General features: G+C 47.0%; 1 protein-coding gene across 3 annotated transcripts; it reads left to right on the forward strand.

The window, feature by feature from the left end:
- The first annotated feature begins 17,389 nt into the window (after window positions 1-17,389).
- Window positions 17,390-60,000, forward strand: UPP1 (uridine phosphorylase 1). 3 transcript variants are annotated; one of them, XM_078785940.1, is made up of 8 exons: window positions 17,390-17,703; window positions 25,300-25,442; window positions 34,696-34,816; window positions 37,478-37,636; window positions 40,136-40,250; window positions 44,734-44,946; window positions 53,031-53,177; window positions 59,235-60,000. In XM_078785940.1, the coding sequence occupies exons 2-8, from the start codon at window positions 25,414-25,416 to the stop codon at window positions 59,387-59,389; spliced, it is 939 nt and encodes a 312-aa protein (XP_078642066.1). In that variant the 5' UTR covers window positions 17,390-17,703; window positions 25,300-25,413; the 3' UTR covers window positions 59,390-60,000. The 3 variants fall into 3 exon arrangements, with proteins under 3 accessions (XP_078642066.1, XP_078642067.1, XP_078642065.1); XM_078785939.1 differs by lacking the exon at window positions 17,390-17,703 and adding an exon at window positions 25,090-25,165; XM_078785941.1 differs by lacking the exons at window positions 17,390-17,703; window positions 34,696-34,816 and adding an exon at window positions 25,068-25,165.
- Window positions 60,001-72,089: the final 12,089 nt, after the last annotated feature.

Genomic DNA, 72,089 nt, shown 5'->3' on the forward strand with positions numbered 1-72,089 from the left:
AAAGGAAAGCAGAAGCAGAGGAAAGGAGAGTGGAACGAGAACTCCAGGAAAGGTTAAAAGAAGAAGAAAGGAAAGCAGAAGCGAGGAGAGAAGAGAAACAAGCAGAGGAAAGGAGAGTGGAACGAGAACTCCAGGAAAGGTTAGAAGACAAAAAAGCAGAGGAAAGGAGAGTGGAACGAGAACTCCAGGAAAGGTTGGAAGAGAAAACAGCACAAGAAAGAACCGAGGAAAGGAGAGTGGAAAGAGAACTCCAGGAAAGAAGAGAAAAGGAACAAGCAGAGGAAAGGAGAGCTGCAAGGGACCTCGAAGCAGAGGAGAGAAAAGCGGAAAGGGAATTAAAGGAACGTGACATGGAGCTTCAGCAAGAAATCAAATTCAAGGAGCTGGAGTTAATGAGAGAACGGGGAGAGGCACCACCCTTGCTGACGGGGTCGACACCTAACCAGAAAACCTGGGATGTGGGCAGACATGTGAGGCTGGTTCCACCGTTCAGTGAAAAAGAAGTCGCGAAATTTTTTCCACACTTTGAGAAAGTGGCTCGACAATTAAACTGGCCGGAGGAGGCATGGACCATACTCGTGCAAAGTGTGCTGGTGGGGAAAGCTCAGGAAATTTATTCGGCGCTACCAATGGACCAATGTGCAGATTATGAGGTACTGAAGAAGCACATCCTCAAAGCCTATGAGTTGGTTCCGGAAGCTTACAGGCAAAAATTCAGGAATGCCAGGAAGAGGGAGAGTGAGACCCATGTGGAGTTTGCCAGAGTGAAAGAAAACATGTTTGATCGGTGGTGTGAGTCAAAAGGAGTCGGGAAAGACTTCGAGACATTGCGGGACTTGATCCTGGTGGAGGAATTCCAGCAGTGTGTCCACGAGGACATCAAAGTGTACCTGCAGGAAAAGAAGGTACCAAAGTTGTGGGACGCAGCCACCATGGCAGATGATTATGCCTTAACCCACCGAATAGGGGTCCACGAACCTAACTCCTCGCCTAGATCTCCGCAGGGGAGGTGGGGAACAGCAGGTGCGGAGAACGACCATACATGGCGGCGGCCTCGAGATGATTATGGGGACAACTATGATACCCCACCGGTTCGAAATCAGAGGGATGCGGGCCCAAGACAAACTTATAGTTCGGGGGGCCCGAGGCAGACCCCGAGTTTTTCCTCCGGGCCTACTTGCGCGTTTTGCAAGAAACCTGGACACTTGATGTCCAGTTGTTACCTCATGAAAAGGGACAACCCAGAGCGGAGTCCGACTATTACAACTCCGAATGCGATGGCTAGCATAAGAAATCGCCATCAAAAGGGTTACCAACCATTTATTTCAGAGGGGTTTGTGTCACTGGATGGAGCCTCGACTAACCGGAGACCGGTTAGGATATTGAGGGACACAGGGGCCCATCAATCTTTAATGCTTGAAGGCATTTTGCCATGGTCCGAGGAGACGGCAACGGGGGATAGTGTTCGTTTACAGGGGATCGGGGGCGGTGTTAGTGCTCCCCTTCAGGTCATCCAGTTGGAGTCCGATTTGGTGTCAGGACCGGTCACCGTCGGTTTACAAGCCACGCTTCCTGTAGAGGGTGTATCTGTGGTTATCGGGAATGATTTGGCCGGGGGTCAAGTTTATGGTAACCTGAGGGTTGGTAAAGAGCCCAGCAGGGAAAATAACATCACACCAGCTCGGGATGGCGACCAAAGTGCCAAGTTATTTGTAGGGGGACTGAACTTCAAAACAGAGGAAGAAGTTCTGACCTCTGTCTTCAACAGATATGGGCCGCTGGTGGAAGTGCGGTTGGTAAGAGACTGGGAAACGCAACAGTCAAGAGGGTTCGGCTTTGTCACGTTTGCCAGCACAAAAGACGCCAGAGAGGCAGAGAAGAATTGGAATGGCAAGGATTTGGAGGGTCGGACCATAACAGTAGGGAAGGCATTTCGTAGGCGTCGAGAGGTCTACAGGAGAGGACAACTGGGCGGTAGTTTTGGTAGGGGCCGAGAAGGAGACCGCTATTCATGGGACTACAGGGACCAGTGGTCCCACCCTAATTATTAGGGAAGTTCTGAGAAGTTGAAGCACTGAAGGCGGCGGAGCCGCCGAGCCAAGATTCCTACACGAATTAACCGTGAACGCCGTTCCTAAAGGCGTCCATGTAGTGAACTTTCATGCACGGACTAACCGTGAACTCCACGTTCCTCAAGGCGCCCATGTCGAGAACTTTCCTGCACGGACTAACCGTGAACTCCGCGTTCCTAAAGGCATCCATGTAGTGAATACTCGGCTTGGCCTCCCGAAAAAAGTGCTATCGAGTTGCTTAACTTTGGATCTTTGATCAACCCCTTAACCTTCATTCCCAAGAAACTGACGGTCAAAGTCAGAGGGTCATGAGATGGAGTGTGATTTGGCAGGGACAATGTCGTTGTTGGTACTTAGTCCAGAGGGAGTAATCTGGAGGGGTTGTGGTGAAATTTTGGTTGCTTTATTTTTAAGTGATAACTGTGCCCGGGGGGAACGGATAATGTGGGGGGGGGGGGGGTTGAGTTATCTGGTTTGTTTCCCCAAATTGGCCGGCAAAGAAAGTTTTCGCTGGGTTCAAACTTTCTTTCTTGAAGGGGGGGAGTGTTACATATTTATGTGAATGTATGTGAATTACCATTCAGGTCTTTGCTTATCCATGTGTAGTATATTAAGTGTTGTGTAGTTGTTGTAATTGGAGGGTCAGGAGCCCTTCTGAACCAGTGGCCAGAAACGGAAGTGACCGGAAACGGAAGAGGAAAAGACACGAGAAAAAGGACGAGGTTTTCTTCTTCCTCGCCCGCTCCGACAAAAGGTGGGATCGACCTTGCGCTGCGGGAAAAAGCGGCGTTCCGAAACCCGTCTGGCGAGAGGAGTTACCTGGACGTGTAACTACCTTTTGACACGTCAAGTCACCGTGAGTTCGTGCACGGAACCAAGCGTCCGGCACAGTTTGCCCCGTCTACAAGGACGCGTACGGGTCGCACGTTGGGCCTCGCGCGCGTTGCAAACCGCGCTTGGTTTTGCCCCGTCTACAAGGACGCGTACGGGTCGCACGTTGGGCCTCGCGCGCGTTGCAAACCGCGCTTGGTTTTGCCCCGTCTACAAGGACGCGTACGGGTCGCACTTTGGGGCCTCGCGCGCGTTGGAAGCCGCGCTGGGTTTGGCCCCGTTGCTTGGCAAGGAGGTGTGCGCTGCAGCAGCTGTCCCCGGTACGAGACGGCACGTTTGGAGCACGTCCGCCCGGGGTTCGTTCAACCGCCCGTGTGCGGAGAAGAGAGACATTGGGAGAGACATTGACCACGGAGGGAGTCAGGAGTGGGGCTCACGTGAGGAATGTATAAGATGGCCATCTTAGAGTTAGTGTAGATGAGTTTACATCTTTGTGATATTGATTGCTGATTGTTGAGGGTTGATTGCTCGGGGAATATATCATTGATTATTCCGGATCCTTGGTGTGGGGTTTCCTTTGGATTGGAATTCCTATTGATTGCGTTACGAAAGCTCATATATATAATACTACTTGCTGGCGAAGGTCCTCTCACGGTCCGGGGGTCACCGAGACCAGGTAGTCACCGAGGGGACCACGTAACAGTTGAAATATGTTGAAAAAGTCAAAACTTTACATGGGTGTACTTACTTTTTCACGTGACTGTATATAGATATATATACAGTGTGTATCAAAAAAAGGTAATCCGAATTCAAGGGGTTAATATGCAAAGGTTATTTACCTTGACAATTTACACGTGGTTTACCAATTATGAGGAGATCCTCAGCTTTCCATTTATGCCTTTCATGCATCATTGCTGTCACACATGACCGAGTACATGTTCATTGAAAATGACAAGTTCAAATCGCATTTTTACAAGTTTGGCTAATCGGTGCAAGACAGTTTTAAATGGACGCATTACTTGTCGACTGCCAAGTTGATTATGTAAAATTGTTAAGCTGGTTTGGTAATCGTCGGTTGCATCATCCTTTGTTTAAGATGGGTATTTAAGATGGGCCGACAGTGTATGGGTTTAGAAACAGTCTGAGTCATTGAAAAGATGGTTCAACTTACAACTGAACAGCGGACCTTCGTGGTTACAACCTTTCACCAAACTGGAAGTTTGCAGCGAACTCGTGATGCATTCAGGGAACGTTTCCCAGAACGGGAGCCTCCAGCAGCCAAAACCATCGGGGCGAATGTTAGAAAATATCAAGAGCATGGCACTAGCCTCAACAGCAACAAGGGGAATTCTGGTTGGAGGCGCACTGGGTGATCGGAAATTAACATTGCAGCAGTAAGGCAGCAAGTTTTGGAGCATCCTAGGGATACCAGCACAAAACGAAATGGGATGGGTTTGCCTTAGAGTCCCTGTATAAAGAGAGTTGTGTCAACTCAAATTTGGACGCCATTTTGTGTCTAAGTGTGTCGGATTAGATATACATGTACATTCGCGATATGGGGTGATATATTCTAAACCTGCTAAAAAAAATTTTACTACACATATTTAGTCTTATTATTACATACAGGTGATATTTGTTTTGTCAAAAACTCAGCTATTGCCGTGAAAAAGAGCTGTGTGGTGATATTAAAAGTGGTATGGCAATGCATATTACAAGCCAACACTGCATATAAGAGCTAACATTATAAGTAAGACAAACCAATGCTGTCGTTCTCTGAATTTTAATAACTTTTAGAAAGGAGGTGTGGGCATATCCAATATTTTTTAAAGGGTGCCGAGAGCAATTCCGGTGTAGGACTTCCAGCCGACATATAGTCTAACACACTTAAAACAAATTCTGTACGTGGTATTGCCATATTTCTGACTTTTTATTATTTTGTTATTTTTTTATTATTTATAATTTTTATTTTAGTATTTTTATATATTTTTATATTTATATATATTTTTTTTTTTTTTATATATATTTTATATTTTTTATATATTTTATAAAATTATATAATATTTTATATTTTTTATATAATACATTATTATTTTAATATATATTATATATATATAATATATATATATATATATATAATATATAATATATATAATAATATATATAATAATATATAAATATTATATATATATATAATAATATATATAATATATATATATAATAATATATATAATATATATATATAATAATATATATAATAATATATATTATATATATATATATATATTATATATTATTATATAAATATATATTATATATAATATATATATATATATATAATTATATTATATATAATTATAATTATAATATAATTATATTATAATATTATTATATATTATAATATAATATATAATATATATATAATATAATATATAATATATAATATATATAATATATATTATATATATATTATATATATTATATTATAATTATATATATATAATTATATATTATATATATATATATATTAATATTATATATATATTATTATATTATATATTATATATATATATATATATATTATATAATAATAATATATATATTATTATATATATAATAATATATATATAATAATATATATAATATATATAATATATATATATATTATATATATTATAATAATATATATAATATATATAATATAAATATAATATATTTTATAATATATTATTTTATATAATATATATTTATATTTATATATTTATATTTATATTTATATTTATATATATTTATATATATTTATATATTTTTATATATATATATTTCTGACTTTATTATTTTTGTTATTATTCTGACATATTTCTTTTCCATATTTCTGACTTTATCACTTGGAAATCTATACATCTTATATTTCCCAGATTGGTTTGAACAACCAAAAGCAGAACAACCAGTCATTTTGTTTGGCAATAAACAACATTCCCGTACCAAGCTGACGTTCACGCACGGTGAAGTTAGACACAAAATGGCGCCACGAAATCACGTGACCAGAAATCTCGGGTCAGCGCATGGCGCAACTCTCTTTATACAGGGACTCTAGGTTTGCCTTAGGCAACATTCAAGCGAATCACAAGACTGGACCTCCACCAACATCCATATCAGATTCACATCTGGCATCAACTTACGCCAGGGGATTTTGCCAGGAGGCTGGTGCTTGCCGGATGGTTGATAGCACGTTGTGAAGCAAATGTCAATTTCCTGCGGTATCTCGTTATCGGCAACGAAGCTGCTTTCGCCATGGACGGAAAGGTCAATACCCATAATGTTCTTGAATATGCACCAACAGGACAACCCGCGGAATTTAATTTTGACACCAACATGAATCGACAAAAGTGGACTGTTTGGTTGGGACTTTGTGGAAGTGGTCAGGTGATCGGACCATTTTTCTTTCAAAGGAATGTCAATGGTAACAGGTATCTGCAGATGATCAATGATGAAGTTTTACCGCAGCTGGAGGAGAACTTTGAGCGACAGGTTCGTGGTGTCTTCAGATATCTCTGGTGGGCCCAAGACTGCGCCCCAGCGCATCGTCTTAACGCTGTCCGAGATCGACTGAGGGAACTCTTTGGAGACCGAGTCATCGCCCTCAACCATGCAGTGAAATGGCCGCCAAGATCACCTGACCTCACACCATGTGATTATTTCCTTTGGGGACATTTAAAGAACAAGGTGTTCGTAACTCCTCCCCGTGATCTTGACGAATTGCAGGGCCGTATTCGACATGAAGTGGATGCTTTGCGCAATGACCCGGCTTTGGTGAGATGAGCAGTTCAGGGTATGCTCCGTCGCTGTGAGATTTGTGTTGAAAGGGGAGGTGGACATGTTGAATGTGTGGGTGCATAAAGGCCAATCATTCCTGAGAAAAGTTCACATCTGACGTTCATTTTGCACCAATTATCCTGACTTGCATCGATTAGCCAAACTTGTAAAAATGCGATTTGAACTTGTCATTTTCAATGAACATGTACTCGGTCATGTGTGACAGCAATGATGCATGGAGGGTATCAATGGAAAGCTGAGGATCTCCTCTTAATTAGTAAACCACATGTAAATTGTCAAAATAAATATCCTTTGCATATTAACCCCTTGAATTCGATTACCTTTTTTTTGATACTCATTGTATATATACAGTGCCATCAGAAAGTATTCAGACCCCTTCACTTTTTTCACATTTTGTTATGTTGCAGCCTTATGCTGAAATCGTTTAAATTCATTTTTTCCCTCATCAATCTCCACTCAATACCCCATAATGACAAAGAGAAAACAGGATTTTAGAAAGTTTTGCAAATTTATTAAAAAGAAAAAACTGAAATATCACATTGACATAAGGATTCATACCCTTTGCTTTGACATGAAATTTAGCTCAGGTTCCTCCCATTTCTCTTGATCATCTTTGAGATGTTTCTACACCTTGATTGGAGTCCACCTGTGGTAAATTCAATTGATTGGACATGATTTGGAAAAGCACACACCTGTCTATACAAGGTCTCACAGCTGACAATGCGTATCAGTGCAAAAACCAAGCCATGAGGTCGAAGGAACTGCCTGCAGAGCTCACAGACATGATTGTGTTGAGGCACAGATCTGGGGAAGCCCACAAAAAAATTTCTGCTGCATTAAAGGTTCCCAAGAGCACAGTGGCCTCCCTAATTCTTAAATGGAAGAAGTTTGGAACAATCAGGACTCTTCCTCGAGCTGGCGGTCCGGCCAAACTGAGCAATCAGGGGAGAAGGGCTGTGGTAAGAGAGGTGACCAAGAACCCGATGGTCACTCTGACTGAGCTCCAGAGATCCTGTGTGGAGATGGGAGAAACTTCCAGAAGGACAACCAAAACTGCAACACTCCACCGATCTGGGCTATATATATATATATATATATATATATATATATATATATATATATATATATAATATATATATATATATATATAGTTGCGGATATGAGGATTGAGTTTTTTTTGATTGTGTTGTATTGTATAGTAAATGGTTGTGAATTATTGTTTTAGTCTGCGCCTTCCTGCCTCCAGTCTGTTGTATAAAGGTCAAAGGGCGTTCCGGTAGTTTATTCCATAAAGCATACATTGAAGGATACTATAATATCCCTGTTCAGTAGTTTATTTCCTTATTCTGTGTATTAGGTTAAGGCTTCGTCTTCCATTAAAATGACACTCCATTGCACCGAGTGAAATAAGATAGATTCCCTTCATTCTTCATTCCCATTCCCAAAACCTCCATTTCCCCTTTCGTCATGGCCAAGCCTCGATTGCATTACATCCCCTCCAAAACCACCATTGAACATGTGCTCAGGTCGGGGAAGAAAGGCGTGCCCGCCCGTCGTCATCAAGGGCGGAGCCAGAGGGTCGCGCGACCAACCATGGCCGAGGTGAGCACACCGATGGGCGTGTCCTGAAGGCCGGCGGCTTAATCGCCGGAGGCGCTATAAAGGCGCGCGCGCAAGAAGTGCGTGGGTTGCGTTGGGTGGTCAGGGGTTGCGTTGTGGTCGTCAGTGGGTGCGTTGAGGGTCAGTGGTTGCGTTGGTTGCGTTGGGTTGTCGATGGTGAGGAGTGGTCGGACCAAGAAAGAGAAAGAGTTGTTGGACCAAGAGAACATAGAGAACATCCAAGGAGATCATCATCCAGGGAAGCACAAAGCCTGTTGTAGTCCTGGCAAAGCACGCGACGTCCACAGCAGCAGCAGCAGCGACGGCCACAGCAGCAACACTCAACAGCCGCTTGGGGCCTGGACGGCGGTTTTGAGCAGGGCCGCGAAGGAACGGCGGCTGCCAAACGCGCCGGTCGTGCTGCAGTACCAGTGGACCTTCCTTTCCCTCCAGCCATCCACCTCCTGCCTGTCCATCCTTCTTGTGTACGTGAGTTTGTGCTGTTTGTTTTGTCCCTGGGTATTTAATTAAGCTCGTATAAGCTAGCGTTGCACTGTGTCTCTAAAATCTTCTGTATATTATTTTATTATCTTTCCTTCTCCTTGGTTATTTTTGGGTGTAAATAGAAATAAGTTATAATCGTATTTTCAACTTTTTTTGTCTTCTTCTTCTTCACATCCGTGTCGCCTTAGTCTTTTCCCTATTGAATATCTGTGGCGCGATCCGGCCAACGTTCGGGGATCGGGTTAATCGGGGTAACTGTTAGGCCGCGGTGCCATCCGCTCGGCAAACCAACATCCTTATCCGTGGGCCGTAACAATATATATATATATATATATATATATATATATATATTGTTACGGATCGCGGTTTAGATGTTATGATGGGCCGAGCGGATGGTCCAACCGCGACCGTTACAGGATCCCCAATTGGCCCGATTCCACCCGACGTTGACCAGATCGCACCGCAGATATTCAATCGGGAAACCTCTAAAGCGACCGAAAGAGAAGGAAAAAGAGAAGAAGACAGAGTACGGAGGAAGAACAGATTTATTATACACACACAAGCAAAAAGAAAGAGCGACCAAAATTATTTACAGCAATGGATGGAAGAAGCAGTCACACAGTGCATCGTTAGCTTATACTATTCAATTTACTTGACCCCAGGACAACGATTAGGACAGACGACGTTCACACTTACACGGGGGATATTGCAGGCAGGTATGGCTTGAGGTGGATTGCTGGAGAGGGAGGCAGGGTCGGAGGCAGCAGCTCTCAATTCCTCGCGTTTTTGGCGGGAAAACCCTCCGTCGCGTATCCGCTGCCGATGCTGTAGACGTCACGCGCTGGCTCGGTCACACCTGCTCCTCTCCTTCTGGTGGAGCCGTCTCCCTCCTTTCAGCGCGTCTCTCCTTAGCTGGTTTCCTCTCCGAGTACCTCTCCTCTTTGGCTTGGAGCATCTCGCATCTCACCGCTCCTCTCGTATGTCACCTCTTCGCTCATCTCCCGAAGCAGTCCCTTCCAGTCGCTTTTATCACTCGGGGCCGAATCAAGCCGCCGGCTGCGAGGGCACGCCTACCGGGTCGCTCACCGCGGTGCTGATTGGCTGTTAGGGCTGTCCGATTTCCCCCTTTGATCATGACGACGTGCCACGCCTGTGAGTTGGCGGCTCCTACCCCCCTCTTCTCCGAGATTAGCACATGGGCAATGGCGGCTTGCGAGATTGAACACCACTCGCACCGCTTTTGAAAGGAACTTTGGAGAGTGGAGATGATTGGGGAAATTGAAAGGGCCTACGCTTATTTCGTTTGATACAATGCAGAGTCAATCTAGTGGGAAACACATATTTAGCCTACATGGAATAAGGAAATACACTATTTAAAAAGATATATCGTGGCCTGTGTGTAAGTTTCATGGAATTAACTAGGAGGACGGCTGCGACCATTATTTACATTACGAGGGTGTTACACATAACAAAACCATACTTTTCACATTCGTTACACTTCCTCCAAAATTGTTACACTTCTCAAAAACCGTTACACTTCTCAAAACCGTTACACTGCACCCTCCTTTCTTCAGGCCCGGCCTCGGGCCTACAAAACTTTAACTTAGTGTGACACGCACGTGTAATTCCCTCTACAATTAACCTGACCCTGAGTGTGACAATCTTAAAACACAAATAAGTATGTCCCCCTATTGCATTGCACCCTGTCTAACAGACTCAAGCCCACAGCTAACCGAATTACGGGATTGTTCTCAACTATACATTTACGGTGGGGAGCATTATTTACAATGACGTTATTTCTTATTTACAACGCAACCCAGGACCTGTGTTTTTTTTTTGTTTTTTTTCTTTTTAGGGAACAAGAAAAAGAAATTCCTGTTGGGAGGGAGGAGACAGCACGCATTGCATCGATGCACCAGTACCAATACCACCAAAGCACCCAAAAGCACCAAAAGCACCACAAAGCACCAAAAGCACCACAACGCACCAAAAGCACCACTCGGTGCACAGTCACCACGGTTTATAATAAACACAACAAAACAACTGGTGGTGGTCTTCTCTTTCTCTGCTGGGCCGATGTTCTTCCCGACGTCTTCTGGCTTCATGCGGCCTACTTGGAAATATAAAAAGCACAAACCGTGTCCATTTTTATTTAGGGCAACAGGGGCCAACTAAGGGTGGTCCACCTGTTTGGCATAGGTGCCACCTTACCGAGGTCCGCAAGCAAGATTCCCTGGCCACTATGGCCGGTCTCCAACAGAGGTGCCCTGCCCCAGAACCTGGGGTCCATCAAGTGGTACTTGGCCGCAGAACAGCGGTCCATAAAGTGGTACATCAACGCAATGCATGCTGGTTCTGGGAATCTCGTGCGCACAATGGCCACCTCACGCACGCTCCCTTCGGCACCCAATGGCGCACAGGTCCTCAAGTGGGAGACAAAAGGGGGGAAGACAATTGAGCGAGGGGTAAGGTCACAAGGGTACACGTCAATAAAGGCAATGCAGGGTGAAGTGCGTACGGAGAGCGAAGTGAGAAAAACTCGTCCCTACCGTACGTCACCCCCCCCCCCTGTCACCTACACTACCCTTGCCCTTACCCCCTATTTACAAGAATTTACACCTTTACAAATTCGTCACTACGTCTTGTCTTCCCCATCTTTCCCTTCTACACCAAATTCGTCTCCAATCCCTCTACTTCAAAATTTGCCATCACCAATTCATCATCAATCCTCATAAGGAGGAAGAGATGGAATTACGCACAATGTCACACCCACGTCATGATGCGTCTCACATTCCAAACATTTGCATCATAAAAAATAATCAAAACAACCTGGCATGGTGTGGAGGTACCTGTCACCTCAGGTGAGTGGATGCAGATGGTGCGAGGAGACTCCAATCCTAACTATCCTCTAAATGACATTAATACACTTTACACTACCCGGGGTCTCTCCCTGCCAATCCATTGGCCAACTTACACTATGGGTTCTAAAAACCAATTCCCATTGACCAAACTGTGGTGCTTCTCAATTTGGGGTCTCACTCCCCCGATTCATCTCCCGGTGCCTTTGCACAATTTCTGGGCTGCGACGTGTAGCTCTCTCAGCAGGTCTACCCACCTGCACACCTCCACCACTGCAGTTGCCACCCGAGCTTACCTAGCTCCTCACCCTAACCTAACTAACTGGGGAAGGCCCTCTCGCACTCTCACCCCCCTCGGTGCCCTCTGGCACTGGGCTACCCGGGTCCGTCCTCCGGATCCTCGGGCCCCATCCACAACAACTACTACCGGCTCCCAGAGCCCACCTGCGGCCTCACCTGGCCGACATCCTCACAGTGGTGGAGTGCCCAAACCAACTACACACACTAACAGGCTACACGCCCAGCCATTTCCACAACACTAATGCACCCATCCAATCACCATTCTTCCACCCGCACCACAGATGCCAATATCCAACCACAATTTACCTATACCCTCTACCTAACACTTACACTACCCGCCCCGGGTACTCGTGAAAGGGGTCCACTCTTCCCCCATCCACACCTTCGCACCATGCACACCACTCCGTACCACTTACTCCAACTCTCTCCACACCACTCATTCCAATACTCCATTTATTCCACACTATTTATTCCACACAACCATTCTCCATACCTGCTGTTGCACACCTGTGCCCTCACACCTGGTGCCACCTGCACCCTCCTTTCTTCCTGGACCATTTGGTCAACACAACACGCAATCACCACTACTCCCTCATACACTGCTCCATTCACCTGTTCAGTTGCACACCTGTGCAATCACACCTGTTCAATCCTCAAACACACGGCATCATCTCAGCTAGCTACTCCCTTCTGAAACTTGCGCTTCCCAGTCGTCCCTTTAAACTATTGCGCTCCCACGTTATTATCATCCACACTAATCTACCTGCGTCCCCACTACAGGTATCAGTCACTAACTAATCTTAACGTTACCCAATGTCATCTTCTAGGTCCCTACACACGATATCCTAACCCACCCGGGCTAGTTTTCACTGCCATACACCCCATAAACTATAGCGCATTTGCCCCACCTCTCTGTGAGGGATGGTGGATTTGCCATCCCACCACATCGGGGAGGTCCTACTATCAATTTCGCTCGTCCAAATCCAACAAATCAAAAATTTGTCATTTACTGCTAATCACCGTACCATCATCAAATTTTGCTTTTTTTCTAATTTCGGGGCCAAAACACTATCCTCATCACCCGTCTACTTATTAGATCCTCTCGGTGCACCAATTCCCTTCTAAAGCTCGGCTTCGTACAGCCGAGCAATGAACGCGGGTTGTTCTGTGCCAGCGGCTGGATGCGTCCGGCATTCGGTGCAGGGACGGGGGCTTACCCGGGCCGAGATCCCACGCACCACCTCGGCGCAGAGCCATCCAATTTCCCGATCTCGACCTGCCGGCACGTCTCAACGAAAAGTGGTCGCCATGACGACCTTTCCTATCGGGCTGCCCGCTCCGCCTAGTGGAGCCCGGACGCGGCCGTTCCAAGCGAGGCACAGCGTGGATCGCGTACGGCGGTTCTTTCGAAACCGCCGTGGTTCGGATCCCCGCTGGTCCTCGCGGCACGCGAAGCTGCCCGACGCGCACTGAGGGCCCGACTCGGCTAAAAGTCGCTCTAACCGCTAACCCGGTTACCGTCGATGCCTCACCTGGATGCTTACATGCATACGCTACCCCTTTCTTGCTCATACCTCCAGCTGTTCCCATGCTCCTCGTACCTTTCCTTACACACCTCGGTACACTCATTCCGCTCACCGACTTGGTCACACACCTGACCACCGAACACCTTGGCACACATTCGTCGCTCGCACACCTCACCCACACACCTCTTCGCGCCCCCTCCTCGGTCACCTCCTCTGTGACCATCACAGGTGTGCTCTCACTCGCACACCCAACCACGTGCCTCACTACCAATTCCAGCGTGCATTCCCACTCACGCTCTACCATTCCAGGTGTGCATCCTTCCATTCCAGGTGTACATCCCCGCTCACCTGTCACATCTAACTCATGCTCCGTGCCACTCTCACTACTCTCACCTCCACTCTTGACAACGCACTCACCCTTACTCTCGACAGCACACTCTTTCCTCATGCACCCGTCCGTTACACACCTTTCTCGCGCACACTCTTGCGCACACTCTCCCGTTACACCCTCTGTAACACTCACCCCAGGTGTACACTCTCTCGTTACTTCCTCCGTAACACTCACCACACCGCGCTTCCATGTACCCCCTCGCACACGCGCTTCGACCAACTCACTCTTGACGGCACACTCACTCCTTGGCGTGCACTTTTTCCTCATACACCCCATGGTCGGACATTCTCGCACACCTCTTTTTTCGCACACCAGACCTGTCGCACACTTCACCAACGGCCTTTCACGAACACCCGGATCCAAACCAATCCCCAAGCCGACTGAAGCTTTCCTCACATCATGTACATTGCCACTCACCTCCGTACCTCGTCGTCGCACCTCCTCTGCCACCTGTAAACTTTTTATTTGGTTAGTGAGCACCTCATCATGATTTGAACACAGACCTTGTACATATTCCATGACTTCCTCCTTTACCTCCCTCTTAGTTTCCCTCCGTCTCTTCTTAATTTCACTCACCCCCTCTTCCACCTCCTCTAATTTTTCCTTTACCTCCTTCATCTCCCGGTGCGCCCCCTCTATCTCTTCCTCTAACGCCACCTCAATCGTTTCCATGTGCGTCCTCACCTCTCGGTCCTTTGTCTCCATTACTTCTGTCACCTCCTCCAACTTCTTCATCAACCCCTCATGTACCATCTGACATTCCTTTTGTGTTGCTATTAATTCGTTTTTAATGTCCTTTTGTGTCGCTTTTAAACCCCCGATGATTGCAGTGTTCTTTTCCACTTGGTCCGCTAGTTCCCTTTGTCCGACTGTCAGCTGTTCTACTCCCTTCGTCAGACCCTCTATGCCCCCCTGTAACCTAGCCGTATTATTCCTCACCTCTTTCTCCATACGCTTCTCACCTCGCTTTACCTCCTCGCGTAGCCCCGAAACCTCCTCACCTACACCTCGTCGCATCTCCTCCATCTCTTTTGTAGATGCCACCCTCATCTGTCCCAATTCATCCCTCTGAGCATCCAGTTTACTTTCTAACCCGATTTGCACCTCCTCTATCTGGTTCCCCATTCGTTTGATTTCCCTGGCAGATTGTTCCCCTATTTCCCGCAATTTGTCCTCCATCCTATTTTCTAACCCCATTAACCCATTTTCACCTCTTTTATCCCGTTGTCTAACCCCTCACCGGTACCCGTCGATTCGTCCCTCATTACCCCCAATTGCTCACTCTGAGCCCTCGCTTCGTCCCTCATTACCCCCAATTGCTCACTCTGAGCCCTCATTTGCTCACTATTAGCCCTCATATCGTCCTTCTGCAGGTTGAGGGACGCCTGCATTTGTACCATAAATTGCTCCATGAGGGCCTGCATTTGGGCCATCCCTCCCACTTGTGCAGCGGGTGCGGCCGCCGTAGCCATGTGCGAGGCGCCATTTTGCGCGCCCGCAACCTCGTGTGCGAGGACGCCATTTTGTGCGTCTGATACCCCCTCAACCGCCTCCTCATTGCTCTCCTCCTCCCTTTCTTCCTCTAAGTCCTGGGTTACCCCTAACCCGTCTATCTCCCCCACCGACATCCGATCGCCTTGATTGTCCATGGCGCGATCTCAAAATTCGGGTTTTATTAAACAAAATTTCAGCCGCTCGTAATTTTGACCAAATTTTTTTTTTTCTATTCGTTTTAAAAATTTGGTTCGGGCCTCGAATCCCACTCCCAGACACCAATTGTTACGGATCGCGGTTTAGATGTTATGATGGGCCGAGCGGATGGTCCAACCGCGCGTTACAGGATCCCCAATTGGCCCGATTCCACCCGACGTTGACCAGATCGCACCGCAGATATTCAATCGGGAAACCTCTAAAGCGACCGAAAGAGAAGGAAAAAGAGAAGAAGACAGAGTACGGAGGAAGAACAGATTTATTATACACACACAAGCAAAAAGAAAGAGCGACCAAAATTATTTACAGCAATGGATGGAAGAAGCAGTCACACAGTGCATCGTTAGCTTATACTATTCAATTTACTTGACCCCAGGACAACGATTAGGACAGACGACGTTCACACTTACACGGGGGATATTGCAGGCAGGTATGGCTTGAGGTGGATTGCTGGAGAGGGAGGCAGGGTCGGAGGCAGCAGCTCTCAATTCCTCGCGTTTTTGGCGGGAAAACCCTCCGTCGCGTATCCGCTGCCGATGCTGTAGACGTCACGCGCTGGCTCGGTCACACCTGCTCCTCTCCTTCTGGTGGAGCCGTCTCCCTCCTTTCAGCGCGTCTCTCCTTAGCTGGTTTCCTCTCCGAGTACCTCTCCTCTTTGGCTTGGAGCGTCTCGCATCTCACCGCTCCTCTCGTATGTCACCTCTTCGCTCATCTCCCGAAGCAGTCCCTTCCAGTCGCTTTTATCACTCGGGGCCGAATCAAGCCGCCGGCTGCGAGGGCACGCCTACCGGGTCGCTCACCGCGGTGCTGATTGGCTGTTAGGGCTGTCCGATTTCCCCCTTTGATCATGACGACGTGCCACGCCTGTGAGTTGGCGGCTCCTACCCCCCTCTTCTCCGAGATTAGCACATGGGCAATGGCGGCTTGCGAGATTGAACACCACTCGCACCGCTTTTGAAAGGAACTTTGGAGAGTGGAGATGATTGGGGAAATTGAAAGGGCCTACGCTTATTTCGTTTGATACAATGCAGAGTCAATCTAGTGGGAAACACATATTTAGCCTACATGGAATAAGGAAATACACTATTTAAAAAGATATATCGTGGCCTGTGTGTAAGTTTCATGGAATTAACTAGGAGGACGGCTGCGACCATTATTTACATTACGAGGGTGTTACACATAACAAAACCATACTTTTCACATTCGTTACACTTCCTCCAAAATTGTTACACTTCTCAAAAACCGTTACACTTCTCAAAACCGTTACAATATATATATATATATATATATATATATATATATATAGAGGGCTCTCGCTGTTCCACCTTCTGGAACCCTCATATGGAGACAACAACCAACGACACACACACACAGACACACTCTAGCTGGGAGTTGTTGTAAAGCTGTGCAAACATCAACAGTATTTAACACCTTAATATAATTATTTCCCACATCCACACAAATAAAAATAAATTAATCATTGCGCATGCTTACAATCAGCAAACTATACCTAAGGTACCACAATGTCCCTGTCCATATATCTATCCCTTCCACAAACCCATGCATTTCCAGTTTAAACTTACATGCTGTTTCTGTTGCCATTACCTTCCCAGGGAGACAATTCCGTGCATTAACTACTCTCTGAGTGAAATGTCCTGCCTCACTACTGTCTTAACTCTCCTCTTCCTTACTCTCAGGCTTTGGCTCGTGCTCCTGTTACTGTCCATTCTGTTGAAATATTGCAGGAAATTCTGAAATCCGGTCACTTCTACATTTACTTTGTGGACACTTTATTATCTTAAACGTTTTTACCAGATCCCCTTGTAATCGCCTCCTTTCTAATGTATAAAGTCCTGTGTCCTTTCCTCGCTCATCATAGCTTAGATTAGCTAGCTCATGTTAAATTTTGTATCGGAAGTCCAGGTCACATTTTAAGCGTCCTCATTATTGCTGTCGGAGTACACTTTTGCTGGCCATTAATATCCTTGAGAGAAGAACAAACTGGAACGGCACTCTGTTGAAAGCATCCCTCTGCCAGGTTGAACAGTTTACGTCAACTAACCAACTCATTTGCCTCGGTATGTGCGAATCTGTCCACAACTTTTTGACATATTTTGCTTTATATCGTTTTTCGCCCTATCTCTCAATAGTGAAGAATCACTTAATAGACTAGGAATATTATCTGAAAAGGGGCCCAGAAATCACATGAGGGGTAACTGTTTGTTACAAGCTGGCACCCATGCTAGGATTGAACCATGACACCTCCTGAGCAATATTAGCCTGGATGACACTTGATATTTTGATTTGGGACCTCACAGTGGGTTATTTTGTGAAAAAGGTCAATCGCGAAATATCTGATTTTCTCGACAATACAAAAATGTCAATAAAATGACCAATAATTCAGTTACAAACTTATTTTCGGTGTCAAAATGAGCAGAATAACAATACATATTGTAAAAATATTGGTTTATACTATAATATCGGGAAATTTTACAAAGAATGGCAAAAAATACAAAAAAATGCCGAATAATTATTTCGGTTTCACCATAAACATATAACAAAAATTGCAATAACTTCACAAATAAACATCCCATGCATATGTTTTAGGTATCAAAATCATTCATTATTATTCCCTCACATAACAGTAACAGACAATTGGTTTACAACTGTGAATAAGACTGATTAATTACAACAAACATAATCCACCCCCCTAGTGAAACTTAAGATTCGCTGACCGGTAATATTTGTAAGAACATGATATTGATGTCATATAAACAAGTAACCATGGACTGAAAATGCTGCTAATTGCATATGTGCAAGTTTACATGTACATGAAATGAAATAAAAGAATGTCGTGTTTAAGTCACTCAGAGGCCGTTTCAATTGCCACACTGTATGGGTTGTGACACACTCCGTTATTACAGGTACACGCAGCTATGCACTTCGAGTTCTTGGCCCTACAAGAGCATCTGGCAGTTGCACAATTTTTGCACTTGCAGCAGACTATGTCTGTGAACTCGTTTGGCAGAGGATCGTCCACACTGATGTGTGGGTGTAGTCTCCTCGTAACATTCTCGTACCATCCACTTCCAATGGGTGACTCGATTTCAGGGATTGGTACATCTGCCTGGTACCACACCTGAGCCTGGTGGTGTGCGCGTTTGATGTGTTGCTCAAGACATTTTCGAGTTGGTGGAAGCTTTTCTTGGTCTTTGGTGCCCTTTTGAAACATGCGGTATCGCACATCGTTGATGTTAGTTTCGTCCGAAGCTGGTGAGTAAATGCGGCAGAAGAACTCTTCCACACTCCGTATGGTGGATTCTGACAGTGTGCCACGTCCGAGGTCATTAAGCAATGCTCCGTGTTGCTGGAATACCTTCCATGTCGTCTTTTTCCCGTGTCCACTTGGTTGACTGACTGTCACATCCTGTAACCGCATGGTACGCCAGGATGTTAGGCCAGGATGTTACGGTGTCAACTGTATGCCGTGCACAGCCACATAACGCCGTTGCTGCCTTGTGCCAGCTCTCATCCAGAGCTCTCCACTTAATTGTCCCGCGAAGTGTGTGAGCAGTACCAATACGTCGGTGTCCCTGCACGAGACTATGATCCGTTCGTATCCATCCATATAGGCCGCCTTGGCATGCACTATTATACGTGTATCGGCCTCCTTGTGAGATGATTGCAGCTGTTCAACATCAGACCCCAGTGACGATGCTACTTTGGTTTCTTCCTCAAACCCACCTGCAGTGATCGACTCACAAGTGGGTCGGCTCTTTTTTGCCTCCAACATCATTTGATCGCTGAGAAAGTTGGTCAGATTTGCCTTGTTTTCTGGTAAGTCCATGAACTGCTTCCAGTTGGCAGGGAGTGGAATCTCTCTGCTGTCGATCTTGCGCCGGATAGAACGTACTCGCCCCTCTCTCCTTTCCCGGGTCCCAGACTTGATTGATGTCATACGATATCGATCGAAAACCACATCGACTCTTGAGCAGTGCTGATTGAAATGACTGAACACTGATGCATTGAAGACATCAGCCAGATCTCCAAATGACTTTGCCCCCGTTGGTTTTCCAATGGCTTGTACCAATGCCTGACCATCTATGATAAAACATGTCTTAAGCGAAGACACTGGCAGGACCTCGACAGTTACTCCACCCTCCAAGATCTTCCCGAGCGCAGCTTTATTCGTAGGACGTAGGCTTCCTGCCGTGTCTGCCAATGAGAGTGGTACCTTCGAGAAGAATCGAGGGTTTCTTCTATAATATCGATATTATCAGCAGAAAATTGGAGAAACCGGCCTTCGATAAGATTTGGTGGGACAGGAAACTGATCCTTTTTCGTTGAGTTGTCCAGTACGTGCTGCGCTAGTGTGGTATCTACACGTTGAACTTGACTGTAACTGATGCAGTGTCCGGCCTTGTGAAATATGTTCACCAGGTCCTTGGAACGAGTTGCTTGGTGAAGGGTCATTCCTAGCCCAACATGCTTTGGTGTCAGCGCTTTCCCTTTGGAGACGGCATGTACAACATCTTGGGCTATACTGAGAGATAACATCCTTGTTGTGTCATCAACTTCTGTTTCTCCTGGCTCGCCTGTCAGAAGTACACTGAGTAACATGAAGAGACTCTCGGGAATAATTTTAGCTGCATTGTCTGCGTTGACAGAGGAACAGTCGTTATAAGAGGGCGAGTCTCGTATATCTGCTCTTATACGTAGAGCTGTGTGGTGTGATGCTAAGACCTGCTCCATATCCTGATCTACAAATTGACTTGCACGCAAACCATGCTCGTAGCCTTCAGAGGTTGTATCATCTATTGTATCTGTTGTCTCTTTCAAGGCCTGTACAACAATTCGCGCTGGTACGGTGGGGAACAATTGTGCTTTTTGTGGGTCAAGTTGCAGAACGAAGTCGATTTCTCCTTTAAGGAGATCTTGTAGTTTGTACTTGAAATGTGTCCTGTGTTGCTTGTAACTTCCAGCATCAACCTGACATTCAGCCATCAATTCAGAGTATCGTTCCCACACATCTAATAGGCTGTATATTTCTCCCTTGGTGATGCCAATAGAAATCTCATGTGCGACAGTTTTCAGACAAATCTCCCTAGGGTTTGGCTGCATCATTGGATCATGCTCATGGCCAGCTTTTCGTGTGAAGTTGACATAACATTTGAGATGGTACCGTACATCTCCAGCTACGAGGTCGTTCACACAAGCCAATCTGCAGCTCAAGAGAGGGTCAGTCTGAGCGGCTAGAAGCAGCTTTTTAGAGAATGACAGGGATGCTGCAAGTCGGGTCTTGTCTTTGGACGTTTGCTGGCAGAAAACACACAGGTCCGTGTTCAATGGCCACACAGCTGACTCCGCACGTGAAAAAGCTGAATGCCTCAACTCTGTGTTTGCCTCTAAATCTTGTGTCCCAAACCCATCCCTCTCTGTACCCACCATACCCAGTCGTACCCAGCTGCTCCTAGACTCTGTGTCCTTTCCTCCTGACAAGGTGGAAAAGTTTCTGTCAACCCTCGACTCTGATTCTGCAACTGGACCTGACGGCATCAGCCCACGGGTCCTAAAATCATGTTCTTCCGCTCTTTCACTCCCCCTCTCTGTTCTCTTCACCCTCTCTTTTGCTCAAGGTCATCTTCCATCTGCTTGGAAATCTGCCAACATCACCGCTTTGCACAAAAAAGGTGCAAAAACAGATCCCAGCAACTACAGACCAATCAGCCTTCTCCCAATTATCAGCAAAGTCATGGAATCCATCATTGCTTCAGATATGAAATCTTTCCTCTTCTCCAATGGCTTGATCTCTGATCATCAATTTGGTTTCAGACCTGGACACTCCACTCTGGACATGCTGCTTCTGCTTTCTCAACAATGGATGGAGGTCCTCAATGCCAAACAGGAAATTAGAGCAGTCTCCCTTGACATATCATGTGCCCTCGATACGGTCTGGCACCCCGCTCTGCTCACCAAACTCTCCTCTTTTGGTATCCATGGAAATCTCCACGCATGGCTGGCGGACGTCCTCTCTAGTCGTAGTCAACGTGTGGCCCTGAATGGGTTTCTCTCATCTCCTCTTCCTGTTCAGGCTGGAGTTCCCCAAGGCAGTGTTCTGGGCCCTGTGCTTTTTCTGGTCTTCATCAATGATCTCTCTGACTCTCTTGAAAATCCTCTCTATCTCTTTGCTGACGACTCTACTCTCTGTCGCTCCATTCTTCATCCCTCAGATCGGCAGTCTGCAGCCTCCTCACTCTCTGCAGACCTTGACAAATCACAGACTGGGCAAACAAGTGGAACATGTCTTTCAATCCTGACAAATCTCACACTCTTACGATGTCTCTCCGAAAAGACCGACTGGACAACCCTCCCATCCACTTTCTGAATAATCCTCTCCAAGAAGTTCTATCACTCAAGCTTTTGGGTCTCACTATCTGCCATGATCTTTCCTGGAAAAACCACATTTCAAATCTGGCCTCCAAAGCCAGTCGCCGACTGGGCATCCTCCGTCGTGCGAAGTCCTTCCTTGGCACACCTGAGCTTCTCACCACATACAAGGCTTTCATCCGCAGCTCAATGGAATACTGCCCTCCCCTCTGGGCTGGTGCTCCTGCCTCACACCTAGATCGCCTTCACGCTGTTGAAACCAAAGCATTCAGAATCATTGGAATCTCCCGCGATGAAGCTAACTCCAAGGGCCTCTCACTCACTCACCGCAGGCAGGTTGGTGGTCTTTCTGTCTTCTACCAACTCCTCTCTGGCCTTGCCCCCCCCAGCTCTCTCTGGGCTCTGTCCCGCAAATATTCCTACAGGTCGCACAAGATCTGCCTGCAACCCTCTTTTGGTTAAACTGCCAAAATCAAGACTCTCTGCTCACCTTCACTCCTTCATTCCTCTTTTCTCCCGCCTCTGGAACAAACTCCCTCACTCTCTTCAATCCCACTCCACCCTCCAAGTCTTTAAAACAGCTGTTCACCACCATCTCTTATCTTCCCCCATCCAAAACCTTGATCTTTTCTACCCCCGCTAATTTCACCCCAAATCCACTTTTTGAAATACCAACTTTTGTCCTGGAAGTCCTTGGTGTCCTTGTGCTTTATACTTCTCCCTCCCCCCCCCCCCTTCCCACGCCTCCTCCCCCCGGGCCCTCTCCCTTCCACACATCTCCCTGCTCTCGGATGTTGTGTGTGTGTGCTTCCCCTTTTCTCCCCATCTTGTCTTCCGCTCCCTCTTTTTGTGTATTTTGTTTGTCTGGTCGATTTGTTTGTGAAGTTAATGTTAGCTCTTTCACGAGCCTCGATTTCAGTATACAAAAAAAAAAAAAAAAAAAAAATGCCTTGGCCTTGCTTCGCAGTACCTGAGAGGCTTGGTCGCCTGCGTTGGTCGAAGCACCCTCCTCTGCACAGGTCTTAGTTTCAAAAAAAATTCCAATCTACTGAGATGCATCGCACTTGTGAAAGTGCCATAACAGTCTTTGTGATAAACAAATTCAGTGTCACCAGATACAGATTGAAAACTTGCAGCTTCCAATCTCTCCACTACGTCCCACCTTGCATAGTCTTGGTATTTTTTGCGCTCACTCAGTGCATGCTGCACTCTCTCCAGTCCGTTGCTTCCAAGCTTTCTAGTTGGTTTGTTAGACTGTTTCTGACATATAAAGCAAATGTTCCAATTAGTTGTAGTGTCCACGCTTTTTTTTCTCGGCTGTATGTGTGCTGCTGGTTCATGACGCCACTGCTGATCAGCACCTGTTCAAAAGAAAAATACGTTAGATCTAGAAGCTAAAATCGACACCATTTTGATAAGCCAAGATTATTTAACATGATTAACAAAACAAACAACTTTTGGCAACATTAGATATATATTATATCACAAACTGGTTTGTGGTTATGGTACAAATATGTACGGATTATGTATATTTAATTGATATTATATTTGTATAGATATTCATTACGATTTGAAAATGAATAAACAAGAAATATGTAATGAAAAAAGCAAAGCAAATCGTACGCTGTGGTGGGAATGTAACGATCGTTAAACCATGGTACAGCCGACTGTTGCAACAACATTTATGGGGGGTGGGTTATGTTTGTTGTAATTAATCAGTCTTATTCACAGTTGTAAACCAATTGTCTGCTACTGTTATGTGAGGGAATAATAATGAATGATTTTGATACCTAAAACATATGCATGGGATGTTTATTTGTGAAGTTATTGCAATTTTTGTTATATGTTTATGGTGAAACCGAAATAATTATTCGGCATTTTTTTGTATTTTTTGCCATTCTTTGTAAAATTTCCCGATATTATAGTATAAACCAATATTTTTACAATATGTATTGTTATTCTGCTCATTTTGACACCGAAAATAAGTTTGTAACTGAATTATTGGTCATTTTATTGACATTTTTGTATTGTCGAGAAAATCAGATATTTCGCGATTGACCTTTTTCACAAAATAACCCACTGTGAGGTCCCAAATCAAAATATCAAGTGTCATCCAGGCTAATATTGCTCAGGAGGTGTCATGGTTCAATCCTAGCATGGGTGCCAGCTTGTAACAAACAGTTACCCCTCATGTAATTTTTTGAGATTATATTCCTAGTCTATAACAAACTAGATGGTATTCATAGAATACTTACCATGTGCAGTCTTCAGAAGGATTTGGTCCGAGCCAACTCTTCTGGTTTTTCAGGTTTTGTTTTTTTTCTTTGATCCAATATGACTGCCAGACCACGTGAGCTATGACGCCATAAATGTACATTCTCAAGTACAATTGTTGCATAGATCATGCTCAATAAGTTTCAAACTGATCAGACTAAGCGTTGTACTTTTCGACTTATGACGTCATAATGAAGACACAGATGACGTCATCATTACCAACACTTGGAGTTCTTCACAATGAGCCACGTTAAAAAAAATTTTTTACATGGAGCGGTTTTGGAGGTATAGAGATCCAAATATTTTCAGTTTTCCAAGGTGGTGCCCATACCTTTGACGTATGACGTCGTATTTATCACTTGAACATTCTACCTGAGTAGCCGCATAATATTGTGGAAGTTCCATGTAAATCGGACCAACGGTTGCCGAGAACATGAATTTAAAAAATGCAGATCTGTGCACCTGTGTGGCAGTTAAAGAAAATTTAAAATCATTCCAAATGGGAAACGTACTGTTTGTAAGGACTTCATAAAGGACACAAACAACGGGTAAGAATAACTTATGCAACGCGTTAAATAAGGTGGTGTAAAAGAGGATGCATCAACAGCGGTCAATAATATTTTTTCCACGACTTTTAAAATCTTTATTTATTTCAATTTAATTACATACTTGAACACTGAAGAACACAAATCGCCTACTTGGCACTTTCAAAACCCTTCAGTTTAGCAGAACTTGCATCAAAATATTACAGGATTTTACATCATCTCGACCAATCACATTTGGTTGAGATGATGTAAAACTCCGCCCACACTGAAATTCAAACTCCTGCTCAAGACTGCACAGGGTTCTAATGAACCCCCTGGTTTTCAAAAGACTGTGGTATTGTTAACATTTTCAGTTCCCTTTTTTATTCCGGGCCTAATACTAATAGCAGTTGCCGGTGGACGAGCTTTCCTTTGTTGAATGTCCCATTTGTCCCAAGGTTACTCCAATGATGCCTCTCCCACCCCAAGGCGTCACACCCAGGATTGTCTGTTCCGGGGCAGTCGAGCGCACCGGTCGGAGCAGCGCCCTTTCTGCATATACTTGATCCCGGGAGAGCGACCTGAGCTCCATTTTTGTTCTCAATGGCTATGGCCCACGACGGCACGGATGAGTAAGTACAAAATACTATCTTTCTGCTGCCGTTTACCGACCCTCTAGTTTTGTAGTCTTTCTACACGATGGGACTCGTTGGATAGAGCTCTCACAGTGGGAGATATAAGACTCCGAAATCTCATTCAGATTCTCTACACTGGTCGGTCCTCGACAGATCGTATGGCGAACAATCCGGTCACGAACCGGAGCACAAATGAATGGCTTGTTTTGCATGTCGGCCTGACATATTGCTGATGTGTGGTTAGGCATTCCTTGCATGAACCGGGCTTTGTACACTGCTCAGACGCTTAATAATTGTTTCGTATTGATTTGCATTTTGTTTTGCTTCGTTGACTCATTTTGAAGATTGTGCTCCGAGTGCTCCTTCAAACAATCCATAAGGAAATACACCCTTAAACTCCAGACTCTCACTTTGAACTTATATTTTGAGGAAATCTTTGCTTTTTTATATTTATATCCTACAACAGACTGCCGAGTTGACCCCAATGGACTCTGACACTTGTCAAGTACATATTGGACTGTTTGCTCGCTCTGAACTGTTCACATTTGCCGGTTCACTAAGAACAGGTGCATAGGTTCCCATTACATTCGTACACTGTTAATTATTAGCATGAACCTAGGTAACCTTCATGTAATGAGGATGTTTCTAGTTCTTAAAACTTCATTAACAAATACGAAAAGGGTACCCGTCTCCGACGAGTTCCTGATTGTCTCAATTCAGTTGACAAATTTTTTGGAGTGTGTATTGGTAGAAACAGGAATGCAATGTAAAGTGATGATGTGGACGGTAACAGGTGGTACCAACATGTTTACGTTGTACACAATGGCGGTACGCTCAGAAGAACAACTATTGTGATTTAAAAAAAATAGATACTGTGGCGGACACAAAAGCCCACTGGCGCGAGGGCATCATTCCGCGCACCAAGTGGGCGGCGGCCACGCCCGAGGGGTAGGCGTGGCCGCGGGATATACACCGGGCGCGCAGCCCAGAACGCTGGAGTGTTACAGTGGAGCTCTTGAATAAAGACTCTTACAACTTACCGCGTTGTCCGCTTCCTCCTTGCTTACAAGCAGCGCGTGTAACACCGCGCTTCATTGGTGACCTCCGACGTTCTGGTCAGCCGTCACTGACCACCCGAACCCGCCACAGCCATGGCAACCAACGCGGTAGCGATAAAGCTCCCCGAGTTCTGGGAAGCTCAGGCGGAGATCTGGTTCCTGCAGGCCGAAGCCCAGTTCAGGCTTCGACGCATCACGGCGGACGAGACACGCTACTGCCACGTGGTCGCCTCCCTCGGGGCCGGCGCGGCCGCCCGCGTCGTGTCGGTCCTGAGGAACCCACCGGCCGACGGCAGGTACGAGGCGATCAAGCGTCTCCTCCTCGCCACGTTCGGCCTCACGGTGGACGCACGGGCCGATCGCCTCTTGGACCTCCCCGAGCTCGGTGACACGCGACCGTCGGTCCGAATGGACCATATGCTGTCGCTCATGGGCGACGAAACCCTGAACGCTCTATTCCGGGCGTTATTTCGACGCCAGCTGCCGGCACGAGTACGCCTCGCGTTGGCCGGTTCCGCGACAATGGAACCCCGTGCATTCGCGGCCGAGGCCGACAAGTTCTACGCGGCTTTGGACACGCAGGCGAGTTTCGGTGCGGCCGTAGCGGCTCCCGAGCCCGAAACTGCTGCGGGTGCCCACCCCTACTACGCGACGCACCGCGTAGCAGCTGAACCTCCTGCGGGTGCCCACCCCTGCTCCGAGGGGCGCCTCGTGGCAGCCGCCACGCCCCGCCCACCACCACCGCGGCAACCGCGGCCTCCGGCTTTGCCGCAAACCTGGTGCCATTTCCACGCTAGGTTCGGCCACGAGGCTCGGCAATGTCGCCCGCCGTGCTCATTCGGCAGGTCGGGAAACGCCCGGGCCGGCCCTCGGTAGTGGCACTCAGCGCCGGCCGATTAAACAGCCTCCTGTACATAACGGACACCTTATCCGGGCGCCGTTACCTGTGCGACACGGGAGCGCAGGTGAGTGTCGTTCCCGCCGGTACGTCCGACAAGCAGTCCGCGGGCTGGGGCCCCGCGCTGCTTGCTGCCAACGGTACGCCCATTCGCACGTACGGAAAACACTGCCTTTCTCTGCGGTTTGGGGGGCAGGTTTTCCGATGGTCATTCGTGACTGCCGACGTGCCTATGGCACTGCTCGGCGCGGACTTCCTCTGTGCCAATGGCCTGTTGGTCGACGTCAAGCACAGAAGGCTTGTCCAGGCTGAGATGTTCAGCTCGTTCGCTTGCGCGCTGCCCGCCTCGTTGAGCAGCTCACGGAGCGGCTCATCGAGCGGCTCGCCGAGCGGCTTGCTGAGCGGTTCGGTTCCGGCCAGGTTCATCTGCACGCTTCCGGCAGCGGACAAATTCACCCGCCTCCTCACCCGTTTCCCGGCCCTCACGAGGCCCACCTTCTCGGCGGGGACCGTCAAGCATGGGGTGGAACATCACATCCCCACCGCCGGGCCACCGGTCTACGCCCGGGCACGCCGCCTCGAACCGACGAAGCTCGCGGTTGCTAAAGCCGAGTTTGCTACGCTAGAGCGGCTCGGCATCGTGCGGCGCTCCGAGAGCGCTTGGGCGTCGCCGCTCCACATCGTGCCCAAGCCCGGTGGGGGATGGCGACCGTGCGGGGACTACCGCTGTCTCAACGACGCCACCACCCCCGACCGCTACCCCATCCCCCATATTCAGGACTTTTCCGCCCGCTTGGCGAATATGTCCTTCTTCTCGAAGGTGGACCTCATACGCGGTTACCACCAGGGTCCCCGTCAGGCCGGAGGACATCCCGAAGACGGCTGTCATGACGCCGTTCGGTCTTTTCGAATTTCTTCGGATGCCCTTCGGTTTGAAGAATGCAGCTCAGGCGTTCCAGCGCCTCATGGACAGCGTCTTGCACGACTTGGATTTCGTCTACGTCTATCTGGACGACATCCTCGTTGCAAGCGCGTCCCGCGAAGAGCACCTACACCATCTCCGCACGCTCTTCGAACGTCTGGGCCAGCACGGCCTGATCGTGAACCCCGCCAAGTGCCGGTTCGGTGTTGCCGAAATCGACTTTTTGGGGCACCGCGTCACCAGGCATGGGGCCGTACCCCTACCGGCCAAGGTGGAGGCGGTGAAGGGGTTTCCGCGCCCCCGCACGATCAGGGGGCTCCAGGAGTTCCTGGGCATGGTAAACTTTTACCACCGTTTCCTGCCCCGCATCGCCCAGCTCCTGCGCCCCTTGCACGAGGCCCTCCGAGGGACGCCGGGCAAAGGTGGTCACCTGGACCGAGCAGATGGATGCGGCGTTCATGGGCACGAAGCTCACCTTGGCTAACACCACCATGCTCGCGCACCCGGCGCCCGATGCACCGATCGCCCTCACCACCGACGCCTCGGACTACGCGGTGGGAGCGGTGCACGAGCAATGGGTGCGTGCAGCTTGGCAACCACTGGCGTTCTTCAGCCGGCAGCTTCGCCCGCCCGAACGCCGGTACAGTACCTTCGACCGCGAGTTGCTCGGGCTCCACCTGGCGGTCAGGCACTTCCGCCATCTGCTCGAGGGCCGTGCGTTCACGGCCTTCGTCGACCACAAGCCACTGGTGTTCGCGATGGGCAAGGTCGCCGAGCCGTGGCCGACCCGGCAGCAGCGTAACCTCTCGGCCGTGTCCAAATACACGACGGACATCCGGCACGTCGCGGGGAAGGACAACCCGGTGGCGGATTGCCTTTCCCGGTCCGTTGCCCACGCGGTCCACCTCGGCATCGACTATGCCCGGATGGCGGCGGACCAGGCCGCCGACCCCGGCGTCCAGGCCTTGTGGACCGCCGTTACGGGCCTCCGCATCACCGAGGTGCCGTTCAACGGCGTGGGCACGACCCTCGGGTGCGACGTCTCCCTCGGGCGGCTTCACCCCATCGTGCCCGCGGGCTGGCAGCGCCGGATTTTCGACTCCATCCACGGCCTGTCCCACCCGGGCACGAGGGCCTCCCAGAGGTTGATCACCGACAAGTTTGTCTGGCATGGCCTCCGGAAGGCCGTCCGCAGCTGGGCCAGGACGTGCCTCGCGTGCCAGCGCGCGAAGGTGCACCGACACACCCAGGCCCCATTGGCCCCGTTTGCGGTGCCGGAACGTCGGTTTGACCACGTTCACGTGGACCTGGTGGGACCTCTGCCCCCCTCGCGGGGTTTCACCCACGTCCTGACCATGATGGACCGCACCACCCGGTGGCCGGAGGCCGTGCCTTTGGCATCAACGACGGCGGCGGACGTCGCGCAGGCGTTCATCGCCACCTGGGTCGCCCGGTTCGGCACCCCCTCGGACATCTCGTCCGACCGCGGCCCCCAGTTCACCTCGGAGCTCTGGGGGGCGGTCGCGCGGGGGCTTGGGGTCCAGCTGCACCGCACCACGGCCTACCACCCCCAGGCTAACAGCCTGTGCGAGCGGTTCCACCGCTCGTTGAAGGCCGCGCTCCAGGCGACCCTCCACGACGGCGGCTGGGTTGACAGGCTCCCCTGGGTGCTGCTGGGCCTCCGGACGGCGCCCAAGGACGACCTGCGCGCATCCATGGCAGAGTTGGTCTTCGGGCAACCGCTGCGGGTGCCGGGCGAGTTCCTCCCCGACTCCACGGCACCATGGTCCGCAGCGCAGGAGCGCTCCGCGCTGCAGGAGACCGCCCTGACGTTCGGCCCGGTGCCCACGGCGCACCACGGGCACCCACCTACACACGTCGCCCCGGAGCTTCGCACCGCGGAGTACGTGTTCATCCGGCACGACGCCCACCGGACACCACTGCGGCCCCCGTATGACGGGCCTTTCCGCGTGCTGGAGACCGGGGTGAAACATTTCACCTTGGACATCGGCGGCACTCCTGACCGGGTCTCCATAGACCGCCTCAAGCCGGCCCACCTCGACGTGGACCACCCACCGCCGGTGGCTCGGCCCCCGCATCAGGGCCGCCCCCCGGCGGGCGGACCCCCAGCACCGCCCGGCCCCGCCGGCACGCCACCCCCCGAGCCTGCACCCATCCCGAGTGCAGCCAGAGGCATCCCAGCTGGCATCCCTGCACCCTGGATGCCGCCAGTCGCCAGAGGGCGCTTCGGCCGGGTTATCCGTTTGCCCCGCAAACTGGCCCTCCAGGTGCGCGGGAATTCTGGGGGGGCGCGTGTGGCAGACACGAAAGCTCACTGGCACGAGGGCATCATTCCGCGCACCAAGTGGGCGGCGGCCACGCCCGAGGGGTAGGCGTGGCCGCGGGATATACACCGGGCGCGCAGCCCGGAACGCTGGAGTGTTACAGTGTAGCTCTTGAATAAAGACTCTTACAACTTACCGCGTTGTCCGCTTCCTCCTTGCTTACAAGCAGCGCGTGTAACACCGCGCTTCAATACTGTATATATATATATAAACGGAGAGAGAGGAAGACAAATGATGAATTGCAAAAGATGATGGGAATAGAGCCTGTGATTGATGCTGTGAAGAGGAACAGGTTGAGATGGTTTGGTCATGTGTTGAGGAAGGATGAAAGTGACTGGTTGAGAAGAGTGATGGAAATGAATGTAGAAGGAAGTAGAGGACGGGGAAGACCGAGAAAGACTTGGCAAAAGATGGTGGAAGAAGAAATGCGGGCAAGGGGGTTAACAAGGGGAGATGCAGAAAATAGGGCAAAATGGAGAAGATTGTCATGGGGACCGCAAGGCTAACCCCCGCTCTAGCAGGGAAAATGGCCTTAAAATGCTTGTTGATGTTGTTGTTGTATATACTAGGGCATTGCCCGTACTATATCTATATCTAAAATTATATCCCCCCCCTCTATTTACATGAAATGGTTTGGTCCAAAGCGAACGGCTTGCGAGTACGGTGACAATCCCCCCCCCTCTATTTACATGCAATGGTTTGGTCCAAAGCGAACGGCTTCCGGAGTTTGGTAAAGAAATCGCCATCGCGTGCACAAACGCGCAGGAAAGCGAATGAATCGCAAATTCGGTTTTATTAGTTTTAAAACATAGTTTAACGCCAACATAGTTTGCAAACGTGAAATAAATGAATACGCTCTCAAATGTGCCATCCGAGGCAGAGTGTGTCCTCCACGTTCGGCACACGCGATCGTTCGCTGCTCTCTGATTGGTTGAATCGTTTTTTGGACATAGCTCGGTAAGTAATTGTCCGATTAATATGAAACCTTGAAAAGGCACATCCTCGGGTCCCCAGCAATATACCTGGCAAGTTAAAAGTATATCGGACCCGTGGTTGTCGAGAAACAGCGGTCACAGACAAACAGACGTACAGACGTACAGACGTACAAACGTACAAACGTACAGACAGAGATTACTGGAATTATAGATAGATATATATACCGAGTTGTCTGTGTGTGTGTCCACGTTTTATTCTGAGATGGCTGAACGGATCTTCATCAAACTTTCAGAGGTTCATCAATGAGTGCCTGGGAGTGTTTTAGGCAACAACAACAAAAAAAAATTGGAAAAAAAACAATTCGTTTTTTTTGGAGTTAAAAAAAAATAAAAAATAAAATAATAATAATAATAATAATAATCGCTCGATAGTGCCGAAGCCTTTTAAAATTAATGACAGTTATATACAAGTACACATTCGCATAAATAAATACAAAACAATTACCAGAGATTTGAATACAAATAAATCAAACAATTCCGGAAGTGTTCGGATTTGGTAATACGGCTTCTTCTTCTTCCTGATCGGCATCACACTTAACTCAGAAACGTGAGCCACATTCACTCAGAAACGTGAGCCACTCCCCTTCCTCTCCTGCCTCCCCCCCTTCCCTTCCCTCCCCTCCCCGCCTCTTCCCCCCTCCCCTCCCCGCCTCTTCCCCCCCTCCCCTCCTCCTCCTCCTCCCGCTCCCCTTCATTTCTCTTCGCCACATGGGACTTTTCTCTCTGCCATGTGGGACTTTTTTCTATGCCATGTGGGACTTTTTCTATGCCATGTGGGACTTTTTCCTTTGCATGTGGGACTTTTTCTATGCCACATGGGTCTTTTGTGTTTTCTCTTTGCCACGTAGGGCTTTCCTCTTTGACACGTGGGACTTTCCTTTTTGCCATGTGGGACTTTTCTTTCTGCCCCGTGGGACTTTTCTCTCTGACACGTGGGACTCTTTCTATGCCATGTGGGACCTTTTCTATGCCACATGGGACTTTTCTCTTTTCCATGTGGGACTTTTCTCTTTTTCTACCTGGTACATTTTCTGTGCAACATGGGACTTTTCCCTATGCCACGTGGGACATTTCTCTATGCCACGTGGGACATTTTATACACCACATGGAACTTTCCTCTTTGCCACATGGGACTTTTCTTTCTGCCACGTGGGACTTTTCTTTCTGCCACGTGGGACTTTTCTTTCTGCCACGTGGGAGTTTTCTCTCTGATAGGTGGGACGTTTCTCTCTGCCATGTGGGACTTTTCTCTCTGCCATGTGGGACTTTTCTCTCTGCCATGTGGGACTTTTCTTTCTGCCCCGTGGGACTTTTCTCTATGCCACGTGGGACTCTTTCTATGCCACGTGGGACCCTTTCTATGCCACATGGGACTTTTCTCTTTTCCACCTGGTACATTTTCTGTGCAACGTGGGACTTTTCTCTATGCCACGTGGGACATTTTCTACGCCACATGGAACTTTTCTCTTTGCCACGTGGTACGTTTTTCTTTGCATGTGGGACTTTTTCTATGCCACATGGGTCTTTTGTGTTTTCTCTTTGCCACATAGGGCTTTCCTATTTGGCATGTGGGACTTTCCTCTTTGGCACGTTGGACTTTTCTCTTTGGCACGTGGGACTTTTTTCTTTGCCATGTGGGACTTTTCTCTTTGCCACATGCGACTTTTATTTTTGCCTTGGTCTTGGGGGCTCTAAAGGAGCATTATATCAGTGGCACAGCCATGCCCCCAGAAAATGAGGCAGCCAGGCAGCCACAGGCTGCAAACGAATCCATCACTAGGTCCCCCCACCTTTTGTGGAAACCCCCTTTGTGGAAGGGGGAAATTTAAGTCGCGACAAACTCCATCGTGTGACCCTTAATCGGCCTGTTAAGTTTGGTTGAGATTGGATAAGTAATGTCCTGTCACCCAGTGGTTAAGACCACTGGATGACGAATGACCTTAATTCTGAGGCTCGTAGCCAAAACTGGCAGTTGGTCCGTCGCGCGCGGGTGGGAGAACCAAAGCGCTTACCTGAACGGAAGCCACACGGGTTTATTCTCAGACCCACAAACAAATAAACACACATGACAAATAAAATGCAACAATAATGAATTTAATGAAAATAAATGTCAGGGATAAAAAAACGAAAGGTGAGGTATGTCTAATATTTTCTACTAGAGGATCCTCCATTCAGACACAAAGGTGAACAAGGGGAAAGATAAAATAATTTTTTTTATTGAGTCGGCCGTTATTCTGCTCTGGTCCAAAATGCGTTGAGAGGCTTGTTGGTTGTTGTCGCCTGTGTAGCCACTTGCATGGGAAGAGCTCCGACAATGGTGCCGAAACCCCACGTCGAAAACGCCCAGGCACAAAGCAAACAGTGAAACGGCCCTTCCTCGTTTCTACCGCCAAACGCAACATGGCTCTCGCTCTCCTGAAAAGCACCGCAGTCCAACAACACCCCTGTCCACCAACGTTGAAAAGGTTCCACAAAGCTCCGAAACGTCTCCTCACAAGAGAGAGAGAGACAGAGACAGAGACAGAGACAGAGACAGACACTCTTCTTCCTACCTCCTCTCAGACACATAAACAACTTAAGCTCCAGTTTCCCTACTTAATACATTGAGATTTCTCCTGCGTGTCCACAGTACATGTTACATCTATACGATCCTATATGGTATTTCATCATCTACCCCACAAACGTAACAGTAACGACCGAATGTATGATGGTCAGACAGACAAACAACAAATTGCGTATTTTAGTCTGGAAGGAAGATTTCAATACGATTTTTTTTCTATTAACAATCTCATATTATCAACAAATGCTGGGCTATGCCAGTGTTTAAAATCTTTTATTTAGCTAGAGGTCCCAAATTTGTGTGTTGCCCTAAAAACTGAATGGTGACAAAGAAAACAATTTTGGCTCTGATGTTTGACCATCAGTTAATTGGTCAGGGAAGAACGGTGAAAAGCAGAAGCTTCTCATGCAATTTGTTTATGCAATAATTGAAAGTGAGTGATCACGGTGTTCCCTGCCATGCCTGTGTCCAGAGACAATGGGAAAGTAAAAATTCTGAACCCACACCTGGCATATCTCCAAGAAGATGTGTTGTACCACCTGGGAATGAGCAACACTACACATGACCTTCCGGCAATGTTTGGTGATATTAAGGTCTATTCTCTTTTTTTTTCTCCTCATTATTTCTGTGAAAACCCTTGTGTTTTCACAGTATCAGGACTATGTATTTAATGCCAGCACAGTATTTCGAAAATGTTCTGATGCCATCTATGAGTAATCATATTTATTAATAAATATACTTAATAATGATGGTGTTTCGTGCCAAAACGGAGAGGTAAACAGTAGGTAAATATAACCTCAAGTGGGGAACGTAACCTTTTCTTAAATACGAAGATAATTGGTTTGTAGAAGATAATATAGCAACGGGTTGCTGTCTTGGAGAACTGGAGAAAAGGGCATGAAGCAACAGACCCAGGTTAGACAATGCTGCAGAAAATATGAGGAGATAAAAGAGTGAAGTTCATTTCTAACTGAATGAAGTTACACAAGGAACTTTGAGGAGGAGGAGGCCATATGCCCCATCAAGCCTTTATGGGGGGTCCTCCTTGATGTGGGAGTAGCCTTGGGGGATTCTCAAGTATGTGCTACTTGTGAATGTCTGCAGCTGTAGAGGAAACCAGAATAGGGTTTGAAACAGAAAATGGCTTACCTTCTGTAGCGTTTCTTAGTTGCTTCATGCAGATTTATTTGGCTGCAAGAGCATGAGGGTTAGTTTATATAATCCTAGCCATTTGGGGTAATTGATTAGGTGAGAGCTGATTGGTTATTCCCTCCAATTATGGGTGAGAGCTGTGATTGGGGTTGTATATCTCCTTAGGTATACACTTAGGGACACATCTCACCCTCCTCTCTCTATCCCCCTGCTTTTCTAGCCAAATAAAGCTGCCTAATTTTTATAAACCACTGAATTATGGGCATCCTTGGGAATTACTTGTGCACTAGTAAGACAGTGTAAGTTTGCCAAATACAAGATCATACCATACAAGGCGAATTCAAAAGCACTTTTATGATCCAAGCTGTGCATTTTTGTTTCGAGAATTATCATGCCCCCTAGGTATTACGATCATTTTGGTTGATTGCATATCTCACCACAACTTGTTTCTGGGTTTTGTTCCTGGGGGAATTGGACTATAAATTGCCCTCCCTGGGGCAGTTATGAGGGTCTCAGATCAGAATCAAAGGAATATGAGTAATTGTTGCATTTCAGATTGTTGCCACATATTTTATCACACATGTAAAGTAATTTTACATCGCTTATAGCTGGTAGGACAAAAAAGCCAATCTCAGAATAGTTAATGACAAGCCTCTTTAACATAAACGTGTGTGTGTGTTTGTGTGTCTTTGGTCTTTATCTCCATATGCAGGTTTCAAAAGGTGGAACGGAGCCCTCCCAGGTCTCAAAGTATCCAGCTCCATGTGCGCGAGCATATATGTGCGTGTGTGCGCGTACACGTGTGTAGGTATAGGTGTGCATACGTGCATACAAGTTGCTGTCGTTGGCTGCTATCTCCACACATGGGTGGAGTTCAGGAGATGGCATGGAGACCTACCATGTCTCAATGTTTCCAGCACCTCCGTGTGTGTGTGTGTGTGTGTGTGTGTGTGTGTGTGTGTGTGTGCGTGTGTGTGTGCGTGTGTGTGTGCGTATGTGTGTGTGTGTGTGCGCGCACGCATGCGCGCTCTACTTATGTTTCTCCACATCCTTGAATTACAAAATAGGTATTTGCTTTCTTCTCAGAAACTACACACGCAATTTCGATGAAACTTCACCACAACCTTCATCACCCGTGATGTACCAATGTTTGTTCAAGGCATTATAAAAATTGGGGTCTGAGGAGGTATATGGGGCTGAGGAAGGGTGGGGGTTTTTTTTGGGGGGGGGGGGGGGTTACCCCCCAAAATCCAAAATAGATATTTTTTTGTTTGTTTGTTTAAAGTCTTATGATTATGTAAGTATGATTCTACATGCTGCCCTGTCTTCTAACAACCATTGAAATTGGTTTAAAATACCTTTAGTCAGTGCAGTGTACTGTTTATTCTACCAGGTGAGGGCCAGGGGTATTGTCCCTATGTTTGTCTGTTTGTTTGATGTTCGTCTGTTAGCAGGATTTCTCGAAAACTTAGGGACACATTTGGACGAAATTTGTTGGACAGGTCACAGGTCGAGTGTGTGACAAGGACGAATTGATTAGATTTTGATGAAGATCTGGGTCTCGATTCTATAATTTGAAGTTATTCTTCACCATTGAAAGATGGGGCCAAAAACGATATGTTGGTTAGGTAACCTAGGGGGTTAGGTTGGGAGGGTTAGGTTAGGTTGGTTAGGTTAGGTTAGGTAGGTTGGCATGATATCTCAAAAAGTTGTGGATGGGTTATGACAAAACTAGGTGACAGAGTTGGTTAGGTAACAAGAACAAGTCGATTGGATTTTGGTTCAGGTCTGTATCCAGATTGGGTCTATCAGTGATTCAGTGGGATACAAAACATAAACTGTTCAGCCTGGCGGAGGTACGTGCCCTACAGAGTGCCATTCTAGTTTTGTTTTTTTGTTTCCCTTATTCCCTCCCCCATTTCAAAAGAAAATACTGACATTATTTAAAGTCTTTTATGCTGCAGTTCTCCCATTCTTTGAGCCTGCAACGTTGGTGATGTGAAGCGTTAGCAATTTAACATTTTCTGTCCTGTTTTGATATTCCCATTGAAATGAGCTATTGCCATGTTGACATGTGTATGCGTATGCATGCTGGGTGACAGTTTGTGTGTGTGGGTGGAAGCATGTGGCGAATGAAAGCATTTGCAGACTTCCTAAGAGGTGAACTGGGTCTGCCCCGGGATGAGGAGAGCCAGCGGAATTTATGTGAGGGCACGGATCGGTATGCCATGTACAAAGTGGGACCAGTGCTGTCCATTAGTGTAAGTATATGGACACAGACACTATGGCTCTTGAGTACTATCCACTACAATTTAAAGGGTACATGACATGAAATAGGTTGCTTTTGAGTGTTGATTTGTACCACACTGAAAAACATTTGTCATATGGATCAATGTTATATTTGTGTAAGGAAAAATGTCTCATCTCAATTTGCACGGAATTTCAGCACGACAAAATTCTTATTTGCACGGAATTTCAGCACGACAAAATTCTTATTTGCACTGAATTTCAGCACGACAAAATTCTTATTTGCACTGAATTTCAGCACGACAAAATTCTTATTTGCACTGAATTTCAGCACGACAAAATTCTTATTTGCACTGAATTTCAGCACGACAAAATTCTTATTTGCACTGAATTTCAGCACGACAAAATTCTTATTTGCACTGAATTTCAGCACGACAAAATTCTTATTTGCACTGAATTTCAGCACGACAAAATTCTTATTTGCACTGAATTTCAGCACGACAAAATTCTTATTTGCACTGAATTTCAGCACGACAAAATTCTTATTTGCACTGAATTTCAGCACGACAAAATTCTTATTTGCACTGAATTTCAGCACGACAAAATTCTTATTTGCACTGAATTTCAGCACGACAAAATTCTTATTTGCACTGAATTTCAGCATGACAAAATTCTTATTTGCACTGAATTTCAGCACGACAAAATTCTTATTTGCACTGAATTTCAGCACGACAAAATTCTTATTTGCACTGAATTTCAGCACGACAAAATTCTTATTTGCACTGAATTTCAGCACGACAAAATTCTTATTTGCACTGAATTTCAGCACGACAAAATTCTTATTTGCACTGAATTTCAGCACGACAAAATTGTTATTGTAAAGTTTTTCTGAAAACATGCTGACCAAGTCTGTCTAAATAATGTGGAGCAATATGATGAAATATGCAACAATCAAAAAGCGAGAATGAGCTATCCACGTTGAGTGAAAATGAAACAATAGGAAAAGACAAAGGCAATAAGATATTATCGACGCATCGGTCCGTTTTGCTAAAATGGAGCCGCAGTGATTGTAGCTTGTAGCATTGCCTTTGGCAGGGAAAACTGTCGCTCAGCAGAGTCAGAAGCTTACGCCAGAGGTTAAGTGAATTACCAGCACAGACTTGTGATTTCAGTCATGCCTTCGCCTATTGTGTCCGTCAGCGCCAAACTGCATCCCCAATGCCCCGCTGTTTGTACATCGCTTTTTCACCCCCTGTAACATACAGGTAGTGGACAAAAAAAATGGAAACGCATGGGTAAATGAGGGACAAGCAATGGCTTCCACTCAGGAGCCACGTTAATTAAACAAATAACATCCCAGCATGCTTAGGGTCATGTATAAAAATGCTGCACAGACCTGGTTGCCTATAATTATGGCTAGCATGGCTGCAAGAGGAGACCCTACAAATGCCCCCATCCACAGAGCACGTGTGCTTGCCCAATGGTTTGATGAACATGACACTGATGTTATCCATATGTCATGGCTTTCTCAGTCGCCAGATCTGAACCCAATCGAGAATTATGGGATATTCTGTAACGACGCCTGAGATAGCGTTTTCCACCTCCATTAAACAGGTGTGAGTTGATTAACTTTCTCGTGGAAAAATGGTGCCGCATCCCTCCTGCAGAATTCCAGACACCGGTGGAATCTATGCCATGGCGCATACAGGCTGTGCTGGCCGCACGTATTGGCCCAATGCCCTATTAAGTGACTTTCCATTGGTGTTTGCATTTTTTTTGGTCCACTATCTGTAGCTCTTCCATGAGCCCATATTGTGCCCACAAAAAGTATTGATTTGCATAATTTTTTATTCAAATAAAAAATGGAGGCTTCCTCCCCTTTAAGTGGTTGGGTATACTTTTGGATCAATTTATGTGACCCTCACACAACTGGGGATTAAATAACCTTACTCTTAAAGCAACACTGTTTTCATGTTCGTTTCTTTTCAAAAATACAAAACACACCATCATTAAAAATGTAATAATGCCTGATTGGCATCGTCCATTTGTCAGCCACTTGCCAAAAAACAATGTTGTTACCCACTGACCAAGTAATACATCATAGATCTGAACCCACCACTTGTGGAATGGACATACAATCTCCTCTTCCCTTTCCTTCCTTATTTATGACGCATTACATGTCGGGTAATGAGATAATAATTGCTTAATTTTCCTGGGATGTGGTGTAATGGATCTGTTCGGAAGCCACAGTGTGCATTACTTACAGCTGTATGCAATCTCACGGTAAACATTACACTGCGGTGTTAAAGGCACGCGTGGCCGAGGCAGAAAAAAACCTAGATCGGAGGGGGAAAGTTTCTGCCAAATGTGAAAACGCTATATTGGTAGAGTTAAAAAAAACAACCTATTCGATGTTAATAGTTTTATTGAAGGCAATGTTCAAAAAATAATTAATTAATTACCCACCCACCCCTACCTTTGTGCCCATTCATTACCCTCCCACCCCCCTCCAGCACGGCATGGGCGTACCATCCATCTCCATCTTGCTGCATGAGCTCTTCAAGCTGCTGTATCACGCAGACAGCCGCAACGTCTTGATTTTCCGCATTGGCACCTCGGGGGGCATCGGTAAAATGCTTCTCAGCACTCTCATCCAGGTCCTTACTTTTTTCAAGCAAAGTTTTCTTTTCCTAACTTGTACCTGCTTAGAAGATCGAATGAAATAAATGGGAAGATAAATCCTCTCTCTCTTCACAATAGTAAAGTAGGGCCAAATTTATTGCACTTAACATGTTAACTTAGGCCACAAATGCCACCTTGTGATGGTGTTACGGATTCGTCACTTCCGTTGTTGTGGTTTTCATCCCCTTGAAACATTTCTGGTTCTATGTAGTATTATTATTATTGTTTGAGGGAGATGGCCATTATTATTGTCACAAGGTAAAAATGTTAATGTTAAATGAAACAGGAAACCGGATCGGGAACCGGAAGACGAGGAAGAAGAGGAGAGGGGAAAAAGGAGGTGGGGCGAGGGAAGTCGGACAAGAAGCGAGTCGCTTCAAGCTCCGTAGCGAGCATTGTCGAAAGAAAGTCGCGAGTGAACTTTGAGTTCCTTGAAAGGAATTCCTGTGATAGGTGTTATCGCTGGGATTGAGAAACCTGCGTGGTCAGGTTTGGCGTTGGGATTCTGACAAATAATCGCCGGGTCGTTTCGACTCAAGTACGAGCCGTCGGCCATTTTGACCCTCGCGCTTTGTTCAGCGCAAAAGGTCTTTGCTACGCGTCAGTTCTGTCACCATCCTGTCATCTGTCGGGGATGTGTGTGCGCAACGCGGAGTTTGAAGATTAATTTGCGGTTCGCCGACTGAACAGTGAACGTTCATATCTGGAGGGCGCCTTTGGATTTCGCCTTTGTCCGTGAGTTTGCCTGACATGGTTTTGGACCACGTGACTCTTTATGCCGCTTCGGCCGCCTACGCCTGTGAGCTGTTTTGGCAGTGTGACCGGGCCCGTCATCTGAACGGGGTTCGGGTTTCGATTTGATCTCGCTCTGACACTCGCTGGAGGGGATCACCTTTGAGTTATAGACATTGGTCTGGGGGGGTTCACCATTGGGGGGGTGTTCTTTTTCACTCTCTTGGAGCACAGTGAGTTATCTTACCCTAGCTGCATAAGATGTGTTGATTGTATTGTTGATTGCTATTATTGTTGTATCGTTATTCCTGTGTGATTTTTAATACATTATTTGTTTGTTGATAAACCATTGGTGTGGTTTCAATATTGGTTTTGACACGGAATAACACATTTTTCTGCCGTGGCTCCTCTCGGGGTTCGGAGGTACACCGTGACCAGGGGGTCGGGGAAGAGCACGTAACAATAGCCAGTATTGCACGCTATTGTTTTTCAACCGAGTACGTCCAAAAGATATGTACAATTAGAATGTGAGCACGTTTATAAAGTATGTACAATTGGAATGTGAGCATGTTTATAAAGTATGTACAATTGGAATGTGAGCATGTTTATAAAGTATGTACAATTGAAATGTGAGCACGTTTATAAAGTATGTACAATTGGAATATGAGCATGTTTATAAAGTACTAGCTGAGGTACCCGGCTTCGCCCGGGTTGAATAAGAATAAGACAAATATATGATGAAAAGAACATGTATATTTTAGAGCAATATCACAGTACATTTCCTACATGCCTTTTTGTCAATTTTCACTTTCTCAAAACCTCTGGGTATACAACATTTCTGGTTTTCTTACTTGGTGCCAAGACATAAAGATTGCTTGGTTTTCCAAAGCCCACGTACAGCTGGCCATGGGAAGTACCCGGCATTGCCGGGCGGGGCAAGGGAGGGGAGGAGGAAGGGGAGGGGAGGGGAATGGGAGGGGAGGGGAACGGGGGGGGAGGGGAGGAGAGGGGGGAGGGGAGAAGAGGGGGGGAGGGGAGAAGAGAGGGAGGGGGAGGAGGAGAGGGGAGAAGAGGAGGGAGGGGGAGGAGGAGAGGGGAGGGGGGAGGTGAGGGGGGAGGGGGGAGGGGGGAGGGGAGGGGGAGTGGAGGGGGAGTGGAGGGGGAGGGGGGAGGCGAGGGGGAGGGGGAGGGGGGAGGCGAGGGGGAGGGGGGAGGGGTGAAGGGAGGTGAGGGGGGAGGGGAGGGGAGGGGGAGGGGAGGGGGGAGGGGGGAGGGGGAGGGGGAGGGGGAGGGGGATGGGGAGGTGAGGGGGGAGGGGGGAGGGGTGAGGGGAGGGGGAGTGGAGGGGGAGGGGGAGGGGGGAGTGGAGGGGAAGGGGGGAGGGGGAGGGGGAAGGGGGGAGGGGGAGGGGAATGGGGTGAGGGGAGGGAGTGGGGGAGGGGGAGTGGGTGAGGGGGGTAGGGGAGGGAGTGGGAGGGGGGAGGGGAGGAAGAGGGGGGAGGGGAGGAGGGAGGGGGGCTTCGTCCGGGTTGAATAAGAACAATACAAATATATGATGAAAAGAACATGTATATTTTAGAGCAATATCACAGTACATTTCCTACATGGCGTTTTGTCAATTTTCAATTTCTCAAACCTCTTGGTGTACAACATTTCTGGTTTTCTTACTTGGTGCCAAGACATAAAGATTGCTTGGTTTTCCAACCCTCGAGCAGCCCACGTACAGCTGGCCATGGGAAGTACCCGGCATTGCCGGGCGGGGGAAGGGGGGGGGGAGGAGGAAGGGGAGGGGAACGGGGGGGGAGGGGAGGGGAACGGGGGGGGGAGGGGAGGGGAACGGGGGGGAGGGGAAGGGGAGGGGAACGGGGGGGAGGGGAAGGGAATGGGGGGGGGAGGGGAGGGGAACGGGGGGGGGAGGGGAGGGGAACGGGGGGGAGGGGAACGGGGGGAGGGGAACGGGGGGGAGGGGAGGAGAGGGAGGGGAGGAGAGGGTGGGGAGGGGAGGAGAGGGTGGGGAGGGGAGGAGAGGGTGGGGAGGGGAGAAGAGGGGGGGAGGGGAGAAGAGGGGGGGAGGGGAGAAGGGGGGGAGGGAAGAAGAGGAGGGAGGGGGAGGAGGAGAGGGGAGGGGGGAGGGGAGGGGAGGGGGGGGAACGGCTAGCTTGGCAAGCGATAGCAGGATTTTTACTTTTATTTTTACCTCAATGAGGGCTATATAAATATAGTCCGTGCTTGGAGCCTTGAAGTTCAACATAAAGTTTTTTTAATGAAAAATAATGCAGATGTATAACAATCCACCAATGCAAGTTCAGAAATGAATGCAGATCCTTTACTTTGCGATACAAACGCAATTCCCGCCATTTTCCACTCACGATCGAGGCCCTCCACAGTCGGCTTCTATCAGTTCGGCCGTGCCTCTTCTTCCTCCCTACAACTTCGTCTCACTTCTTTCACTCAAAATGTACGAAATTCTGCCGCATGAAATTATGTAGAGGCCTTGTCGGGGGGATATAAGGTACATAAGGAAGGCGTTGTAACAGAAGAATCAAAATAAAAGTGGAAGAACATGAGGAAATGGGAGCTATTCTGGACCCACAGCCAAACCCGACAAACCATTGCAATACACCCCCGAACGTCCAGCGCCGCCACAAACCACCATGGAATTGCAGGTGGCGCGGTTTTTTTAAACCATTGATATTAAAATAAAACGTAGCCTATAACCACCAGGATTTTATGCTGATTCCGAATCTGTGTCTAAAACTTTTCTCCGATGTGTAGTTCTTGAGTTATAAGCGGACATCCAGACAGACACACATATACACACACACACACACACACACACACACACACACACACACACACACACACACACACACACACACACACACACACACACACACACACACACACACTCCTCCTTTATATATAGAGATGTACAATTAGAATGCGAGTATGTCTATAAAGTACATAGTACTGTATTAGAATGTTAGCACTTCTATAAAGTACGTACAATTAGAATGTGAGTACGTCTATAAAGTACATCGTATTAGAATGTTCGTACTTCTATAAAGTACGTACAATTAGAATGTGAGTACGTCTATAAAGTACATCGTATTAGAATGTTCGTACTTCTATAAAGTACGTACAATTAGAATGTGAGTACGTCTATAAAGTACATCGTATTAGAATGTTCGTACTTCTATAAAGTACGTACAATTAGAATGTGAGTACGTCTATAAAGTACATCGTATTAGAATGTTCGTACTTCTATAAAGTACGTACAATTAGAATGTGAGTATGTCCACAAAGTATGTGGTATTACAATGTGAGCCTGTCTATAAAGTATGTACAATTAAAATGCGAGTACATCTACAAAGTACTGTACATACAATTCAATGCAAGCACATCTAGAAAGTCCTCCTGCCCTTTCCTGTCCTCAACCATTTCCAACCCCCACTCGCACCTGGACCTTTTTAAAAATAAATCTTTCTCTGCTTATATGCTCTTCAGATTTTTTTCCTGCCAACCTCGGGGACACCAGTCCAGTGTTCTCACCACTAGACCACACCTACACACACATCATCTTTCATGAACACAAAACTTGATCAGGACAGTGATGAGAGATAGCAGCTCGCCGATAGTTGTTTTACTTATTCCTGGGTGTAAGTAAGGCCATTTCTGATTTTACCACCATTCGCAGGACTAGAAGCTGGCACCGTGGTGGTGTCGCATGCAGCTGTGAATCACAAATTTGACGCAATTTTTGAACAGCCGATTCTAGGCCATTTAGTTTCACGACCCACACAGCTGGATCAGACCTTTGCTCAGGAGCTCCTGGAATGCAGCAAAGGGTTTGCTGAAGACTTTCCAACCATCCTGGGCGATACACTTTGCACAAATGATTTCTATGAAGGTATGTGTGCTGTTGTTGAGAGCAAACTGGATAAATGGGTGGTTCAATTGTTGTTTCTTTTATTTACTGTTGCATTCCATATTGGGCAGGGGATGAGGCATATAATGAAATGTAATGTATTCACAAAGATGAAATTTTTATTTATATCAATTTTTCTTGAATTTATATACATATTTGTATGGTCTGGGATGATGGCCGAGTGGTATGGGACCGCAGGGACGGAAAGTGCAGGTACGGGGTGCCAGTCACTCCCCAGCCGGCCCGCTCTGAAGGTTCGGATCGGGACACCGGGATTCATTCCGGTCGCCCGGTCGGCCCGGAGGTGGTACACACTCGTGCTTCAAGCCAAATGACTTGGGATTGAACCTCGGCCTAGTTATAAACGGACATCCTGGTGTTTCAGAGGCAGGATGAGGTATCAATGTGTGTGCCGTCCCTCTGATGGATCATGGACGTTAAACTGGGTGCCACATCTGCCATCATTAGTTGGTGGATGGTGAAGATCTCACGGTGTTCTTCACAAAGAGTAGGCGAGATATCACCAGCACCCTGTACAAATTAGAGGAAGGAATGAGTGGAGGTGAGCAGTGATTCTGGATTTTGGGAGTTTCACCAGAAGAGGGTCGTTGGCAGACCTGTGCATACTGCAGAAACTTGGGGGAGGGACAAACCAAGGAAAAAGCAGAGGGCGAAAGACCAGAAAGGAGGAGGTAGAAGACAGCGGGACCACTGACCTGTCTGCGATGTGAAAGTGATGGGCCCATAGACTCAGCTTCATCATGGGAGATTTCAATGATCTTTAAAGGCCTTGGTATCCATGGCATCAAGCTAAGCAAGGTGTGGCCAGCCCAAAGGGGAGAGCAGTACAAGATATCAAATGGAAGTATTTGTGATGTTGTATTTTGTGATTAATGTTGTGGTGCTACATTGTTGATGTACCAATGTGACGATACATTGGTTGATGTATTGGTCCAAAATTTAGAGTAACAGTAGTGTCGTAGTGTTTGAGTATTTGTTTGTGTATCTTCATCTTTTGGGATTAAATAATGACCTCATGTTAATGGCGATTTCTTGTCTTGCAGTTCAGATTTTTTTACTTTTGTTCAGAATAAACTTGCAATGGGTTGCAAGACCAGGGTAACGCCCCTGTCTGTCTGTCTGTCTGTCTGTGTATATGTATCCACGTCAATATATTTTTTGCTTTAAATTTAAAGACAAGCAACCACTTGTCCGATCGATGCAAAACCTTAAACATATGAACGACTCACCATGGATAATATTTTATTGATAATTCTCATGTCGTAGGTCACATGATGTGGCATATTGGATAAAGGGAAAAAAAATTGGACGTATTCTTCTCCAAAACGGTTCAACAACAAAAAAAATTAAACTTTGCATCTATCATCTACTCCCCATGGGGTATATGTTTTTTTGGGGGGGTTTTTATGCAAGATCGAGGCTCGTGTAAGAGCTAACATTAATCACAAAAAAACATAAACGGACACATAAAACAAAATAAAGGGAGCAGGAGACAAGATGGGGAGAGAGCAGGAAGGACACAAGTACAACAGTAGAGAACAGGGACATCGGGAGATCTGTGGGAGGGAGAGGGTTTGGGGGAAGGAAGCAGGGGAATAGAGGGGTTGGAGAGGTATGAAGGAAGGAGAGAAAACGGGTGAGGCGAACTGCGTGGTCAGGGGAGAGAAAGCCACGTGGAGATAAGGAAATGTAGATTTTTTATATATTTTTTGCGCTTTTCTTTTTTTGTATTAAGACTTTAAACAAAGGGTAAGATGCTCGGGGGAAGTATGGGGTGAAAAGAAAGACAAAGAAAAAGCAAAGAACGAATGTAAAAGAAAAAAAGAAAGACAAATAACGAATGTAAATACGCACAAACGACCGCCGAGGACATAGGGAAGCCTCAAGCGACCAGGCCTGAAAACACGGCACTAACAAACGACGATTATGCACAGGTATGCACGATTTACAACCGAGATCTTACTCGAAACACACAGTAGACACATACACAGTAAAATAAACTGTACAGTTTTGACAAAAATACAAACGGGAAAAATACTTTACTTTGATAGCGTGGAGAGCTTGGAAAACACAACCTCGCCGGCAGAACCCGAAGCGGAAGCCAATCACATGAAGTGGTATTCCAGCAATAATTGGTAGGATTGAAATTCTTATCCAAAAAATCTGTAACTTCATATATTTGATATAGGACCGGATGTGAGTGAGTAATTAAATTTATGACGTTATCGGTCACGTGGTCTAGTGGCCATATTGAAATTGAACATAAAAAAAGTTTAAAATCCTCTCCAGAACCACTTATCAGATCGATGTGAAACTTCATGCATATGATCGACCAGGCATGTGGAATATAGTTTGAAAATGTCAGCATCATAGGTCATATGGTCTGGCAACCATGATGGATTTAAGCTAAAACCTTTTAAAAAAGTCTTCTCTCAAACCGCTGAACCAATAAACGCGAAGTATATCATTGACTACCCACGGGGATGTAAGGGTGATAACTTATACATCATCAGTCACGTGATTTGGCAGCATTCTTGGATTGAATGAAAACCTTTAAAATATTTTTCTCTAAAAACACTGAACAGATCGAAGTAAAACTTTATATATATATATATATATATATGATTGACTACCCATGGGGAATAAAGTTTGATAACGACGACGTCATTGGTGACGTCGTGTGGCAGCCATATTGGATTGAAGGGAAAAAAAAACCTTTAAAAATCCTCTTCTCTGAAACAGCTGAACCGATGGATGTTAAACTTTACATCACTATGTGTCCCATCAAAGCAGGATTATTATTATTTTTTTTTTTGTATACTGAATCGAGGCTCGTGAAAGAGCTAACATTTATTTCACAAACAAATCAACCAGACAAAAAATATATAAAAAGAGAGAGCGGAAGACAAGATGGGGAGAGAAGGGGAAGCACACAAACACATTTGAGAACAGGGAGAAGTGTGGGAGGGAGAGGGCTTGGGGGGAGGAGGCGTGGGAAGGGGGGGGGGGGAGAGGTATAAAACACAAGGAGACCAAGGACTTCCAGGGCAGAAGTTGATATTTCAAAAAAAGTGGAGGATTTTGGGTGAAATTAGCGGGGGTAGAAAAGATCAAGGTTTTGGATGGGGGAAGATAAGAGATGGTGGTGAACAGCTGTTTTAAAGACCTGGAGGGTGGAGTCGGAGTGGGATTGAAGAGAGTGAGGGAGTTTGTTCCAGATGCGGGCGAAAAGAGGAATGAAGGAGTGAAGGTGAGCAGAAAGTCTTGATTTTGGCAGTTTAACCATAAGAGGGTTGCAGGCAGATCTTGTGCGACCTGTAGGAATATTTGGGGGACAGAGCCCAGAGAGAGCTGGGGGGGCAAGGCCAGAGAGGAGTCGGTAGAAGACGGAAAGACCACCAACCTGCCTGCGGTGAGTGCGTGAAAGGCCCTTGGAGTTAGCTTCATCGCGGGAGATTCCAATGATTCTGAACGCTTTGGTTTCAACAGCGTGAAGACGAGCTCGGTGTGAGGCAGGAGCACCAGACCAGAGGGGAGAACAGTATTCCATAGAGCTGCAGATGAAAGCCTTGTAAGTGGTGAGGAGCTCAGGTGTACCAAGGAACGACTTCGCACGACAGAGGATGCCCAGTCGGCGACTGGCTTTGGAGGCCAGATTTGAAATGTGGTTTTCCCAGGAAAGATCATGGCAGCTAGTGAGACCCAAAAGCTTGAGTGACAGAACTTATTGGAGAGGATTATTCAGAAAGTGGATTGGAGGGTTGTCCAGTCGGTCTTTTCGGAGAGACATCGTAAGAGTGTGAGATTTGTCAGGATTGAAAGACATGTTCCACTTGTTTGCCCAGTCTGTGATTTTGTCCAGGTCTGCAGAGAGTGAGGAGGCTGCAGACTGCCGATCTGAGGGATGAGGAATGGAGCGACAGAGAGTAGAGTCGTCAGCAAAAAGATAGAGAGGATTTTCAAGAGAGTCAGAGAGATCATTGATGAAGACCAGAAAAAGCACAGGGCCCATAACACTGCCTTGGGGAACTCCAGCCTGAACAGGAAGAGGAGATGAGAGAAACCCATTCACGGCCACACATTGACTACGACTAGAGAGGAAGTCCACCAGCCATGCGTGGAGATTTCCATGGATACCAAAGGAGGAGAGTTTGGGGAGCAGAGCGGGGAGCCAGACCTTATCGAAGGCATGTGAAATGTCAAGGGAGACAGCTCTAATTTCCTGTTTGGCATTGAGGACCTCCATCCATTGTTGAGAAAGCAGAAGCAGCATGTCCGGAGTAGAGTGACCAGGTCTGAAACCAAATTGATGGTCAGAGATCAAGCCATTGGAGAAGAGGAAAGCTTTCATATCTGAAGCAATGATGGATTCCATGACTTTGCTGATAATTGGGAGGAGGCTGATTTGTCTGTAGTTGCTAGGATCTGTTTTTGGACCTTTTTTGTGCAAAGCGGTGATGTTGGCTGATTTCCAAGCAGATGGCAGATGACCTTGAGCAAAAGAGAGGGTGAAGAGAACAGAGAGAGGGAGTGAAAGAGCTGAAGAACATGATTTTAGGACCCGGGGGCTGATGCCGTCAGAACCAGTTGCAGAATCAGAGTCGAGGGTTGACAGAAACTTTTCCACCTTGTCAGGAGGAAGGACACAGAGTCCAGGAGCAGCTGGGTACGACTGGGTATGGTGGGTACAGAGAGGGATGGGTTTGGGACACAAGATTTAGAGGCAAACACAGAGTTGAGGCATTCAGGTTTTTCATGTGCGGAGTCAGCCGTGTAGCCGTTTGAGGTGAGGGAAGGGATGGAGGGGGAACAAACACCAGAAACAGATTTGACCAGACGCCACCAGGATTTGGAAGAGGGAGACAGATAAGAGAGTTCGGTCTTGAGAATGGAGAGATATTGTTTCCTGGCTCTCCTGAGGGTGGACACACACTTGTTTCGGGCTTTGTGAAAGGAAATGAGATTTCCTTCCGTTGGATTTGCTTTCCAGGAGACGAAAGCAAGTTGTTTCTGGGCAACAGCCTCACCACAAGATTCCGTGTACCATGGACGGGAGGAAGGGTATGACAACTGAAGACGAGATGGGATAAATCTGTGCATGAGAGAGAGCAATTTTCTTTGGAAGAATTCCCATGATGAGTTGATGTCAGAGGTGGTAGAGATGGGAGACCAGTCCAGATGATTGATGGCTGCTTGAAGACCGTGCCAGTTGGCCTGAGTGAAATGCTAGACTCGTCGACGCTGAGGAGGCTCTCTGAGAATGGTCAGAGAGATCTCCACTTTAACAAGCACATGATCAGATGAGCCGATTGGAGCAGAAGAAGAGCAGCAGACATTTTCAGGGACGTTAGTCATAAGCAAGTCCAGAAGAGAAGATGCTCCATTGACTGAGATCTGGGTCGGGAAATTGACAGATTGTGTCAGTCCCAGTGAGTTGCAGAAGTCCTTTGCTGAAGAGCCATGGCTGGTGAGAGAGGTACCCACACCCAGCCAACTGGCATGGTGACAATTGAAATCACCACATATGAGGAAGAGAGAGTTGGGATGGGTAGATAGAAGTTGGTCCATATGTTCAGACAGCGAGATGTAAATGGAGTCATCACTGTTTGGTGGATGGCACAACACACATACGTATGAACCAAAGGTGGGAGCGAAGGGCGTAGCCAAAGGTATTCCTGGGGGTGAGGTGGAGAGAGGGCAGTGGAGGGTGAGTGAGGAAGAGTTTTGTTATAAAGATAGCAACCCCACCTCCAGGACGAGGCTCAGGTCTATCATAGCGGAGGAGGGAGTAACCTGGGAGAGATACCAAGGAATCAGAGACATCATGAAGGAGGAAAGTTTCTGTTTAGCAGATCACGTCTGGTTTGTCAGAAGCAACCTGTATGGAGAGATCAGTCAAGTTTGAGCGAAGGCCCCGGATGTTTGAGGTCCATACCGTTACTGAAGAGGAAGGGGGAGCATCGGTTACAGAACAGGGGGGGGGGAGGGGTAGGGTAAGATGTGGAAGAGGAGGAAGAGGTAGGGAGAGCTGTTGAAGGTGTGTCAGAGATTTCAGAGATTTCAGAATAGCTTGGAGAAAGGGAAGAATGGGGCGGACAAAAGGTTTGATGGAGATTGGGTGAGGCACAGTGAGGTGTTATTTGAGAAGGAGGAAGAGCGAGGCAGAAGGTTGGGGGAGATGAAGGTGAAAGTTGGAAGGGGGAAGAAGCAGGGAGGACGCTTTGAGGAGGAGGGGTGAGAGGGGAGTCTAGGAGCGAGGGAGAGTCTCGGAGGGGAGGGGTGTGGGGGGAGTTTAGGAGGGAGGGGAGGGAAGGGGCAAGGGGGGAAATTTGAAAGGGATGGGTGATGGGGAAGATTTGGAGGGGAGGGGCAAGGGGGTAGATTTGGAGGGGAGGGGTGATGGGGAAGTTTTGGAGGGGAGGGGTGATGGGGAAGTTTTGGAGGGAAGTGGTGATGGGAAAGATTTGGAGGGGAGGGGCAAGGGGGAAGATTTGAAAGGGATGGGTGATGGGGAAGATTTGGAGGGGAGGGGCAAGGGGGAATATTTGAAAGAGATGGGTGATGGGGAAGATTTGGTTGGAGGGGAGGGGTAAGGGGGTAGATTTGGAGGGGAGGGGTGATGGGGAAGTTTTGGAGGGGAGGGGGGATGGGAAAGTTTTGGAGGGAAGGGGGGATGGGAAAGTTTTGGAGGGAAGGGGGGATGGGGAAGATTTGGAGGGGAGGGGTGAGATTGGATTTTGAAAAGTGTACGATTCATGGGAAACGAACATTTTTTGCAAAATGAGTTTGAGACCTTCGAGTCAAAAATACGTTTGAGGACGCTGAAGGAGGGGTGGAGGGCTGGAGAATTTCGGGAATATCGAAAAGAGGAACTGTAAGAGATGGTATTTTTTTTTGGAATGAATAGATTTGGTGAGCAAGACGAAAGCATCCTTTTATAGGAGAAGAAGAAGAAGGTGTTATAATATATGACAGAATACAGTTCTTCAGGGGAGAGATTAAACATTTCTAACCACGTGATCGCGCGATCACGAACAAAGTGAACGAAGAACGAACGAACAAATAAGAACAACAAATAAACGAATAAGAACTGAGAAGGAAATATTTTTTTGGGGGTTTTTTTTTTGAGTAGAGATATTAATCAAGGAAGTATGGGGTGAACGACTGGGACGAAACAGAGAACGAAAGTAATTGCAGCGCATTCGACGAACCGCTGAGAGAAAACAAAACCACAAGGTTGGAGACGGCAGCCTAAGCCTACAAGTCCTAGTACTAGGCCTCAGAATACGCGACACGAATTAACCGACGATTGTGTATACATGTACGAAAAATTAACACCGAAAATTTTCCTAAAGACACGCTGTAGGTACACATACCGAAAGATAGATACAGTCTCGACAAAAACACAATTGTGAAAAAATTACTTAGCTTCGAAAGCGTGAGCACATGGAACAGCTTCGAAAAACGTGACCTCCAATCTAGCGCCAATCTCAAAGTTGCAACAAAGTGGCTTGGAGCTCAGCCTGACAACTGATTACAGTTATAAAGTTGTTTTGTTAAAGTTATAAAGTTGTTTTGTTAAAGTTATAAAGTTGCGTCTTGTTGAAACGTCAAGGTCACGGTCATCACAAATGTGATAAACACATTTTTAGCCATAACTTTTGAAATGTCAATCTTAGAAAAGTCAATGTGGTGCCAAAATGTTCCTCAGCAAATTATCTTTCAGAAGTGTGCTTTCAGATTTCATGTGCGAGCTCTACTTTCATATTCATTGTCGCTGACTCAATTTAGTCTTTATGTGTACAAAAGTGGTTCATAAATGTCCTACTAATCAACCAATAATTATCAATATAGCTATGGATAATGTCAATGTATGTGACATAATAGGGTGCATTGATGATACAGGTATATGGACCATAATAGCAGTGTGTTCAGTTAACAATGGTATTTTTGTTCAGAATGAGCGTGCTTGGCGATACTGTGCGTTCACGAATGCTGCTGGTATTAGTTCAAGCATTAATCTTCATCTTTGAATGATTATGCAGGGCAGGGGCGTCTGGATGGTGCTGTATGCAAATACACTACTGCAGAGAAGCTTAATTACCTAAAACATGCATACGCGGCTGGTGTGCGGAACATAGAGATGGAATCTTCCGTCTTTGCTGCTATGAGCAATGAATGTGGCCTGCGTGGTAAGTAATCCATGCTGCATTGTTAGGCATAGCAAAATATATGTTCCATGTGTGATAAAGTCATATTCTTTCATTATAATATGCAAGGCAAAAACAGCATCCCTCTACTACAGTTATTCTCTGCAGACTACTGTAATTAGAACTGTAACTATGTACAGTGCCTTCAGAAAGTATTCACACCCTTTGACTTTTTTTCACATTTTGTTGTGTTACAGCCTGAATTTAAAATGCATTAAATTGGGATTTTTTGTAACTGATCTACACATAATACCCCATAATGTCAAAGTATAATTTTATTTTTGAATTTATTACAAAATAATAAAAAGCAAAATACAGAAATATCTAATTTACATAAGTATTCAACCCCCTGAGTCCATACTTCATAGAAAGAAGCATCTTTGAGCTCCTTTGGCAGTGTCTCCAGCTTCAAGTTTTCTTGGGTATTTCTGTATCAACGTTGCACATCTGGATTTGGGGAGTTTCTCCCATACTTCCGAGTAGGTTTGCTCAAGCTCTGTCAAGTTGGATAGGGAGTGTTGGTGAACAGCAATCTTCATCATTCCACAGATTCTGAATGGGATTCAAGTCTGGGCTTTGGCTGGACCACTCAATGACTTTCACAATCCTGTTCTGAAGCCATTCCTGTGTTGCATTGGCTGTATTATTGGGGTCGTTATCCTGTTGGAACATAAATCTTTGCTGCAGTCTATGTCCTTTTGCACTCTGAAGCAGATTCTCCTCAAGATCTGCCTGTGTTTGGCTCCCTTAATTGTTCCCTCTATCTTTACAAGACTCCCATTCCCTGCTTTTGAAAAGCATCACCATCGCATGATGCTGCCACCACCATGACTCACGGATGGTGTTAAATGGGTGATGAGCTGTGCTCGGTTTCCACCAGAAAAGGTGGAATCACTGTTTTTTGCATTGCTCACTTTGTTGCTCAAAAGTTGTTGCTCACTTTGTTGCTCACATTGCTCAAAAGGCTCACTGTTCTTTGCATTCAGGGGAAATAGTTCAATTTTCGTCTCATCAGACCACATAATCTTTTGCCTCATGTTCTCAGAGCCTTTCACATGCCTATTTGCAAATTCCAGGCATGCTGTCATGTGCCTTTTTCTCAGGAGTGAGTGGCTTCTGACTGGCCACTCTCCCATAAAGCATAGATTTGTGAAGTGCTGCAGAGACTGCAGTCCTTCTGGCAGGTTCTCCCATCTCAGCCAAGGAACTCTGTACTTCTGTCAGTGGTCATTGGGTTATTGGTCACCTCCCTGACCAAAGTCCTTGCCTGGTTACTCAGTTTGGTCGGACGGCCATCTATAGTAAGAGTCTGCATACTTCCATATTCTTTCCATTTCCTAATAATGGAGCTCACTGTGCTCTTGGGAACTTTCAATACTCGAGAAATTGTTTTATACCCTTCCCCAGATCTATGCCTCCTCACAATTTTATCTCGGAGTTCTACAGACAGTTCCTTGGACCTCATGGTAGAGTTTCTGCTCTGACATGCACTGTCAACTGTGGAACCCTTGTATAGAAAGGTGTGTTTCTTTCTAAATCATGTCCAATCCATTGAATTGGCCACAGGTGGACTCCATTGATTAATTCAAAATAACTCCTGCTGTGCAATTCAAAACACCTCTGCACACATCGCTATAGTGAAATTGATTGTCTTAACTGAGGATAATGACGTGAGTTGCTGTGTTGTCATGATTTACACCAATCATAATACAAATATTTATTTTGCAAAATGCAAAAAGCAATTGCATGTGCAATTGAAGTTGAAGATTTCAGTTGAAAATTCTCTAAAAAAAATATCTCTTTGGACATACGAGAGTGGTAGGTGCATACCAATAGTTAAAAAGAAAAACACCCACAACCCAGGTAATATTAATTTTATTCTGGCACCATGACTCACGGGGGCGTTCATGTGCAGCCTGTGGCCGTTTCGCTGCATCATTTTCTGTGGGTGCAGCTGTGCCGTTGATGCAATGCCCTCTATTACCAGTCAGCTGGTACTCATTTTGCCTACCTCGGAAGTCTGAAAGGCTGAGTCAATCCACCTGGTGTTATTATCAACGGCATGACAGGGGTTCAAACTCAAGACCCCAGGATCTCAAGCCAGCCACCTTAACCAATAAGCCAACACCAGGCTTACTCACTCGTGAAAAGTATTGTTGCGGTTTTGTGTTTTTATAATAAAGGTTAATTTCCCCTCATAGTTTCGTTACACTACAACATGTAGCCTCGTTTAAGCTCAGTTATTTCTTAGTGAATGTAAGCGTAGACCTTTCCTGTGTTTAGTTTGCGTTGAGTAGAATAATGAGAATTAGGTCCTTTACGATGCCTCCATGCTTTTGGTTTTGGCGCAAAATACCACGAGGCAGGCCTGAACAAGTCGATCAAGGGTGAAGGAAGGCGGGAAGGAGGCGACGGCAAGCGCGAGCCACCAATCAGGGCTCGAGGGGAGTGACTTACCACTGCGGCAAAAGGCGGGGCTTGGAACATTCGATACGGGCCAGGGCGGGGCAATAGAACCCTGTGCCCGGAGCCCCCACCTCAGTTATGAGGAGAGATGCGCTGAATTGAGTTATGAGAGTCGGTTCGGAGCGCTGAGTTATGAGAAGGGAGGCAGACGAGTTACAAGTTATGAGCTCGGGTGAGACGTGCATGAGTTACAAGTTGAGTTCTCAGTTGAGCTGGAGTCAGATCCTCCATTGAGTTACGAGAGTGAAAGCGCGCAGGTGTATTAATCGCGCTGTGAAAGACAGCCGTGCCGGGCCACAGACGCGCGTATTTTCCCGCCTGCCTGCCTTTGTCGAGATACGCGCCGTGAGGATTCTCCTGCCTGCCTGCCTGCCTTCGCCGGGACGCGTACTGTGACCGCCAGAGGGCAACGCCGGGTGAGCTGTTCCTGGACGACCAAAGCCGGCGCGTTCAGCGCATGAACATTTCTTCCTTCATCTCCCTGTATGTGTGAGTGGGCCCATTGTCTGGGTAATAAGCTAAGACTGTTTAAGACTGCCCTCTGTCTCTGCTTCTTCTACCAGTGTACATTGTAAATAATAATAATTAAATCTGTTATTCCTTTGATTCGACCGTTTCGTCTCTTCCATCATTGACTTAGCGTGGTACGAATTATATCGCTCTGATCGGGTTCCAATAGCAAGGTAACAGCACGGACCACGTGGTTCGCCATCCGCTCGGGTGTACTCAATTACGTGTGGTTCGTGCGAGACTCGATCCCCGTTCCCACGGCGGCGTGGGTACTTAGGTACGTGCGAAAATTGTCCCGAGACCCTTTTCCACGTCTGCCCGGGAGTGGCGACTCAAGTCTCGCGGTTCGAAGACCCAAGGAGAACAAGGGGCTTAATCTCCCCTTGGTAAGGGAACGGGCTTCGCGAAAACCGCAACAATATTATAATGAACAGGTAAATGCATTCATTATAGAGAGCTCATTCTTTAGTTTAAACGGTAGGTTACCTTATTGCACATAAGTATGTTGCACAAGGCAATAGTTATTCAGGTTTTCAGGCCATTCCCCTATCTTTTCGCTACATTGCAAAGTGTAAGTTTACAAAAAAAAAAGTGAAAGCAAAGTGCAAAAAATGGGATGCTACATTACAGTTTGGTCCTTAAGGCTGACAGGATAGCTGACATGTGTGCACACTCCCGCTCAGCTGTCTAAACTCGGTTCGAATCCCGACCCAGCAATAAACTGTCATGCTTGTGTTTCGTAGGCAAGGTCAGACAAAGTGTACGCCATACCTGGGATGGACGACTGCATGAACATCCTGTCTGCCAGCATTATTTGGTGGACGTTCATGATCCCATTGGGTCCCTTGCCTAAAGTAGGCAACCTGTCACCAGCACCCTAGCTAAATCTCAAAATCCCTGTGCATGAATACTACTGGGAAGGCAAAGGCAAACCACCAAACCGCAACCCTTGTGGTAGGCCTGCTTTGACAGCACTGCTTCTGTCTCCGGGCAGAACATCAGAAAGAGAAGAGGTTTTCTGGTCCTTATTGAAGTGGAAGGGAATCTCTACGTTAAATGGCAAAATATTGTACACCGCTCCTTTTTTTTTTTTTTTTTTTTCTATACAAGATCGAGGCTCGTGTAAGAGCTAACATTAATCACAAAAAACATAAACGGACACATTAAACGTATAATGAAGGGAGCAGGAGACAAGATGGGGAGAGAGAGGGAAGTACACAAGTACAGCCGTAGAGAACAGGGACATCAGAAGATCTGTGGGAGGGAGAGGGCTTGAGGGGAGGGGGCAGGGGAAGTAAGGGGGGGGAGAGGTATAAAACACATGGACACTGCTAGGGCTTTCAGGAAAGAAGTCGGAATTTCAAAAAAGTGGATCTGCGGTGAATTAACGGGGGTAGAAAAGATCAAGGTTTTGGATGGGGAAATACAAGCGATGGTGGTGAACAGCTGTTTTAAAGACCTGGAGGGAGGAGTGGGATTGAAGAGAGTGGGGGATATTGTTCCAGAGGCGGGAGAAAAGAGGAATGAAAGAGTGAAGGTGAGCAGAGAGTCTTGATTTTGTCAGTTTCCGCATTAGAGGGTTTCTGACAGATCTTGTGCGACTTGAAGGAATATTTGAGGGACAGAGAACAGACAAAACTGGGGGAGCAAGGGGGTCGGTAGATGACAGAAAGACCACCTACCTGCCTGTGGTGAGTGAGTGAAAGGCCCTCGGAGATAGCTTCATCGCGGGAGATTCTAATGATTCTGAAAGCTTTGATTTCAACAGCGTGAAGCCGAGCTAGATGTGAGGCAGGAGCACCGGCCCAGAGGGGAGAAGAGTATTACATTGAGCTGTGGATGAAAGCCTTGTATGTGGTGAGGAGCTCAGGTGTGCCAAGGAAGGACTTCACACGATGGAGGATGCCGAATCGGCGACTGGCTTTGGAGGCCAGCTTGGAAATGTGGTTTTCCCAGGAAAGATCATGGCAGATAGTGAGACCCAAAAGCTTGAATGACAGAACTTCTTCGAGAGGATTGTTGAGAAAGTAGATGGGAGGATTGTCCAGTCGGTCTTTTCATCGAGACAAAGTAAGAGTGTGAGATTTGTCAGGATTGAAAGACATGTTCCACTTGTTTGACCAGTCTGTGATTTTGTCCTGGTCTGCAGAGAGTGAGGAGGCTGCAGACTGACGATCTGAGGGATGAGGAATGGAGCGGCAGAGAGTAGAGTCGTCAGCAAAGAGATAGAGAGGATTTTCATGAGAGTCGGAGAGATCATTGATGAAGACCAGAAAAAGCACAGGGCCCAGAACACTACCTTGGGGATCTCCAGCCTGAACAAGAAGGGGAGATGAGACAAAACCCATTCCGGTCCACACGTTGACAATGACCAGAGAGGAAGTCCGCAAACCATGCGTGGAGATTTCCATGGATACCATCGGAGGAGAGTTTGGTGAGCAGAGTGGGGTACCAGACCATATCGAAGGCACGTGATATGTCAAGGGAGACAGCTCTGATTTCCTGTTTGGCATTTAGGACCTCCATCCATTGTTGAGACAGCAGAAGCAGCATGTCCAGAGTAGAGTGATCTGGTCTGAAACCAAATTGTTGATCAGAGATCAAGCCATTGGAAAAGAGGAAGGATTTGATATCCGAAGCAATGATGGATTCAAACAATGATGATGGAAGCAATGATGATGGGGCAGAACCACCTGAGACCTACAGGAAAGTTGGACAGAACTTTGGAGTCAGGATCTATGCCTGTCTGAACCGCGGAGGGGCACACATCGAGAACGTCAATTACAAGGATTTTGCATAAATGCCAATTTCAGACCTTGGTCTCTCACTAACTCGAGCAGTGACTTAATGCAATAGCAATCACGGTTGGGAGATACCATGTCATAAGCTTTCAAGAAATGTTTGGTTCACGTTCCTGAGGTTTATGTTTCTTTGTAAATAAATGTTTAAAGTTGTATCACTCTTTTTGAAACACCCTGCATCTGGACTTGTTTTGGTGTCGTGTTTCTCCTGGCTATGATTTTGTTCCTTTTGTCATGTGCTGTCTGCGGGCCTGTTTTCCAGCTGCCGTGGTGTGTATCACTCTGCTGAACCGTCTGGAAGGTGATCAGATCAACAGTTCACATGCTGTGCTCTCGGACTACCAGCTGCGGCCGCAGCGATTAATCGCGTACTACATCAAGAGTAAACTGAACAAAGCCAAATTTCCTAAAGCATAGAGAACTGGACCACCAGACAGCAAAAACCAAAGGCCAGATGCCCTGCTACTTTGCCTTAATTTAACCCGTTTAATCGTCATTGGTGCACACAAGAAAGTGTCATCATACCAATAATGCTCCTGATTCATTCCTCAACTTCCTTATATCACTCCATCTTCCTCTTGTTTTCCTAATCTCTAGCATCCCTTTAAATATGGTCCAGTTGATTGAACGGTTGATTCTTGTCGATTTTTTGATGATATGATATTTTTGATTTTGATATGGTTGCAGGTGATCTTGATTCTTGTCAAATTTTCCTAAAACTCTCAGAGCAATTCTCACTTTAATTTTTATTTTTTTGGATATGTCACTCAGCTTTCTCGAATTAGAAAGGTTTACACAAAATGCAAGGGATCCTTCTTAATGTGGTCATTCCTTCTGCAAATTAAAATTGGCCACACAAAGCCTCATTAACTGTGGTATTCAAAATCATGAAGTGGTATTTTGTGCATGAAACATTTTGCAATTCAGATACAGTCGTGGCCAAAAATATTGGCAGCCTTGCACTTTTTTCAAATAATGCACCATTTCTTCCAGAAAATTGTTGAAATTAAAAAATATTTTGGTATCCACATATGTATTTCTTTGGTTTGCAGTGGAACAAAACAAAAAAAGCTGAAAAAATTACTAAACCTTAGCTTATTCCACAGAAATCCTAAAATGGTTCGGACAATATTGTTGCGGACGCGGTTAAAGATGTTATTTTACCGAGCGGTTGGTATTACCGCGACCGAACAGTTATTCCCCGATTAGAACCCGATTCCACCCAAACGTTGGCCGGATCGCACCGCGGCTGCTCAATGAGGGAAAAGACTAAAACGACGAATGCAAAGAGGAAGACGAAGGCAAAGAAAGGTTTGGAAATACTACTAAATTTATTTACTATTTACACACATAAGCAAAAAGAAAGCAGTCACGTTTATTTACAACACATAAGACGCAGGTGACACAGTGCAAATACTAGCTTACCTACAGTCTTAATTAACCCAGGACAGAACAAACAAAAGACAGACTCACGCGGGGAATGATGACAGGAATCGCAGGAGGTGGATGGCTGGAGGTGAACGCTTGGTGGAGCCAACGCGGAGCTTGGTGGAGCTTTGGTGGAGGTGAACGCTTGGTGGAGCCAACGCGGAGCTTGGTGGAGCCTTGGTGGAGGTGAACGCTTGGTGGAGCCAACGCGGAGCTTGGTGGAGCCTTGGTGGAGCTGAACGCTTGGTGGAGCCAACGCGGAGCTTGGTGGAGGTGAACGCTTGGTGGAGCCAACGCGGCTGGTGGGGGGTTGGTGTGACGGGTTCTCTCTCCTTCCCTCGCAAGCTTCAGGACTCTTTCTCTCTCTTTCTTAGTCCCACCCAGTCCAACAACTTCCTCTCTTGCTTAGTCCAACTCAAGGCCTTTCTGTCTTCTGATCTCCTCCCTCCTCTACTCTCTCCGGGGGCCTCTGCCTCGGGTTATATAAGCCCCACCCTTGACCCTTTGCGAACCTCCCCAAAACGTTCTCTCTCCGCCCTCTAAAGCCAACCCCTCGTTCTGGGTTGGTCGGCAAGGGCTGGTTCACTCCTCCCCTCTATGACGAGGTGGGGACCCGCCTTTCTTCCCCAACCCTGCCTTGTGGTCAATGGCGGATGAAGGGAAAACCGCCCAAAATGCAGTGGGCAATTGACGAAAAGGGGGAACGGAGGTTTTGGGAATGGGAATGAAGGGAATCTATCTCTTTCACTTGGTGCAATGGAGTACTTCTATTAATGGGAGACACAGCCTTACCCTAAAACACAGAATAAGATATAACTATCGAACAGGGGTATTCTATGATTGGCTGACGTGTATGCTTGTGGGCTAATTATGGGACGCCCTTTTGACCTTTACACAGCTCCGGAGGCAGGAGGCGCAGACTCAAGCAATATTCATCAATTTACCACAATACAACACAATCAAAAAAATACAGTCCTCATATCCGCAACACTGCACCCTCCTCCTCTTAGGCACGTCCCGGGCCTACAACTTTTTATTTAGTGTGACACGTAGGTGTAGTTCCCTCTACTTTTAACCTGACCCTGAGTGCGACAGTTTTTAAAACATAAATAAATGTGTCCCGCTGCTCCATTGCACCCTGCCTAACAGACTTACGCCCACAGTTAACCGAATTGCGGAATGGTCTTCAAACTACACACTGACGGTGGGGAGCATTATTTACAATGACTCTGCTTTTATTTACAACACTAACCCAGGACCTGTAATTGTTCTTTCTGGGGGGGAGACAGTCTGCTCTGCATCAATGCACCATTAAAGCACCCAAAAACGCACCAATACACACCCAAGCACCAATCGGTGCAGTCACCATTGTTCAAGAAAATAAAACCAACAAACCCTAACCCTGCAGGTGATCTCTTGCTCTTCGGCTCCCTCTGCTGGTTATTATTATTGTCTTCCAGTTGTTGTCATTCTTTCATTTTCTTACTGGCGGCCTATTTGTATTAAAACTTGCACCCAATGTGTCCTTTTTATTTTATTTTATTTATGGCCCACAGGGCCGACTACGTGTGGTTCACCTGTGGGGCATCGGTGCCCTGTGGCCCAGGTCTGCCAGCAAGATTTCGGGCCCTCATGGCCGGTTCCAGCAGAGGGGCCATGCCCCAACCCATGGGGTCCATCAGTGGTGCTCGGCCACAGGCATGTGGTCCATAATGTGGTGCATTGATGCAGACAGCTGGTTCAGAGTGTGCCGGGCGCACAATGGCCGACTCACGCACGCTCCCCTCGGCGCCTAATGGCGCACAGGTCATGTGGGAGACAAAAGAGACAAATGAGCGAGGGGTAAGGTCACAAGGGTACACATCAATAAGGTAATGCAAGGTGAAATGCGTACGGAGAGCGAAGTGAGAAAGCTCGTCCCTACCGTACGTCACCCCCCTGTCACCTACACTACCCTTGCCCTTACCCCATATGTACAAAATCTACACATTACCAATCTGTCGCTACTGTCACGTCTCCCCATATTTCCTCTATACCAAATTCGTCACCACAATCCCTCTAACCAACATTTGCCATCACCCAATTCATCATCAATCCTCATAAGGAGGAAGAGATGGAACATCAAGCACAATGTCACACCCACGTCATGATGCGTCTCACATTCCAAACATTTGCACAGTAAAAAATAATCAAAACATGGCATGGTGTGGAGTACCTGTCACCTCAGGTGAGTGGATGCAGATGGTGCGAGGAGACTCCAATCCTAACTATCCTCTAAATGACATTAACACACTTTACACTACCCGGGGTCTTTCCCCGCCAATCCATTGGCCACTTACACTATGTGTTCTAATAACCAATTCCCATTGACCAAACTGTGGTGCTTCTCAATTTGGGGTCTCACTCCCCCGATTCATCTCCCGGTGCCCTTGAACAATTTCTGGGCTGTGACGTGTAGCTCTCCCAGCAGGTCTACCCACCTGCACACCTCCACCACTGCAGTTGCCACCCGAGCTTACCTAGCTCCTTAACCTAACCTATCTACTGGGGAAGGCCCCTCCTGGCTCTGTCACCCCTCGGTGCCCTCTGGCACTGGGCTACCCGGGTCCGTCCTCCGGATCCTCGGGCCCCATCCATAACAACTCTACCGGCTCCCAGAGCCCACCTGCGGCCTCACCTGGCCGACATCCTCACAGTGGTGGAGTGCCCAAACCAACTACACACACTAACAGGCTACACGCCCAGCCATTTCCACAACACTAATGCACCCATCCAAATACCATTCTCTCAACCGCACCACAGATGCCAATATCCAACCACAATTTACCTGTACCCTCTACCTAACACTTACACTACCCGCCCCGGGTATTCGTGATGGGGGTCCACTCTTCCCCCATTCACACCTTCGCACCATGCACACCACTCCGTACCACTTACTCCAACTCTCTCCACACCACTCATTCTCTGCTCCATATATTCCACACACCTGTACTTGCACACCTGTGCTCTCATACTTGGTGCCGCCTGCACCCTTCTCTCCCCCAAGCGCATTCGCGCTGATCCACAACACTCACTACTCACCATGACACTCATCAGCAATGCTCTCTCATTCATCGCTTGTACCTCACACACACCTCGGAGCATTGCCTCACCAATGCCTCATTTGAAGCTGCTCACCAGCACTTCCATTCATACTGCATCATCTGCTCTGTCTACTCCCTTCTAAAACTCGCACTCCTCCGTCTTCCCTTACACTCAGCGCTCCCACGTCATTATCAAACACTAAGCTACTACGTCCCCACTTCAGGTATCCTTGTCACTAACTAATCTTAACGTTACCTAATGTCATCTCTAGGACCCTACACATTATCCAAACCCTCCCTCGGCGAGCTTACACTGCCATAAACCCCATAAACTAGTGCTCCTTTGCCCCCGCCTGTGAGGGATGGTGGATTGGCCATCCCACCACAGCGGGGAGGTCCCACTATAAATTTTGCTCGTCCAAATCCAACAAATCAAAAATTTGCCAATCATCTGCCAATCACTGTACCAATCATCAAATTTCGCCTTTTTCTAATTTTGGGTCCAAAACACTAACCTCATCACCCGTCTACTTATTAGATCCTCTCGGTGCGCCAATTCACGTCTACAGCCCGGCTTCGTACAGCCGAGCAATGAACGCGGGTTCTTTGGTGCCGGTGGCTGGATGCGTCCGGCACTCGGTGCAGGGACGGGGGCTTACCCGTGCCGAGATCCCACGCACCACCTCGGCGCGGAGCCATCCAATTGCCCGATCTCGACCTGCCGGAACGTCTCAATAAAAAGTGGTCGCCATGACGACCCTTCCTATCGGGCTGCCCGCTCCGCCTAGTGGAGCACGGACGCGGCCGTTCCAAGCGAGGCCCAGCGTGGATCGCTTACGGCGGTCCTTCCGAACCCGCCGTGGCTCGGATCCCCGCTGGTTCTCGCGGCACGCGAAGCCCGGCACGCACCGAGGGCCCGATTCGGCTATAAGTCGCTCTAACCGCTAACCCGGTTACCGTCGATGCCTCACCTGCATGCTTACATGCATACGCTACCCCTTTCTTGCTCATACCTCCAGCCGTCCCCATGCTCCTCGTCGTACCTTCTCTTACACACCTCGGTACACTCATTCCGCTCACAGACTTGGTCACACACCTGACCACCGAACACCTTTGCACACACTCGTCGCTCGCACACCTCACCAACACACCTCTTCGCGCCCCCTTCTCGGTCACCTCCTCTGTGACTATCACAGGTGTGCTCTCACTCGCACACCCAACCACATGCCTCACGACCAACTCAAGTGTGCATTCCCACACACGCTCTACCATTCCAGGTGTGCATCCTTCCATTCCAGGTGTACATCCTCGCTCACCTGTCACAACCAACTCACGCTCCGTGTCACTTTCACTACTTTCACCTCCATTCTTGACAGCGCACTCACCCTTACTCTCGACAGCACACTCTTTCCTCATGCACCCGTCCGTTACACACCTTTCTCGCGCACACTCTTGCGCACACTCTCCCGTTACATCCTCTGTAACACTCACCACTGGCGTACACTTTCTCGTTACATCCTCTGTAACACTCACCACAGGCGTGCATTCCCCCTTACTCTTGACAGCGCACTCTTTCCCCATGCACCTGTCCGTTACACACCTTTCTCGCGCATCCTCTTGCGCACACTCTTTCGTTACTTCCTCCGTAACACTTACCACACCACGCTTCCATGTACCCCCTCGCACACGCGCTTCGACCAACTCACTCTTGACGGCACACTCACTCCTTGGCGCGCACTTTTTCCTCACACACCCCATGGTCGGACATTCTCGCACACCTCTTCCTTCGCACACCAGACCTGTCGCACACTTCACCAACGGCCTCTCACGAACACCCGGGTCCACAACAACCCCCAAGCCGACTGAAGCTCCCGTCACATCATATGCATTTTCACGTATATCGCCACTCACCTTGGCACCTCGTCTCCGCACCTCCTCTGCCACCTGCAAACTCTTTATTTGGTTAGTGAGCACCTCATCATGATTCGAGCACAGACCTTGTACCAATTCCATCACCTCCTCCTTTATTTCCTTTTTAGTTTCCCTTCGTCTCTTCTTAATTTCACTCACCCCTTCTTCCACCTCCTCTAATTTTTCCTTTACTTCCTTCATCTCCCGGTGCGCCCCCTCTATTTCTTCCTCCATCGCTACTTTAACCGTTTCTATGTGCATCCTTACCTGCCGGTCCTTTGTCTCCATTACCTCTGTCACCTCGTCCAACCTCATTGTCAGTCCCTCACGTACCATCTGACATTGCCTCTGTGTCGCTATCAAGTCATTTTTAATTTCTTTTTGTGTCGCCTTTAACCCTCCTCGTACCGCAGTGTTCCTTTGAACCTGCTCCACTAACTCCGTCTGTCCCTCCGTCAGCTGTTCCACCTCCTCCGTCAGATCTTCTATTCCCCCTTGTAACCTCGCCGTATTATTTCTCACCTCTTTCTCTATACGCTTTTCGCCTCGCTTTACCTCCTCGCGTACCCCCGAGACCTCCTCACTTACACCTCGTCGTATCTCCTCTTTCATCTCCTCCCTCTCTTTTGTAGATGCTACCCTCATCTGTCCCAATTCATCCCTCTGAGCATCCAGTTTACTTTCTAACCCGATTTTCACCTCCTCTATCTGGTTCCCCATTCGTTTGATTTCCCGGGCAGATTGTTCCCCTATTTCCCGCAATTTGTCTTCCATCCTATTTTCTAACCCCATTAACCCATTTTTCACCCCCTCTAACCCATTGTCTAACCCCTCAAATTTCTTGTCTAATCCCTTAAGATTATTGTCTAACCCCTCAATTTTAGCTTCTAGCCGTTCCCCCATTTCTCCCATTTTGCCCCCCATTTCCCCCATTTTGCCCCCCATTTCGCCCCTCATTGCTCCCATTTGCTCACTCTGAGCCTCTATACTGTTTTTCAAACCTCCAATTTGGTCTCCCATTTGTCCCATAAGGGCCCTCATTTGCAGGAAAAAAGGTTCGAATCCACCAGCGGCGCTGCTACGGTCGCGGGCGCCGTGGCCATGTGCGAGGCGCCATTTTGCGCGCCCGTAACCTCGTACGCGAGAGCGCCATTTTGTGCGTCTGATACCCCCTCAACCACATCGCCAATGTTCTCCTCCTCTCCTTCCTCCACATACATTTCCCCGAGGTCCTGGGTCGATTCCACCCCGTCTATCTCTAGCTCACCCACCGGCATCCGATCGCCTTGACCAGCCATGGCGCGATTTCAAAATTCGGGTTTTATTTCTTTAAAACACAATTTTTCAGCAGCTCGTAATTTTGAGCGCGTTAAGCGCGCTTCGGGCCTCGTATCCCACTCCTCGACACCAATTGTTGCGGACGCGGTTAAAGATGTTATTTTACCGAGCGGTTGGTATTACCGCGACCGAACAGTTATTCCCCGATTAGAACCCGATTCCACCCAAACGTTGGCCGGATCGCACCGCCGCTGCTCAATGATGGAAAAGACTAAAACGACGAATGCAAAGAGGAAGACGAAGGCAAAGAAAGGTTTGGAAATACTACTAAATTTATTTACTATTTACACACATAAGCAAAAAGAAAGCAGTCACGTTTATTTACAACACATAAGACGCAGGTGACACAGTGAAAATACTAGCTTACCTACAGTCTTAATTAACCCAGGACAGAACAAACAAAAGACAGACTCATGCGGGGAATGATGACAGGAATCGCAGGAGGTGGATGGCTGGAGGTGAACGCTTGGTGGAGCCAACGCGGAGCTTGGTGGAGCTTTGGTGGAGGTGAATGCTTGGTGGAGGTGAACGCTTGGTGGAGCCAACACGGAGCTTGGTGGAGCCTTGGTGGAGGTGAACGCTTGGTGGAGCCAACGCGGAGCTTGGTGGAGCCTTGGTGGAGGTGAATGCTTGGTGGAGCCAACGCGGAGCTTGGTGGAGCCTTGGTGGAGGTGAACGCTTGGTGGAGCCAACGCGGCTGGTAGGGGGTTGGTGTGACGGGTTCTCTCTCCTTCCCTCGCAAGCTTCAGGACTCTTTCTCTCTCTTTCTTAGTCCCACCCAGTCCAACAACTTCCTCTCTTGCTTAGTCCAACTCAAGGCCTTTCTGTCTTCTGATCTCCTCCCTCCTCTACTCTCTCCGGGGGCCTCTGCCTCGGGTTATATAAGCCCCACCCTTGACCCTTTGCGAACCTCCCCAAAACGTTCTCTCTCCGCCCTCTAAAGCCAACCCCTCGTTCTGGGTTGGTCGGCAAGGGCTGGTTCACTCCTCCCCTCTATGACGAGGTGGGGACCCGCCTTTCTTCCCCAACCCTGCCTCGTGGTCAATGGCGGATGAAGGGAAAACCGCCCAAAATGCAGTGGGCAATTGACGAAAAGGGGGAACGGAGGTTTTGGGAATGGGAATGAAGGGAATCTATCTCTTTCACTTGGTGCAATGGAGTACTTCTATTAATGGGAGACACAGCCTTACCCTAAAACACAGAATAAGATATAACTATCGAACAGGGGTATTCTATGATTGGCTGACGTGTATGCTTGTGGACTAATTATGGGACGCCCTTTTGACCTTTACACAGCTCCGGAGGCAGGAGGCGCAGACTCAAGCAATATTCATCACCAATTTACCACAATACAACACAATCAAAAAAATACAGTCCTCATATCCGCAACAATATTATTAGCACCTTTTAGAAGTTGTTCGAAAGAATTAGATTTCAAGCAGGTGATTCTCCTTTACTTTGGAATTGAACTCACCTATGGTGAGGTCACCTATGCAGGTGCCCAAAATATAAAAATCACTCATTCAACCAGTTTTAATGGAGAAAAAGAGTCATTCTGCTGTTTTGTGTCACTGTGTGTGTAAAACAATGTGGACACGCAATGAGCATGGAGAAAAGAAAGAAAACCAGAAAATTGTCTTAGAAGGTCAGACACAAGATTGTAGCCAAGCATGGACAATCTCAAGGCTACAAGTCCATCTCCAGAGACCTTGGTGTTCCTGTGTCCACTGTACGCAATGTTATCAGGAAGTTTAAGGCCCATGGCACTGTAGCCAACCTCCCTGGATGTGGCCACTAGAGAAAACCTGATCGAAGATTGCATAGAAGGATTGTTGGAATGGTGGAGAAAGCACTTCGATCAACTGCCAAACAGATTCAAGCTGACCTTCAGACACAAGGTACGACAGTTTCAACTCGCATCATCTGTCGCCAACTCAATGAAAGGGGGTTCTATGGTAGGAGACCCAGGAGGACCCCACTTCTGAGAGAGAAACATAAGAAAACCTGACTGGAGTTTTCCAAAACACACCTGAACAAGCCAAAATCCTTCTGGAAGAATGTCCTATGGACAGATGAGACTGAATTAAAGCTTTTTGGTAAAGCACATCATCTCTATGTTTACAGAAAACAAAATGAAGCCTTCAAAGAAAAGAACACCTTCCCTACAGTCAAACATGAAGGAGGTTCAGTGATGTTTTGGGTTGCTATGCTGTCTCTGGCACTGGGTGCCTTGAATGTGTGCATGGCATTATGAAATCAGGAGATTACCAAGGTATTTTGGAGCGCAATGTTCAACCCAGTTTCAGAAAGCTGGGTCTCCATCAAAGGTCATAGATCTTGCAGCAGGACAATGAACCCAAACACACTTCAAAAAGCACCCAGGAATGATTCAAGACAAAATGCTGGACTGGCCTGAAGTGCACAGAAATGAGTCCAAATTTAAATCCCATTGAACACCTGTGGGGAAATCTGAAAACAGCAGTTGGGAGAAGGCACCCTTCAAATCTGGGAGAACTGGAGCAGTTTGCACAAGAAGAATGGGCAAAACTGCCAGTAGAGAGGTGTAGGAAGCTCATTCATGGCTATAGGAAGTGCTTGGCTGCAGTTATTTTGTCCAAAGGCTGTGCTGCCAAATATTAAGTCTCGGGTGTCAATAGTTTTGTCAATGCCATTTCTTTTTCTTTTCTGATTTGAAAGGATATTTCAAGTTCTGAATCAAAAACAAAGGTTCTGTAATATTAACAGTGAAATAAAGAATTGTGGAGACCAAATACTTTTGTTAATTAGGTTTACTCTCCATGAAATGGAGGGGAAACCTATTATTACTGCTGGAGTTTTTCTTATTATTATTATTCTTCCGCCCTATTTTGCACCTCCGAAAACTTCATAATTAATGTTCTCAGCAACCCCTGGTCGGATTGACAGGAAATTTTCATCAAATGATCGTCTCGGCTCCCAGAATTTAAAAATGCTAATTATGACGTCATAGGTCACGTGGTATGGGCGCCATCTTGTAAAACAAATTCAACTTTTCTCCTCTATCTCCAAAACGGCTCAATGGAAAAATTTGAGAAATGGCTCATTATAAAGAACTCTTCAATGGGAACAAAAGACATGTGTATCGAGTATATTTAAAATGCTAACGTTAAGAGGTTAGAATTCGTCAAACAAAAAATTTTCTCCGCCGAACATGGGATTTTTTTCCCAGATGCTTGGCCACTCGGAAAAAAACTCGGATTGCAAAAAATTTCGAAGTCATATGTCACATGGTTCGGCCGCCATCTTGTTTTTCGTGAAAAAACACAAAACCCTTTTTCTCCGCAACGGCTGAACGGATCGAGCCCAAACTTGGCATGCATATTCGCATACCCATGATGAACAAAAACGTCAGTGAGCACGACGTCATCCGACACATGGTTTCAGAGTTATGACGTTTTAAAGCTCAAACTATAAATGGTATCACCTCCATAATTTGTGGAGATATCGAGTGGAAACTTTACACAAAAGTTCCTCATGGGGGGATGTTTCAATGTTACTTGAGACGTTTTGATAAGTCACATGGTTTGACTGCAATAAATAATGGAAGTTAAATTTTAAAAAGCTTTTAACTCTTGAACCACTGCATGGACCGACTTGAATTTTTAATGCAATGTAGCTCTCATCAAGCGGAACAAGTGTGCAAAATTTCAAGATGATTGGATGTACGGTCTCGAAGCTATGTCTTTATTGTTGAAAGAAGAAGAAACACACCGATATGTGTTTCCAGAACGTGATCACGATAACACGATCTCCCGCGGTCATTTCAACCTCAAATGAAATTCCAATTGCAGATTTGTCAATAGGTGAGGCATATTAACAAACAAATGAAACAGATTTGGTCAAATTCTGACTTTTTAAAAACTCGATCGCATTTCACTCAATGTTTTGAGTTACTGAAGAAGAAGATGTCCTTCCAGGACGTGATCACTATCACACGATCTCCCGCGGTCATTTCAACCTCAAATGAAATTCCAATTGCAGATTTGTCAACACAGTCCGGCAGCTAAGCTAAATATAGCATAACAATTGCGCATTTTGTGAGGAAAGCACCAAATTTGGCACACTAGTAGACTATCATATTATGAAAAGATCTGGATATTGGGCCATCTCAGATTCAGAGATTTGATTTTTGCAAGATTTGCAGATTTTGCAGATTTGCAAGCTGAGATTGCAACGCCAGGGACGGCCGACTCCTTCCTGCGAGCTGCCCACATCACCCGCACAAGAAGAGCTCATCAAATCACTGCAGCGGCACTGCACATCCTGCAACACCGTGCGTATGAACGCCACTGTATGTCATATGCTGATGATGCAGAAGACCTGCCTGAGTTTGAAGACTGGTGTCACCAGAGAGGAGAAGACATTCCCAACTTTCAGTACTGGGCAACTGTGCTGGAACTAGAGATGTTGGTACTGGTCTACGTGCGTTCTCTGTGGCAGGCTTCATTCAAGATGTACCTTGATGCCCTGACGGAACTGGTCCCATGGTTCCATGCCTTAGACCACACACACTATGCCAGGTGGGTCCCTGTTCACCTGAGGGACATGGTTGCACTCCCAATGAAACACCCAGATGTAGCCAGAGAATTCAGGGCTGGCAACTTCACTGTACAGAAGACGAAGAAGGTGTTCTCTTCGATCCCAATCGAATCGAAATCTTGCAAAAATCAAATCTCTGAATCTGAGATGGCCCAATATCCAGATCTTTTCATAATATGATAGTCTACTAGTGTGCCAAATTTGGTGCTTTCCTCACAAAATGCACAATTGTTATGCTAAGTTGCCCCACTAATAGGTGAGGCACATTAACAAACGAATGAAACAGATTTGGTCAAATTCTGACTTTTTTAACTCGATCGCATTTCACACAAAGTTTTGGGCCACTAAAGAGGAGGAAGAATCGTTTGGCTTCTCAGATAAAATACATAATTCTGTCTCTGCAATTTCAGGTTAATTTTCTTTTTAAAATGGCTTTTTCTGCAATCAGTGCATGGATTGACATGTGTGGATGTGTGTGTGGGTGTGGGTGTGGGGGGGGGGGGGAGGGGTGTGTGTGTATGTGTGTGGGGGGGGGGTGGGGGTATGTGTGCGTGTGTTTGTGTGTGTGTGTGGTGGGGGGAGGGTGTGTGTGTGGGGGGGGGTCTGTGGATGTGTGTGTGTGTGTGTTTGTGTGTGTATGCATGTGGGGATGTGTTTGTGTGTGTGGGGATGTGCATGTGTGGGGATGTGCATGTGTGTGGATGTGTATGTGTGTGTGTGTGTGGGGGGGGGAGGGGGGGTTGGATGTGTGTGTGTGTGTGTGTGTGTGTATGTGTGGA

The sequence above is a fragment of the Myxine glutinosa genome, chromosome 10 (genome assembly GCF_964187855.1).
Source record: "Myxine glutinosa chromosome 10, kmMyxGlut1.1, whole genome shotgun sequence".
Taxonomy (NCBI): domain Eukaryota; kingdom Metazoa; phylum Chordata; class Myxini; order Myxiniformes; family Myxinidae; genus Myxine; species Myxine glutinosa.

Bases quoted from the DNA above. Each gene is read 5' to 3' on its own strand.
- UPP1 (XM_078785940.1), top strand. From the start codon at position 25,414: ATGGCTATGGCCCACGACGGCACGGATGA. The intron at 34,817-37,477 runs GTCTATTCTCTT...GCTGGGTGACAG, and splicing joins CAATGTTTGGTGATATTAAG to TTTGTGTGTGTGGGTGGAAG. The intron at 53,178-59,234 runs GTAAGTAATCCA...CCTGTTTTCCAG, and splicing joins CAATGAATGTGGCCTGCGTG to CTGCCGTGGTGTGTATCACT.